Source organism: Pelmatolapia mariae, linkage group LG15 (genome assembly GCF_036321145.2).
Source record: "Pelmatolapia mariae isolate MD_Pm_ZW linkage group LG15, Pm_UMD_F_2, whole genome shotgun sequence".
Taxonomy (NCBI): domain Eukaryota; kingdom Metazoa; phylum Chordata; class Actinopteri; order Cichliformes; family Cichlidae; genus Pelmatolapia; species Pelmatolapia mariae.
The window spans coordinates 42,037,958-42,107,656 of record NC_086240.1 but is presented as its reverse complement, the minus strand read 5'-3'; the positions used below and the strand labels follow the sequence as shown (position 1 = coordinate 42,107,656).

Sequence of the window (69,699 nt, the reverse complement as noted above, 5' to 3'; positions counted from 1 at the left end):
AAAAAGTCCATCGGGCTCGATGGCTTTTTTTGAGGATGAGGATGGGTGGACGGTGGTCCGTCGCGGGAGGCGCCAGCGACGTCCTGGGCGGTCCAACTTCCAGCAGCAACGGGTCACCTGGGGGATGGACCGTGCACGTCCTCCTACCTTCGAAAGAAGGGGGAGGAGTCAGTTTTCATCCCCTAACCCTAACCCCGGGGACTCGATTGCTGTGACCCTGTTCACTCTCAGAGGGACAGGTTCTTTTTCTCACTCCTAACCATTTTTGATCTTCTGTTTCTAACCCCAACCCTGTTCACAAGCCCTAACCCTAACCAGAGGGGTCTTTACTTTTCATTCCCCAACCCTCACTCACATGGGGAACCCTTATGTTTCATAGTTCACTAACATTATTTTAAAACACATTGAAAAATACACAACATTGTTACAAAAAACATATCAAAAAAATACACAAAGAATACACAAAAAAATACACAAAAAAAGTATAAAATATCTTGAAAAACATCAAAAACTTCATTTCTATTTGTTCACATTTATTTGTAAATAGTTAAAAATATTTTTTCTGGTTATTGTTATGTCTACCATTGTTTATCTTCGAAACATGCAAAGTACATGTTAAAAATATTAAAAACACCAAAAATTATCACAAAAAACAACAAAAAAAATTTAAAAAACCCATTAAAAACACCAAAAAAATATTTAAAACCAGTTCATAAAATATTAAAAACACTTTAAAACAAAGTTTTATTTAAAACATTTATGGTAGTTAAAAACTATTAAAAAACATTAAAAACAATTTTGTGTTATTCAATTATAGGCACATTTTCCATTTTTGGGTTTTTTTCATCATTATAGGCAAGGCTGCAAAAAAGTTAAAACATCAGTTCATTGAAAACTGCATTTTCAGTTTAGTTTAACAGAGGCTATATAAGGGGAGGAGTGCTTAACACCCTCATTCTTGCCCTGACAGCCGAACAAGCAACATCTCCTCATTGCTTACAGCAGCCAGCTTTTCAGTTTGTACAGTGTGTGCCCTGGCCTGAAGAAGACCCTGTTGGGTTGAAACGTTGCCCCGGGCACACTACTAATTGGCCTATTTTGAATTTATTAAAAATTAATTAATTTTTTTATTTTCATTCAAAAAAGCACTTTTTTTGGTCTTTTCGTTTTTCTTCTTTTTTTGCACTATTAATCAGATACATTATCATTCATAGCTACATTCATAAATAACAAACAAACAAATTTTATTAAACTATAATACCAAAGGCTGCATCATCCACACAACAATTTTATTATTATTAGATAACAAAGGCTTCACCAGAGAAAAGAAAAAAAAACACAACAAAAATCACAAAACATGGTCTACCTGGATGAGGACCAGGATTGGATCCCTGTACGGTACCGGGGACGGCGACTAGTGCCTGGTGGCCGTAACAGGCAGTGGAGTAGCGGGAGGGCCCAAGGGAAGGACCGTGCACCTCCGCGTCCCTTCGGGGACCGGAACACTTTTCCTCTCCCTAACCCTAACTGCAGGACTGGAGAATTAAGGTTAATAAACCTATAGTTTTCCTGGGAGATTCTAATCTCAACAGGATACCTCCCTTTAATAATGCTCAGATCCAGGTGGAAAGCTATCCCGGCACGAATTTCTATCATTTCTTCAACTTGTTGGAGACAGCGCCGGCGTGTGAAAATACGGGATTAGTGGTGCTATCTATAGGCCTAAATAATAAGGATCAGGACCCTCAGAAGACTTCAATTAAACAACTGCGTAGGGTGGTGAATGGGGCGAAAATTGCGTTTCCAAATGCGGACATTTTCGTAGCTCATATCCATTTTTCCAAGTCATTCTCCAAAATTCAGCAGTATAATCTTACTATGATTAATAACTTCATCACTATACATTACAATTATTTGCCGTGTATATCCCAACAACAATTTCACACTACAGCAGATGGCGTTCACTGGACGAGGGAGACTGCTGGAAAGATCTTTGAGAGCTGGTGTGAAAACCTGCGAATCAGTGCGGGTTTAGAGGAGTGATAGAACCGCGAGTGGAGCAGTGGATTGAGGAGAGAAATCCTGTTCCCCTGTCAGATTTGAGTTGGGCCTCCTCCTCTAATGTTTTAAACCTGTCCAGGATCTTTGTTCCGTCAGCAGCACAACTCAGTCTATTAGAGAAGGGCCTTACTTTCAGCCCAAAGCCGCGTTGTTTCTCCCGGGAGCTACTCCGACGGGACTTACATTATTATCATAGACGATTAAAGTTGAGAGATTACTTTGACAACGATGATTTTTGTAGAGAGCTGTTTATTCAACCATCCACCTGGGAGCCGGAGTGGGGTACCTTGAGTGAGCCGCTCAGAGGTCTCATAAAAAGAGATATCCGACTATTTCATTCATTCTGGCCGCAGGTGGGGGGGGAGGGTGGTCTCTCGAGGGAAGAATTGCAGGCTTTGAGGGAATTGAAGGAGAATGACAATATAGTGATAAAACAGGCGGATAAAGGATCTAAAATAGTTATTATGGATAAACATCAATATAGATTAGAGGCCCATAGACAGTTAGATAACATAAAGTATTATAAATGCATTTCACAGTCGATCCAATCAGAGGTCCAGCGAAACATCAGGAAAATTATTTATTCATTGTATTATAATAAACATATTTCCGCTAAACAACGTGATTACTTATTGGGCCCGGATGACCCTCGTCCACGCTTATTCTACCTCTTGCCCAAAATTCATAAAAGCCCCGACACTTGGACTGTTAAGTTTGAAATTCCACCCGGGAGGCCGATTGTGTCAGACTGTAGCAGCGCTACATATAATGTGTCGCAGTATATTGACTCGTTTCTCGGGCCGTTATCTACTAGACATCCGAGTTATCTTAAGGATACATATCATTTTCTGAATATTATTCGTTCTATGTCAGTGCCCGCCAATGCAATTTTATTTACAATAGACATCGACAGCTTATATACAAACATCAATACGGAAATGGGCCTGAGGGCGGTCAGTAAGATCTTCCGCCGTTATCCGGATGCTACGCGTCCGGACGCCGAGATTCTGAAGCTGTTGGAGATCTGCCTAACTAATAATGATTTCCAATTTGAGAATAAAATTTATTTGCAGATGGATGGCACGGCAATGGGCCAAAGATATGCCCCCTCGTACGCGAACATTTATATGAGTGAATGGGAGAGAGAAGCGCTGGCCAAGTGCCCACTACAGCCGGTGTTTTACTTACGGTTCCTGGACGACATTGTGGGTGCGTGGGCGCACGGGGAGGATGCTTTTCAGCAGTTTGTAGGTATATTAAATACTCACCACCCCTCAATTAAATTAAAGTATGAATATAGTCGTGTGGAGATTAATTTTTTAGATACTACAGTTTTTTGGGGGGAAGGGGAGAGGGAGAAGGGGTTACATACAAGTGTTTATTTTAAGCCTACTGATACACATGCGCTGCTATATAAATCCAGTTACCATCCACCTCACACATTCCGAGGGATTGTAAAATCGCAGATACTAAGGTTTCATAGGATATGCAGTAGAAAAGAAGATTTCAATAATGCAACACACATTCTGTTTAAAAGTCTCAGGAGGAGGGGCTATTCACGCTCCTTTTTGAGGAGAGTTTATAAAGATACACTCTCGACCCTCTGTAATCCCAGTGCGCGCAAGGAGAAGACCAAGGGCTCGCTGCTCGATCCAAATGCCATCAGGGATGAGGCTGGGGAGGATAGTCTGTTACCTTTTGTTAGCACATTCAATGAGAGCTACAAACCTTTTCTTTCCGGTGTCCAACAGAACCTTCGTGACATGAGAACCCGAGGTCGTGTGTTTGAGGTACGCTTTATCAAAGCCTTTAGGAAAAATCCGAGTTTGGGTGACCTTTTGGTTAGGGCGAAACTGGGGGGGAGGGAAAGAGAACCACCGGATGCACTGAAACGCCATTTGGCACATAAACACATGGTTATTAATCCACACAGTGGGGCCTCTTGGGCGGTCTTTGGAAGATTCTCTTTAGAGGTGAAGAATGTAGTTTATGCAATTCAGTGCAGGTGTTGTGGGTTGTTGTATGTGGGGGAAACTGGGGCCTGCTTGAGAGCGCGGTTGCAGCAGCACCTCTATGCCGTACGGGCAGGGGAGCCGCGTTCCGCAGTGGCCAGCCACTTCGGGGAACACACAGAGGAGGCCCTGAGCATCATGGGCCTGCAGGCCAATCCGGGGTGGTCGGTCGGTCAGCGGAGGAGGATGGAGAGGGTCTGGACAGACAGACTGAAAACGTATATGCCAACGGGGTTGAATGTGCCTGTCTAAAAGATGGCTTTGAGTAATGCGTTCTCTGGTCTTTTTATCTGTGAATAAGTTTTCTTTGTGGGTTTTGATCTTACTAATCTTTTGTGTTCTCATGATGTTGTTAATAGGAAATATATATGATATATGGTTTAAAAGAAATCCATAGAGAACTCAATGTCTGAGGAAACCTTAGAATATATATTTACATAGGTTTATTGTTTGAAGGTATAGTATGAAATAAAGACAGTTTCAACCAAGATAATGTCTGGAAATCTGCTGTGTGCTGTTAAAGCATAGTGAAATGTATATGTGGAGGAACAGAGCATAAATTGTGGTGTAGGGCAAATTGTCACAAAAAAAAAAAAAAAAAAAAAAAAAAGAAAATTTAAAGTGGGATGTGTACTCCTGATAGCCATGAACACCTATAACAGAAATGCATGGTAACTGGTTTGAACAATGAGTGAAACACTAACAGTGTGATGATTTATTATAATACTAATTGCATGGGTTGTATATATTATTATTTGACATAAAAATAAAAAAATCAAAAGGATAAAGTTTTTTTCTCTGGAGGTTGAATTCCCTCCTGAGAGTTGTGGTTGAGTGATGGCATCAGGACTACATTATTATGAAGAAAAGTGACATTGCAGATTATTTCATCTATACCTTGTTTTGAACTATGGAGAATAAAGACATTGGGGGTGGGATGAGAAATTAACAACACATGAAAGGATGTACAGAAGAAAACCAAGAAGAGGAGGAGGATGCGGTTGAGAAGGAGAGGAGCCACAGAGGGGAAACAGAATGACTCAGCCGATACCTAGGACCGTGCACTAAAACTTAAGACAATTCATTTAAGCCATAATCTCTAAATACCTAACCCTAACCCTTACTCACACCTAACCTGTGCAAGGTGTGATTTGGGCCCTAATCCTAACCTCTCCCTGCTCCTCTTTCCCCTCCTCCCCTCACCCTTTTAAACCCCATCCACAGGATCCTATTTTAAACTTCCTCTGGGATATGATGGGGGGATCCTGGACACCTGAGATGGGAACAGGTATGGTCTGTGCATCGGAGCCCGGCCCCCTTCGGGGTCTGTGCTCCCAAATTTGATTTCCCTTATCACTCTATCAACTGTAAAACCGAAATGCTTAATTTTGCACAATTATATTATCAAAATCAAGATTAAAATGAATAACGTTACAAGTTTACAAAGTCACAAATACCCATTAGATTCAGATCGAACCTAATAGAGCCTCACTTGCCCTTTCAAAATTAAAACACAGGTGAGTAATAAATTAGACCACTAAATATGAAAGATAATTTACTGTAAGAAAACAATATCTCACTTTTCAATTGTTTTATTATTGAAAGCCAAGATGGAAATAATTACATCAATTAAAGTAATTTCACTAAACCTGAGACACACTGCAGGGTCTAATCAACCCTGACAGTGCCTTCCGTGGAAGAGGGTGTCTAGTGATAATGGCCGAAACATCCAATGATTGCAAGGTCCACTACTGATGATGTGTCCTTACAAATTAAATCAAATGATAAAGTTAACACTAATAACACAATATAAAGATAACACAAAAATAAAAGCACACAAAAATATAACAATAATATTAATAATAAATAATAATCAAGGTATAATAAATGAACGTAAAAACCCACAAAGAAACAAATGGACGATTGAAAGTAAAACATTACAAATGGATAAACAATTAAAATTCATGTTACAAATATGCAAAATAAACAAAAGAATTTTGAAGTAGCAACAAAGACAGACAAATTAAAACACTTAAAACGTAAGCCCTCCAAACTTAATATAGGCTCTCATATAATGGTGAGTGACCGAAGGTGCTGTCTCAGGGTCTCATGGGGGCTACATGTTAACTTTCCAGGGAAAGAGGGAGGGGGACTGGAACGGGGTAGGGGATGGGGAGCTACGTATGATGTGCGGTGGCCCGTGCATTTCCAATGGCCCTGTATCCAACCACCCACTCGTCGGATGAGGTGGGGAGGGTTATTGTGTTTTATTTCACAAACCTAACCAGGGGGGTCCCTGAAACACAAAGAGAAACAGTCAGTTGTTTTGTGACTTTGTGTCTTACCTTCTAAGTAGGACAGAAGGAAACAAACAAAGAGACACAAGGAGATAAACAAAGGAAAGGTAACACTGGAAAGGACTCAAAGGAAGGGGGTGGCATAAAGAGAAATATAAACAGAGAGAACAAAGGACGGGATGTCAAAACAGCAGGGGGTGCCATGAAAAGAAAAACAACAATAAAGAAAACAAGTGGAAAATGAAGAAAAATACAAAGACAAGTAAAAAAAAAAAAAAGACAAAAGGTCACAAGAGAAAACAAGTCACGAAAGACAAGAGAAAGTCAAGAAAAACAAACAAAAAGAAAAGTAGTAAACAAATAAAGACAAATAGGTCACAAGTAAGGGAAAAGAAGTAAAGACAAGAAAGTCATGCAAAGAGAAAAACAGAAATAAAAGTAAGAAAGAATTTTTAAGAAAAACAAGTTAAAAATCCAAGAGTGGGAGGAGCAAAGCAAGAGTATTAAAGCCAAGAGAGGCACAGAAAAGACAGAAGTCAAACAGACACAACACAACACACATTGGGCCAGCCTAAAGAAGGCAAAGAAATGCCAATATGTTGCGAGGGCCCAATGATGTACAATGCGCATACACCCAAGATCGGTAATTTTTGGAAACAGGGAAGGGACATCACCACCCAGCCCCAATGATGGCCCATGCACTTCAGGCTACCAGCTTGCTGGTGGCCTGTTCATTTACACAAACCTAACTCTCTGCTGCCTCGGCTCCTGCATGTTCTGAAAGCAGAGGCCTCATTTCTCCTTCTGCTGTTCTTCTTTAAAAGAAAGAAGTGGCCTGCCCCTGCTGTGGTGTTTCCTCTCAGCCTTAGTTGTTTACCAAACCTCAGATCTTTTTCTTCAGCTTATCTTTGTTCTTCACAGGCTCTCCCGTCATACAGCTTCCACCAGACTTTTGATTTTAAGGCTGTTGGACTTAGAGTGGGAGCGTTGGAGGCAGGTGTTTAAAAAATGTCTCCAGTATTATAGTCATTAAGGATTTTTTTTTTTGGACTTTAATTTCCAACTCCTTGTTCCTGCTTAGTGAAAGCAGATGAAGTGGTTTGCTCTCAGGACATTTTTACCCTCTTACCTGCTGTCAGGAGCACAACTCTGACCCAGGAAGCATCAGTCTGCATTAATTTGGAGCTAACTGACCGAAAAGGTTTAAGGGGAAGTGCACTCCTTACAGGGTCAGGCAGTTCATGGAGTCAAAGCCCTCCTATAGGAGATCTGCAGAAGGCTGAACAGTGAACATCCTCAAACTGACCAGTCAAAGAATTCCAGTGATTGATCAGATGAACGTGCACGATGAAACTGATCATACATTTAGAAAAGAGAAAGGTGCTCCACGACAGTCAGCTGAGATAATCTATCAGTCGCTTCCATGATTAAAATTTGTTTAAATATCTAATTAAAGTCTATAAATTTACACAGATGTTGAAACTTCACAATAAAAGTTTTGTATAAACTGATGAAACAGCAGCTTCAGAGGCTCCACCCATAAGATGTGTTTGGATACAGATATTGAAAGTGCGACGTTGGTCTGATTTAGTCATCATTTATTAATAATGAAGCAGCAGCTGAGGTACAAACACGTAAACCGAAAAGTGCAGCGCTCCCCCTGACAGTGCTGCAGGGAGCACTTCCTGTTTGCTGAATGAAACAGACGAAGAAGAGTGACTTTACTTCCTTGTTCACCTCACTCTCATCTCTCTCTCTTTCTGCAGCAAATCTGGACCAATGGGCAGTGAGCAGAGCTGCATCATATGACCTGTGCCTGGGTTACTCTGAAAAAGCGGAGCAGTGATGCGGCGGCTCTGCACTGAAACAGAGACAGCTGCAGAAACACATCTGTGGCTGGATTAGGCTAATCCCTGTAATGCTGCGTGAGATGAGCCCCAGTTCACGCAGTAAACCTGAGCATAACCATGGACTACCGGGCACACTGGACAGATTACTCACACTGGGACCTCTTTTAAAAAAAAAGAAAAAAAAAAGAGTTTATGCCAGGCTGCGTTCACATGACTGCTGGGATCATGTGACCTGTGTTCACATCTGTAGGTGTGCTTACGTTGCGTTATGTAATCCATCCATCAAGTTATCCATCCATCAACCCGCCTGTCTTTCTGTCATGTGTTTTTTCCTTACCAACTTAGTTCTTTTGTAATCGAGTGAACACAGACACTGATTATCCGAGTTTCAGCTGTCCAGGTCTCGACTTGGGGAACGTGGGGAACTCTAGGCCTCAAGGGCCGGTGTCCTGCTGGTTTTAGATCTCACCCTGGGTCAGCACACCTGAATCAAGTGATTAGTTCATTACCAGGACTCTGGAGAACCTCAAGACATGTTGGCTGTATCCCAATTCAGGGTCTGCAGCCTCGAAGGCCGCATTTAAGGCCGATTAAGTCACAGTGACGCGACAGAGGCTGTCCCAATTCGAAGGCTGCTCAAAATGCGGCCCTCAAATGAGTCCTTCATTTCCCTGAATTTTAAGGATGGGTCGGTGTATCCTTCATGGCGCAACATATCCCAGACTTCATAGCGCAGCGATGGGTGTGGATAATTTTGCAGGAAAAAAAAGCAGACGGCTGAAGCAGGGCAGCCGAAGAGTAAACTTTTAAAAGTAAATACTGAATTGTGTCACTTATTTATGTGCAAACGTTTAATAACGAAGAACATTAAAACATTACTGTTGGCCACAGGTCGGCAAAGTTTCAAAGATTAGCGATGTTTGTACTAACTTGGTTTTAAAGCCTTTACTTTCAAATATACGCCGTTCAATAGTCGACCTTCATCTTACAGAGAATGTGAATAATTAATTTGTGGCTATATGACTGACTTTATAATTAAAGTCAGTCATATAGCCACAAACACAACAAGCTGAAAGTCAGTGATGCTGCTCGGTTTGCAGTCCTGAATATCACGGCACAAGCAGGATTCACTGCACTGTTAATGTTAGCTATGTTATATTGCTGCCTCTGTTCGGTGGTGTCGAGCCAAACGGACTTTAACGTGTGTTTGAACGAGCTGACGGTTCACTCGTTAAGCTGAAAGAAAGATGCTTTAATCACAGGAGTCACACATGTGTCCACTGTACCATCTGGGAACTCCTCTTGTTTAACACTCGTAATAACACAAACACTAAATCCTCCTTCTCTTGTGCTGTTTTGTAGCAGTGTATACACCTGAGACTGTCACCTGTCTGTCTGTCCTGCACTCTCTCTCTCTGTTTCTTTCTCTCTGATTGTGGAATAAAAGTATGAACATGTATTTATAAGTTACACTTGTGTTTGAATCCTGCAGCTTATCACACATTTGATTTCCATGTGTGACAACTGCAAGTGTCCAGAGTGAGGACAGACTGAGGGACCCACTGCTGCACATCATCTGTGAGGCTTTGCACCCCTGATGATCCACCAGGACAAACTCAGCAGTGTGTGAGGAAGAGGAGGAGGAAGAGCCAGCAGCAGCTGACAGATGGAGAGAATAGACAGACTGTTCCCTGTTTGTGAAGGACTGTTAGAAAAGTTTAACATAACTAATTGTCTGTCCTGAATCAGTCTTATTAGGTGATGTTCAAATAATGTTATCATTCCAGTGTTTTCAGTGTGGGAGAAAGTACTCAGGGCCTTCAAGTTACACACTATGAAAGGCAGCAACAAGTTTAATATTCAGAAACCTAAAGTATGTATCAGCAGCAGAATGGAGCTAAAAATAAATGTTTGTTTCAGTTCTATGAAGCTTTGAGTATTTTGGATTAGTAGTACTGCTGTGTTTGTTGCATCATATTGCTGTAATTGTTTATATGCTTTATATATTCTGAGGTAAGTTGATCTATAGTGTTACATCATATTCTATAAGGATGTTATGTGTTTGTTTACTTTCTGCCCAGTTTGACCCATCTATTCTGTATGACTTAAAGCAGTTATGACATGGTCTGATTTTCTCACCCAATAAAGTAATATTTAATATATCAGTCTACTCTTCATTCTATCAGACACAGTTATCACAGCTCGTACATTTTGTTTTTACACATATATGTAAGCATTGAGCCAAATTTATTAATGCCAACATGATAAAATAACAATATTTGTCTCTTATATATAATATATCTATATGTAGACTGTAAAAAAAAATACTTGTCTTTGAGTGAAGATATAAAGTGATAGGAAATATAAATAACTGCAACTTGAATCTTTACTGACTAACTAATATTGATTAATATAATAATAACTTTAATATTGGCCATATTATATTTACATTACCAAAGTGAGATGACTTTAGTCTCATGAACAACATTAGCTAATTGTTATTTACTAGCTAATCTTAAAATGACTGTTCAGTACAGAAATGAAGCCCAACAATCATGTTTTACAGTCCTGTGGTCTCAGCCTCAGATACTTATCAAATCACACAGAGCTCATGTAAAAACAAACAAATGAACAAAAGATTTTCTCCTTCATGTCTGTCAAACAATGCTGTATGAAACGTTTCTCGCGGTTAGTATCATGGTTGCTAGGCAACCTGGGCAGCACAACGCAGGCTAGACCGTTCCATTTCACAAGCCTCGCACATCCGGCCTTAGCGATCTTTGAGTATGCGGCCCTTGTGGACCGTTAAGGCTGCGTACTTTAAGGCTGCAGACCCTGAATTGGAATACAGCCATGCTGAGGAGGTCATTTAGTCATTTAAGAGAGATGCAGATGAAACCACAGGTGAAAAGGGAAATAAGAGGTCACACACACACAGCTGACTTTTGTTGTTTATGATGATGGTTCAGCAGGGTCAGTCGATCTGACTGCTTTTACATTCAACTTTCAGACCAGAGACAGAAAACATCAAAATCACGTCAGCTGACTGCCAGGTCACACGACCTGTCTGAGAAAATCTGCATTACACAGCTCTGTTAATGGGAGTATGTTTACAGGAAGTTAAAATGTCAGATTTTCATCTTAAACCCCTAACCCACTGGAGGAGGGGATCTTCCACTCAACATTCAATAATATTGATTCTTATCAATAAATACACTTTGGGCTCTGATGAGCTGAATAAATACAATAACAAGTTATTTTCAAAGACGATTTCATCTGCACAACCACATGAAGTGAAACACCTGGAAACTTTCCTGCATCCCTGTCTCTCAGTGAGTAACTTCAGTCCAGCTAAAGTAAAGGAAGGAGACGAGTTGAAGCAGCTCGCTGATCAGCACAGGACAGTTTCAGAGCTGAGACGATCACCAACTGTCCTGCTGATCAACGTCCAATGATAAAAAAAAAAAAACCAAAGAAACCTGCAGTTCATGAACCACAAACATCTCCCAGTGTCCTCCATCTACGATGAGTCAGACGTAATAAAGAATGAGTCGTTTTAAAGCTCTATTTCTGTCCCCTCCAGCTTTTCTGACTCTATCAAAAGAAAACAGATGGTTTTCTTTCTGGTTGGAACTCATTCGTGCACACACCTGTGCAGGTACAGGGCAGCGTCACTGCCTCTGTCCTTATAAAACTAAGTGATACTGTTTCATTAACACATTAAAACTCCAGATTTAATCATCATGCATCACCACATGCTAACCTGCATGTTTGTAGGGGTTGTCACCTGTTACCCCAACTCTAATCAGCGGACCGCCTCAGACGGGCAGCATTCAGGTGAGTCCCATTTAAAAAAACAATACATGGTTTGTTTTTTAAAGAATGGCAGAACCCAGAAACACCCCCCACCCCCACAAACCCTCTCACACCCACCCACCCCAACCCCCCCCCCCCCCCCCCCAACAATTCAGAAACGAAACCTCAGAACAGAACCAAAACCAGCGTTGACCTGAACATGCTGCTGTCACGTGTGATGCTTTCTGTCCCTGCCCCCAAATTGTGCAACTAAACAAAATAAGGCTGGAGATGGTAGGGTTGCCATGTTAACTTGTCTACAAGCTTGATTGACATCATGCAGTTAAAGTGAGCTAGTGTCCGTAAAACTTTCGGCATCGCGCCTGCCGCTTGTCAGTCGCCGCGCTAACAGCGGTTTACATTCAGACCCTGGCGGGTCAATGGTTGCTGGGCGAGTCTCGGTAACAAACACTGCCGATCTCCTCTCTCTGTTAGCGGTCCAGATCATCCAGCTTGCCTTCTTCATTGTCTTCATTCGGCCCCTCCTTCTCTTGCTGCTGCTGCTCCTCAGGTTTCTCTTTGCTGACCTCCTCCTTCTTCTCCATCTTTTCCTCCTGCCCCTCTTTCAATTCCTCCTTCTCCTGCTGTTTCCCATCTTTCTCCGCCTCCCTCGCTCTTGATGTGCCCTGCTTCTTCAGGTCCTGAAACACCTCGGTGAAGAAGTGTGGATCGGCGTTGATCCGCAGCATGTCGCCGCTAAGACGCTCGATCAGCTCCAGCGCTCTATCCCAGAATGCATCACGACTGGACTCCACCAGGAAAGGCTTCAGGGGGTAGGAGATCTCATTGCCCAAGTAGGAGTAGGCCAGATAGAGACAGGTGAGGAAGGTGGCGTGGAGCTCGTGCTCTGAAGCAGTATCCTCATCCACCACGTCCCTGCACAGCAGGTACACGAACACCAGGCTGGCCGGACTGATGAAGCACTGGTCCTGCAGGGGGACAACCGAGAGTGGACTTTACAACCAGTCATAGAGTCATCCACCCATCCATCCCCCCATCTGTCCACTCATACGTCCACACATGCATCCACACGTCCATCCACCTACTCATCCACACATCCATGCACGCGTCCATCCACTCATCCATCAACACGTCCACCCTCCCATATGTCCACACATTTTTCCACACATCCATGCACACATCTGTCCACTCATCCATCCACACATCTATCCACTCATTATTCCTCCCATCTGTCCACCCATCCATCCGTCCATACATCCATCTACTGATCTGTCCACACATCCATGCAAGCGTCCATCCACTGCAAGCGTCCATCTACCCACACATCCGTCCACTCATTCATCCACACATCCATCCACACATTTGTCCATTCATCCATCCACACGTCCATCCACACTCATACAGAGCTGTTTTACACTCACTTAACTATAGTGGTCTTTCTGAGGACGGTACAATGCCCAAGGACACGTTTCAAAATGTGGACTGATCTCAATCAAACAATCAGCCTTCCATTTAGCAGACAACATGCTCTACCACCTGGCCAACGCCAGCCAATGACAGGGCAATGAAGGGACAACAGTACTAGTACTACAGAGAGAGCAGCTGAACTAATAGGTGAATTATTCTGGATTAATATCATTGTTATCTATTAGCTCGTAGTGTCACAACACTTCCACCTATGATGACTGACCAATAGCAGATGACATCCAAGTGACATCATTATGAAGCTTATGCCTAAGTTCAATAAGCATACATCTACCTGCTTTCCTGGGTGTTCGGCTCTTTTTCTGTTCAATGCATCATTATCAGTTCCCATGCTGTCAATCTCAGTACTGACATGGTTAGTCCAATCATTTTATCGCCCGCCATCTTCAAGCCAATCAGCCTCCAATTTGCGTAGTTTAAATCTATGCTGTCAGTCGTTCTCCCTTTCAGACTCTCATTTGTACATCCCACCTCCATCCCATCTCCACCTCATAGACATCTCAATTAGAGTCCCATCCAAACCAGTGTCTAGACTCCCAGGAGTCCTGTCCTAAATCCTATCACCACTGGTAGTCCGCTTTGCCATGACGGGTCATCAGAGTCTAATGGCAGAATACATATAATAATATAATTTCTCTATCTCAGTGAATCACATTCAATTCATCCAAGTGATCTCTCCTTATTAAAATTACATCATTAACCCCTTAAAAGCAGACGGCTGCAAACTGAAGATTAAACAACCCAGTTCAGACTTGATGCTGGAATTGAGAGGAGGACTGATTTTGTTCATGTAGTTATTTGTCCACCCGTCTTCCTTCATTCTGACTGCCACTGCAAATTTCTGGAGAAGGGATTTGAAAGAGATCAAGGCTTCAGAGGCTCATGTCTAAGAACTGCCACCAACCATCGATCTCCCTGAAGTCTGATGTTCTCTTGAGACAATAATCGAGCCCACAGAAACTGAGGAGGCCAATCAAACCAAGCCTAAGCCAACCAAACCAACCTAAACCAAAAAAAGCCAAACTGAACCAAACCAAGCCAGGCTGAACCAAACCAAGCTGAACCAAACCAAGCCAACCTGAGCCAAACCAAGCAGAACCAAACCAAACCAGGCTGAACATTGCAAGTTCAAGATGGCGCCAGTGTGTACGGCCTGCCGTCTGACTCTGTTTGTACTAGTGTTTTATTTTTACTTTGTTTTAAAACATGCTAACTCTCTGCTTGTATATGATCGCCAAATGCTGCTGGCTTTAAGATCCTCTCAGTTAAAAACTCTTTATTGCAATCGTGGATATCAGGGAACCTTCTCCCCACCACTCCTGTCAGGAGTTCCAGCTTGTCTCCGTTGCGTTCCGGCGCTACCTCAACTGAGAGGGTGCCATAGACGCCGTGGGAAACGCAGTGGCTTATTGGTGAGAATGACGGCTACCTGGACACGATTTCGAAAAATACCTCACCCTATCCCGACTGGATTTGACCGCGTCAACTACTGGCACTCTCTGGACATGGCTTACACTTGCCTGACACCTGTTGTCGGGCTTACGACAATAACCCCGCACCAGCGTCCCCCCCGTCTTTGCTCAGGTGGAGTAAACCCTCAGAACCTACGGCCGATAGGTCGGGCACCCACATCGGCCGCTGAGCCACCTGTACCACTGAGATTAAGTCTTGTTAATGCACGATCGCTAGCAAATAAAACTTTTATTCTTAAGGACTTCTTTACCGATCGGGAACTGGATCTTATGCTTTTAACGGAAACTTGGCAGAGAGCTGGTGAGTCCAGCTGTTTTACTGAACTTTTACCGCCTGACTGTGAATATCTTAATGTGCCGAGGATGACTGGGCGTGGTGGTGGAGTGGCGGCTGTTTTCAGGAAGAAGCTCTCTTGCAAACAACTTAACTGACTCGTATTCTAGTTTTGAAATTCTGGCGTTTGAATTGGGGCATCCCCGCCCGACACTCGTTGCAGCTGTATACAGACCTCCAAAATATCACAAGGATTTTATCCAAGACTTTTCAAACTTCTTAGCTGGAACTGTGCCAAACTACGATCGAATCTCAATCGTTGGAGATTTTAATTTTCATGTGTGTTGTCCCTCCAATTCGCTGGCCAGAGACTTTTTAAGTTTGATAGACTCCTTCAGCCTTGCTCAACTTGTGTCTGAGCCAACCCAGAAACAGGGTCATACATTGGATCTTGTGCTGTCTTTAGGGTTACCGGTCCTAAACATGGAAATATGTGATGCTGTTTTTTCTGATCACTGTCCTGTTGTGTTTGACATACTTTTATCTCTCCGCCATTTTACACCTCTGATTTCAACACGTCGTTGTCGTGTTTTTAACCAATCTACAACAGAACAATTTTCTATTGCTTTTAAAAAAAAATTAAGATCTCCCCTTGGCTTTGGTACCGAGGAAATGACAGTTAATTTTTATGATAAATGCAAAACTGTCCTTGATGAGGTCGGTCCTTTTAAAACTATAAACTTGAAACCAAGACCAGACCCATGGATAAATAAGGCCACTCGTTCAGCCAGACGAGAGTGCAGGAAGGCTGAACGTAAGTGGAAAAAAGATGGGCTGCAGGTGTCCTTTCTCATGTTGAGAGACAGTCTGTACAGGTATCAGGACATTGTAAAAGCAGAAAAGTCTAGGTTTTTTTCTAATGTTATTGAGAGTAGCTCCAATAATTCTTGGGTTCTTTTTTCAATTATTGACTCTGCCCTGAATATTTCCCCAGCTTCTTGTATTAATAGTTCCTCAGACACCTGTGAAAGGTTCTTGCAGTTTTTTATCAATAAGATAAAACAGCTTCGATCTATGATCGCCCTGCCTTCACATGACGCTTCTAAAATATTCACCTGCTCTGCTGTTTTTGATCAGTTTGAGCCTGTGTGTCTTGATCAGGTGGAGGAAGTATGTAGTGGCACAAACACATCATCGTGTCCAAATGACATTATTCCAACACATCTTCTAAAAAAGATTTTTAAGGTTGTTAGTTCTGACATTTTAGCTATTTTTAATAGCAGCCTTAGCTCAGGTGTTGTGCCAGCCTGTTTTAAACATGCTGTTGTACAGCCTGTACTTAAAAAACCTAATCTTGACTCCTCCATCCTTACTAACTTCAGGCCTATTTCAAAGCTCCCCTTCCTGTCGAAAATTTTGGAAAAGATTGTGTTTGTTCAGCTGCAATCTTTTGTAAATGGACACAATGTTCTTGAGAGGTTTCAGTCTGGTTTTAAAACTCTTCATAGCACAGAAACTGCACTTTTAAAAGTTCTTAATGATCTTTTATTAGCCACTGACTCAGGTGACTCAGCTGTGCTTCTGCTTTTAGATCTGACCGCTGCCTTCGATACTGTTGACCACAGCATCTTAATCACACGGTTGGAGCATTGTGGCGTAAAGGGCACCCCATTAGAGTGGTTCAGGTCATACCTGTCTGACAGGACCTTCTCTGTGAGCTTTGGCGATTTAATCTCTTCCTCAGCTCCCCTTACTTGTGGTGTTCCCCAGGGATCTATACTAGGGCCAATATTGTTCTCCATTTATATGCTGCCTCTAGGTCTAATTTTTAGAAAATATAACATTTGTTTTCACTCATATGCCGATGATACTCAGATCTATCTTCAACTGAGGGAAACAGTCCTGCCTCACTAGAACCCTTACTTCAGTGTCTCGGTGAAGTTAAATCCTGGATGGCCTCTAATTTCCTTAACTTCAATGAGAACAAAACCGAAGTGATAATTTTTGGACCAAGCGGCAATCCCAACACCTCTAATTTTAACCTGCACAGTCTTGAGCCTTTTGTCAAATCGCATGCCAAAAATTTGGGGGTTATATTTGACAGCAATTTCACCTTTGAGAAACAAATTAGCTCAGTCGTACAGCGGTCTTTCTTCACACTGAGGCTTTTATCTAAGGTGAGATCATTTTTATCTTTTAAAAACTTTGAACGGGCAATTCATGCTTTCATTATATCCCAGCTGGACTACTGTAACTCCTTATATGCTGGAGTTAGCCAGACCTGCCTGGCAAGGCTGCAGTGAGTCCAGAATGCTGCAGCTCGTCTTCTGACACGTACTAAAAGATGTGAACACATTTCCCCGGTGCTGCCTCCCTTCATTGGCTCCCTGTCCACTTCAGAATTAATTTTAAAATTTTATTGTTGACTTACAAAGCCCTGAATGGACAGGCTCCCGGGTATTTGTCTGACCTCTTGCAGACTTATACCCCCCTTAGATCTCTTAGATCAAGTGATATTTTGCTTTTAGCTGTACCAAGGTCAAGGCTGGTTCATAGAGGTGATCGAGCATTTGCAGTCGTAGCGCCTAAGCTGTGGAATAATTTACCCCTACACATCAGACAGGCTCCCACTGTCAATCTTTTTAAATCTTATCTTAAAACGCATTTTTATTTACTGGCTTTTAATACAGCATGAGAGTTATTTGTTAATTCATATTTGGTGTTTGCTTTTAATACTCTAAGTTATTTTATTAGGTATGTTGTATTCTTGTACAGTTATTTTATTATGTATGTTGTATTCTTGTACAGCACTTTGGTCAACACTCCTGTTGTAATTAAATGTGCTATATAAATAATTAAACTATTAACTATTAACCAAACCAAGCTGAACCAAATGAAGCCAACCTAAACCAAACCAAGCAGAACCAAACCAAGCCAAACAAAACCAAGCATGCTCCTCCAGTGTTCAGCTGTGCTAACATGACCTGAATGTAACGTTTTATCATTTTTAACATGCAACGCCCAAACATCGATGCTGAGGTTCATTTTCAGCAGCAGTTTGTAAACACAGGAACAACCTACAGTAACATGACATGTTTATTAAATACCATAGTAGATATGAAATAAAAACATACAACATGAAGTTAAAGCGCACACACACACAAACACAGACACACACACACGTTTCCACCGACAGCGGTGCTCTGTGTGCAGCAGTCTGTTACTTTCAGTCTGTAGCATGTCTGAAACCTTCATATCTCTCTAATATACAGTTTGTCTTCCTTTGGAAATAAGTCGCTCAGCTGTCACCACTGTAAACACCGTGACTGGCCAGAGGAGTTACAAGCCCTGCCCCTTTCATGTAAGCACACATGTTAAACCCTGAGGTTAAGGTAAATGAATGCAGATAACAGCTCTGGACAGGTGAGACAAGCACAGACACACAGATGGGCTCTCACCTGCCAACCCTGAACCAGCAACGCTCGGTCCACGTTTCTGAACCACAGAACGATCTGATTGGATGACAGCTCCTTCAGTTTGACGCAGCGGCGACACATGAAGTCGGAGAGACAGCGAAGGAGCTCACCTGTGGACGCCTGCAGAGAAGACAAGGAAACAAGGAGCAAGGAGAGGAAGCTTTTTGTTGTAACACAGGAAGTAGAACAAAGTGTTTGGGTTTCTGTAGAACCTGAGGTTCTGTTGAAGGTTCTGTAGGTGGAACCTGTCCTCTGGGTGGATGTGTGTAGCGCCCTCTGATGGTTTAAACTTTATAATCAGATGGGAGTTTTTTTCCTCCAGGTTTTTTAGACTGAAAACTGTCTTTGAACCACCTCAGACCCTTCACAATAAAACTGTATTTACCACAGAGTTTCTAGTTATTATTAATTTCAGAATAATTCTTCTTACACCCCATTTTATAAAAATCTTATTTTATGAATGAATTTATATTAATTATTTTACATCTATTATTCCTGATTCCTTTGTTAGGTTTCACGGCTTCTCCATTTTTATTATTTAGCGTCACGTTTTTCTGCCTTCACTGTTCCTAATGTTCTGACCTTCAAGCGCATGCACTTGCCCGCTGTCTGTCTGCGTGTCTCTGATTAGAAAGCAGCTGATGACCTCTGCCAACACACATGAGCACCCCTCACTGACTCACCCACCTGAACCACTACCCTCCGCGGGGACACGAGCGGCTCGGGCCGGGCCTGTCTCTGGTTCTGGTCTGGGACCGTAGGCACGGGCACCGGGATGGGTCCGTGTTTGTGTCCGGGCTTCGCTACTCGGGGCTCGCGGCACTCCTGCTGCACGTGCCTGGGCTCAGACACTGCGGGCTTCACTTTCTTCCCTCCCTTCCTCTTCGCTCGCGCAGCCACGAGCCGTTTCTTCCAGCTGAGCGCGTGCAGCAGCACCGGGTGCCTCTTCTTCTTCCTTGTTCCGTCTTTCTCCTCTTCCTCCAGCGGCTTCTTTACCGCGAGCTCCTCCGGGCCCCGAGCGGCTTTCCGTGAGCCCGGAGACAGAGACAGCACCGTTCCCATGACGACAACCGGATGGAGGCGAGAGCCACTGCAGCAACAGAGGAGGAGGAGGAGGGAGGAAAAGGAACAAGGAGGGGATGAGAAAGAGAGAGGAGGAGAGAGAAAGCCCGTCCGTCTGTCTGTCTCACCTGTCCGCGTGTGATGCAGGCTGGCGTTCGGGGGGTGCAGGGCTTACGTTTTAGGCTCTGATCCGTTGTTTTTACAACAAAGAAACAGATGCAGTCACCCACAATGCACCTGGAGAGACAAGCAGCTGTGAGGCATCTATTGCAACACCTGGACACACCTGGAGAGGTGGAGAAAGTAAACAGACATACTGTGTACAAATACACACTGAGGTACACAAACAGAAGTACTGATCCAAATGATTGGCTCATCTGTGATCTGCAGTTCAAACCCCACTTCCTGCGGATGTTTCACAATAAAAGCCTCTCAGAAGAGACAAGCTGCAAGGCTTTTATTGTGCAGGAAACCAAAGCCGGAACCTTTCATTATAAAATGTCGGAGATCATGAACTTGTCAGATTAAAGGCAGATGCATCCTGTGTGACGGTTCGGCTGTTTGATTGGTCGGTGGAGCTTTTATTAGTACAGATTCAGAATCAGCTTTATTGATCTCTATTACCACAAACACACTAATTAGACCTCTCAGTTTGACCTGCAGTTTTCTCAGTGTCCTCCAGAGGGAGCTTTCCTTTTGCTGAGGAGGAGTAGGAAGAGATGCAGTGACTGAAAAGAGCTGGTTGTTGCTGGTGAGCTTTTGTTTAACTCTAAAACATTTGAATACATTTTTAAGTCATACTTACTAAATCACTGAGTTATTAAGTAAAAATTAATGAAGGCATTTAGATATTTTCAGGCTGGATATTCGAGGAGCTTTCAGAGGAAAGTGAGAAAGCAGTCCTACATATTTCAGTATGTGCATTGAAGGACATATCCTGGTCAAAAATGAGGTTCCTCACAGTGGTACTGGAGGCCAAAGTAATGCCATCCAGAGTAAGAATCTGGTTAGATACCATATTTCTAAGATTTTCAGGGCCGAGTACAATAACCTCAGTTTGATCTGAATTAAGAAGCAGAAAGTTAGCGGCCATCCAGGTCTTTATGTCTTTAAGACATTCCTGCAGTTTAACTAATTGGTGTGTGTTATTGGTTATTGGGTATCTGTAAACAGAATTGGTCCTAGCACTGAACCCTGTGGAATTCCATAATTAACCTCAATGTGTGAAGAGGACTCTCCATTTACATGCACAAATTGGAGTCTATTAGATAGATATGATACAAACCACTGCAACGCAGTACCTGTAATATCTACAGCGTGCTCTAATCGCTCTAATAGGATATTATATAAAGAGTCTAAATGAGTATCAATGGTACTGAAAGTAGCTGTACATAAACTTACGTCTGTGAGATGGTGATCAGTCATTTTTGAATTAATGGTAAAAATGTTATTTGTGAAGAAGTTGTGTGACAAATGTGACAAATGAAGGAGCAGTGTTCGTTAGTCTGCAGTTTTCTTTGGTACATGTGTAATTTAATATTGTTGTTTTAGAGATAAAATCATAAAACTACAATACAAGCACGTTTAATGTTTGAAAGCTGGAAACATGGTTTATTGCTGTAAATAATCTGTGTCCATGGTAACACATGTGTGGGCTCAAACCCAAGATTTACATGTTTAACAACAAATCTTGTTTATTATAGACTAATGAAAACACACACAGCTGATCCAGAGTCAGATTACTCACAGCGCTGCATGTGTGTGTGTGTGTGTGTGTGTTGGTGGGCGGGGCCTGTGGCAGCAGAAGGTTCATTGTCTGAGGAGGCAGAGAGAGGGTGGAGGGAGGGTGGAGCAAGCTGCACAGAGACTGCAGCTGGGAGAGAGAGAGAGACAAAGAGGGGGGAGGCCGACTCTCTCTTTCTTTCTTCGTGTGGGGGAGGAGAGGGGGAGGATTAACCGACTGATCTGCCACACGCGCTCACACACACACGCACACACACATTTCAGACAAACAAACACACAATAACGCAGCAGCCAAGCAGGCTTCATCTGGATCAGCAGCAGAAGCATCAGCAGCGGCAGTGGCAGTGGCGGCGGTGAGGGAGAGAGACAAAGAGACAGACAGAGAGAGAGAGAGACAGGCAAAGAGGAGGAGGAGGCAGACGCTCTTCATCGTCTGAGGAGTCAGACAGGAGAGAGAGAGAGACAGGCCTTCAGCAGCTCGACCACCCGTCTGCGTTCATAGTGATGGCCGACCACATGTTCCTGTGTGTGTGCTGAGTGTGTGTGCTGCTGTGGGTGGGTGTGTTCCCGTGTTCCTGCTCGGTGTGTGTTCACGGCGCATGTGATGGGTAACGCCGAGAGCATGGAGAGCCAGCTGGCCGTCATCCGGTCCAGAGCCGCTCCGGTTCGACTACCGATGCCAGACCCGGCCGAACTAGAGGAGAGGTTCTCCATCGCACTGGTAGGATACTCGCACAGACACACACAGAGGCATGCTGAAAATATGCAGTCACACTCTGCAGGTCTGGCGTGGGTTAGTGGTCTCTGCAGAAACTGATCACCAGGCCGTGAGATCCTGGTCTCCAGATCTACTGGTTTTAAATGCCTGTGGTTCTGCAGGGCTCTGGATCTGTAAATTTCCCCTCTTTGGGTTTCTGGTTCTCCAGGTCACTTCTCCTGTGGTCTTTGGTCCTAGAGGTCTATAGTTCTGCAGGTTCATTCTGTAAACTGTGATGTAGTCTGGCTCAGGAGACACAGATCCTGGTCTGAATCTGGATCTAAAGGGAGAAACATTCAGAACCACGTCAGAACCAGCTGGGTCTGTTCAAGAGTCTGTTCACACGCTTGTCTTCAGATTCACGCTCAAAGCCCCTCTACAGTTTGTTCAGGTCTTCAAAAACACAAGAGAATTAGATTTGCCAAGTCAGACAGGGGAAACACGTTGATACTGGAAACCATGATCAGCAGCTCTGGGACTGGACCAATAGGAGGGCTCAAAGTTTCACCCTGACATGAGCTTCAGTATGAGGGCTGTAAGCCACTTTAGCTATCCACTGAAAATAAGAAACAGCTGACCTTTGAAGGTATACAACCTGACTCAGTATCTCTAAAAGTCACAAGTCAAGGTAACTAAAGAATCACTTCATGGTGGTCACATGGTCCACTAGTCACAGCAGGATCCTCCTGCAGGAGTAGCATATCATGGTTGGTTGACAGCCATCATTTAGTTGTGTTTGCACTGAATAAACCTGGTACAAAGTAAGTTTCATGTCATGGAAAAATTCATGGATGAACCAGCAGATCCAGGATCAGTCCTGATCGTCATCACTTTAATCTTCAAAGGCTCAAATCTTGTTGTTTTTGGAGCAACCTTTGGTATGACTGACTCTTTTATTTAATCTGTGGATTTAAGTACAGACATGTTGTGAATTGGAACATCCAGATTTTTGTCTTGGGCTGTTTAGTGAATAAAAAAACAAGAGTTGGGAGTTTAGAGTTCATTCTGTATTTAGAGTTTGGGGGTTGAGATTTACAGATTACGTTGATTTTCTTTAAGGGTTTGTGTCTGTATTCATGGACTAAGGGTTCAAAATGTTGTCTTTTTTTGTTTCCAGACGTGTTTGAGCAATAAAACTGTCTGATTTTCAGAATTCAATGAACCTGCCACCTGACAAGGTGCGTCTGCTGCGTTCCTACGACAATGAAAAGAAGTGGGAGCTGATCTGTGATCAGGTAGGTGGATGTTTATGGGACTGCAGGAACAAATTGTTAAGAAGCTTCAACTCATTGATCTGAATATTGAAAGAGACACAAATCATAAACTGTGCAGATATGATTTGTTGTGTGACTTTGGGGTCATTTGTTATCCCATTTTGGTCATTTTACAAAACAGATTGTTTTATGTGTTTCTAATGTGGCATTTTATCTAATTTTAGTCTTTTTCCAGCTGTTTGTTGCTGTTTTTGTCCTTCACAGTCATTTTACATCTCTCCTGTATCTCATTTTAGTTATTTCTGGGTTATATGTCATATCTCTTGGTTTAGATTAGGGTTCTTGGACTTTCTGGGTCCCCATACCTTTGGTTCCAGTCTGTAATTTGCCCCACTTCTGTTGATTTGAGATTTGACAAAATCCTGCAGCTGATAAAGTTGAGAGCAAATTTAATGACATTTTAAAGTTTCTTTAAAAAATGAAATTTAGAATTATTTTCCCCAGTAAAAGTCAGACAGGCGCTGTGGTGGGTGGTGCTTCATATCTGATCCCATCTAGTCCCACTGTTTTTATGTTTGATGTAGGAAAGGTTTCAGGTCAAGAATCCTCCTCACACCTACATCCAGAAACTGAGAGGCTTCCTCGACCCGGCCGTCACACGGAAGGTGAGATGGCAAAGTTTAAAGTTTATTGCGCTGACAGAGAAAACTTTCTTTTAGAGTCCTGCTGGTAGTGCTTCAGTTACGGCCTGTGTTTATATTTTTTTAAAATATTGACCAGTTTGTGTGTTTGTCTGCAGAAGTTCAGGAGAAGAGTTCAGGAATCGACTCAGACGCTCAGAGAGCTCGAGATTTCTCTTCGTACAAACCACATTGGGTACCTGTCTGTCAGAACACTTATCTGTCTCTCTAACCTGTCTAACAGTCTCATGGCTGTCTAACATCTGTCTCCCGTCTGTCTGCAGGTGGGTGAGAGAGTTTCTGAATGAGGAGAATAGGGGTCTTGATGTTCTGGTTGAATATTTGTCGTTTGCTCAGTACGCTGTCACGTGAGTAAAGACAGGGCTTCCTCTTTGCTTTCTGAGCTTCGGTCTGAATTTTGAACTTCACATGTCGGATCTTTTTATGGTGCAATCGCACTAACAGATGAAATGTAGTGTTCAGGTGATTACTTTGGAGCAGGTTTGGGACGTTAAAAACATTTTACAAACTTTTTGTGCTCAGGTTTGATGGAGAACAGTCAGAGGCTGGAGGCGAGGTGTCGTCCATCGACTCTCCCTGGAGCCGTTCGATAGAAGATCTCCATGGTGACTGCAGCCTCCCCTCACCATCCTCCTCTGTACCCCGAGCAGCTCGACACTCTATCAGGTAGCAGAACATAATGTATGAATAAAACCAGAAGAACTCACCTAGGCGCGCTAACGTGAAGTTTCTGTTTGTAGTTCGACTCTGGTGACTCGATCCAACACGCTGCCGAGTCGTCGAACTCTCAAGAACTCACGACTTGTGTGCAAGAAAGATGATGTTCATGTTTGTATCATGTGTCTCAGAGCCATCATGAACTACCAGGTAACTTAATCTGCCCAAGTCAAACCTCTCCTAAATCTGTAAAGTTTAGATTTTAGAGCCGGAAACATTACTGACCTTCATCTGTGTCCTCATCTTCATCAGTACGGTTTCAACATGGTGATGTCTCATCCTCACGCCGTCAATGAAATTGCTCTCAGCCTCAACAACAGGAACCCAAGGTACATCTGCTGATACAACTAATATAAATATTACCACTGCTGTATCTGTCTCTCTGGCAGAGAATAAAATACACCTGCATGTTAGAAAATACAAACTTTGAGTGAATTCAAACAGCTCCTGAGAAGAAATTATAAGCCAAAAAGTCAGTTAAACCACAGATGTAGACATTGTTTCTGTTCACTGTTTGTTAATTAGTGTATGAAGCTTGTTTTTCTCTCTATAAAGAGCTTTTTAAAAATTTATTTGACACATTTTCTTCATCAGGACAAAGGCTCTGGTCTTGGAGTTGTTGGCCGCAGTGTGTTTGGTCAGAGGAGGGCACGAGATCATCCTGTCGGCCTTCGACAACTTTAAAACTGTAAACAAAACAACAACAGGAGCAACACACTCTAAACATAAAACAACAAGTAATCCTTTTCTCATTTCTCCACTTTGTGCCTCCTGTTGTCTTGGGGTCTCTGTCAGGATACATGAGAAGGAGAAAGTAACGTATGAAACAGGTGTGCCACGGAGCTGGAATCACCAAACAGCGAAGGGAGGAGGATGTTTCTAGTTTTAGAGATATTGAAAAAGAGAAGAAAGCAGTCCTAAAGATGTTTGTTTATATGCGCTTTGAAGGACATATCCTGGTCAAGAACGACTAAAGGTTTTCCTCATGGTGTTACTGGAGGCCAAGGTAATGGCATCCAGAGTGATCATCTGTATGCGTTATTATAAAATGAGGCTCTGGAGTAAAGAGCTCTCCTGTTGTTAAAAATCTGTTGATTCGACTCCTTGTATTTCCTCCAATCACATCTCAGATGAGAGGAAATTATATTAAAGGAAAGGAGGTACAAACTGGGAAAATGAGAAGAGAGTAAACAACATACGTTTGATTGATTGATTGATTGATTGATTGATTGATTGATTGATTGATGTGTTGCAGGTGTGCTCTGAGTCAATGCGTTTTGAAAAGTTGATGGAACATTTTAAGAATGAAGATGACAACATCGACTTCTTGGTAACTTTGTCTCAAATGGGGCCTAATATTTCAAGCTTTTTCTTTTAAATTAATTGCATGAAATTTAAGATCCATTCAGCTCACAAAGTTTACATCTGTGTGATTTTGGTAACGTCAGACTTGCCTGGTGTGACATCATCAGGTTAATAATGGGAAGTGAAACATGTTTCCAGGTGGCCTGCATGCAGTTCATCAACATTGTGGTTCACTCTGTGGAGGACATGAACTTCAGAGTCCACTTGCAATATGACTTCACCAAACTCAACCTGGAAGAACACCTGGAGGTAAGACAGCAGCCAATCACAGCAGACAAACTGCCCACCACAATCAGAGCATCACAGTCACTCTCAGACAGAACGTGGTTTTAATTTACATCTAGTGCTGATCAGAAAATGATGTGTTTCACCAAAACCTGTCTCCTCACCTGTGCCCTCACCTGTTTCACCTCAGCGGCTAAAGCACACAGAGAGTGATAGGCTGCAGGTTCAGATTCAGGCGTACCTGGACAACGTATTTGATGTCGGGACACTGCTGGAGGATGCAGAGACCAAAACTGCTGCTCTGGAGAGAGTCGAGGAACTGGAGGAAAACCTGGCCACGGTAAGACCTCCAGGTGGAGGGAGACAGGTGGAAACAAAGGAGTGAAGTCTTACAGGACATTATGATAAATCTCTGGTTTTGTGCTGACCTTCGCCAGCCTCTTTCTTTCTCTATATGCCTTCAGATGTCAGAACGTCTGCTGGATGTGGAGAACGAAGCAATGTTGAAGATTGTGGAACTGGAGAAACAGCTGATGCAGACCAACAAAGAGCTGGACCAACTCCGGGTCAGTCTTGTTACTGTGGAAACCACATGTACATTGTCACCATGGAGAAAAAAAATGAGGCAAATAAATGTATAAGAGTAGGTCAGACGGTGATAATGATGAAGAGATATCTACAGGGAGTAATGTGGAGTTTACAGGGCTGAAATACTTTTTAAACATGGGTTTTATAAAATGTTGGACTGTTCTTTGGCACCACTCTTTCCCCTGACTCACCTCCACCGCTTACCTCTGCAGGATGTATATGCCAGTGCTAACTCACAGGTGCATACCTTGCGGCGGATGGTCCGGGAAAAGGACCAGACGATCCGACGTCAGAGTCGTCTGGAGCGTCAGGCTCAGGAAGCGCAGCAGGCCGGAGGACCCGGAGCTCCACAACCACAGAGAGGAGAGGGCGATGGAGGGGTGGCTGATTCTGCCTCTCCGTCACCTCCACCCTGTCCTAACCTATCCCCCAGGTGAATCACAGGACATAGAACCTGTAGTATCTCACAGTTAAAAACTTCTGGCTGAGGATTTTGTTTTTGATTGATTTTGATTGATTCCTGCAGCCCTGAGACTGTAGCTTATCACAGTACGGGACCGGGGCTGGGCGGAGCCCCAGGCATGCCAGCCCCACCTCCTCCACCTCCTCCTCCACCAATGCCAGGCACAAGTGAGTTGAACCTTGCAGGTACTGATGTTTCTAAGCTTCAAATCTTGCAGTCCTTAGATTCCATTAGAGATTGGATGGCTGATAATTATCTTCAACTAAATGTTGATAAAAGTGAAGTCATTGTCTTTGCTCCCAAGAATTTTGTTCCCCTCGTGGTTAAAAATCTAGGCCCTCTTGCTTCTTATATTAAACCCTCCATTAGGGACCTTGGTGTTACATTTGACCTAGCTCTGACGCTGGACACACACGTTAAATCTTTGGTTCGCTCTTGTTTTTACCATTTAAGAAATATTGCTAAGCTGAGTCCCATTGTGTCACGCTCTGAATTGGAAAGGATTATTCATGCTTTTGTTTCATCTCACTTAGATTATTGTAATTCCTTGTTTACTTGCTTAAGTAATGCCTCCCTGGAACGACTGCAGGGTGTTCAAAATCCTGCTGCTAGGCTTCTGACAAAGCATCACAAATACTCCCATGCCACTCCCCTGCTGATTCAACTGCATTGGCTCCCTGTCAAGTTCAGGGTCCATTTTAAGATTATAATCATGACCTATAGGGCCCTGCACGGTGTAGCTCCAATTTACATCAGCGATCATCTTCTTCCTTATCGCCCCAGCAGGTCCCTGAGGTCTTGCGACCAGGGCTTGCTGGTTGTCCAGCATACAAGGCTAAAAACAAAAGGTGACAGAGCGTTTGTATCAGTGGCCCCCAGACTCTGGAACTCACTCCCTTTGAGTTTGAGATCTGTGGACCCAGTCATTTCTTTTAAAAAGCAGTTAAAAACATATCTGTTTAAACTTGCTTTTGGTTGATTTTGTTTGTTTGAGGTTGTATGTCCGTTTCTGTTTCTGTGAAGCACTTCGTGATTTTTATCTTGAAAGGTGCTACATAAATAAAAATTTACTTTACTTTACTGCTGAGTATCACCTGTGTAATGAGTAATAACATCATCTTTTTTTTCTCCTCTTTAGTGTCCAACGGACCGTACCCAGCACCTCCTCCACCTGGTCCTCCTCCTCCTCCCCCTCCCCCTCCTCCACCTTGTCGGACCAGTGAGCTCTCCTCCGTCCCCATGCCCCCGCCTCCTCCACCTGTGGCCCCACCACTCCCAGGAACAGGGGGGTCGCCTACAGTCATCTTTAACTCTGGACTTGCAGGTGAGACTGCAAACAGTGGGTTCACAGGCTGTGTAGAACTGAACCAAACCTGACCATCAAACTGTCCTTTCCCCTGTAACCACACCAACACTACACCTGTACATTACTGCAGCCAGGTGTAAACTCAGTTACAGTTAATCAGGACATGAACTATAGACATCAGTTTCACATCATTATTACGAAAAAAAAATAGAAACTATAAACATGCTGACTCACCAGCTGTTCTTGTTTTTTAGCCAGTTGTTAGTTCTCTTTACTTTTCTCAGTTGAGAAGTTGGTTTTTGGTAACATTTGGGTGAAAAACTAAGGTCTGCAAAGGCTGAACAGAAGGAGGTGGTCGTAGTTTGGGTCAGCAAATCTCAGTGAATCTGTGTTAGTTTGAGGCCGGGGTTTTCAACCTTTGGTTGTTCTTTCTAGGTTGTAGGTTTGTCTTCTTCATAATCAGAGTTTGTTTCTGAAATGTTGGAGAGATAATACATCAGATCAGGAAAGAGCCATAAATAGAAGATCTGTTTAGGCCAGATGGTACTCATGCAGAGCAGGTAGTCAGTGAATCTGAGCCTTTGTTTGATGATGGTGGTGATAACTGGAGACATTGAATTCAGTTGAATTTGTTGAGAATTTGGATTGATTTGGAATTTGTGTTGCTCTGGTTTGGAGTTACAGTTGTTTAAGTTTGGAGTTTAGCTTGGTTAAGAGCAAGGTTTTGCTCAGGTTATTTTTGTCTGGTTTGAAGTTTGGATTTGACCGAACCATTGGTTGAGAGTTTGGCTTTTGGCTTGGATTCTTTTGGCTTAGGTTGGGTTGGGTTGGTAGAGTTTGGTTTGGTATTGATTATTTGGTTGGGTCCAGATTTGATTTAGGTGAGAGTTTGGTTTGGTACGGACTGTTTTGGTTTGATTCAGTTCAATTCAATTTTCAATTCAGTTTTACTTATACAGCACCATATCACAACAACAGTCGCCACAAGACATTTGGGTTAGGGTTAAGATTGATCTGGTCTTTGGCTGGTTTGGCTTGGATTAGTTTGGTTTGGACTCTAGTTTGATTGAGAGTTTGGTTTTGCTCGGTTTGTTTTGGTTTGGAGTTTGGCTTTCATTGATTGTTTGGTTTGGAGTTTAGGTTGGTTAAGAGTTTGGTTTGCATCGTTTTTCCTTGGATGAATGCTTTGTTTGCTTTGGTTTGCAGGTGGCTGATGGTCAGACTTAAATAAACACATGTCCTTGAAGTCCAAGAGGTCATAGAGTCTTTGTCTGCATATTTCAGTGATGAAGGTCTTCTCTGGTGGTTAATATTTACTTCTGGGAAGTTAATTTCTTATTAAATATTAAATATTTCCAACAGTCTCCATTGGTGAATGGATGCTGATATATACAGAGTATTACTTTTTTGGATTTTCCTCAGTTTAATGTTCTGTTCATACAGAAAAACTTGCATATTGTTTGTACTATTAATGAAGAACCACTGAAGTGAAATGGAGCTCAAATCTCAGACTGTTATCCTACTTATACCATCGTCACTAATAAAAGACATTAGAGATATTTGTTCCATCACATTTTATCAAAATTAAATTTACAGAACTGATTCAACTTCAGCAGCTTCACCAGAACTCAGCTCTCAGTTTACACAAATAACCACAGTTCAGAAATCTTTGTATAAGCTGTCTATTCCTTACAATTAAATATGCCACACCTTCAGCCGATGAGAGTCCAGAAATATTAGTCAGTGTGATAAATGTGTATGTCAACTGCCGTTATACTAACATGTTGTTTCTTTTCTTCTGTTTTGCTCACAGAGGGTGCTCTCAAATTGTTCTGTACGTTTACTTTCTCTAACATCTTCACAAAACACCCTTACTTCCCCACCCTCCATCTTCTTCCATTCCTCCATCACCTGGAAACCAGCCGCAGCCAGTCAGTGGCTGGTTTCTCAATTAATCAACTGTCACAATTGTCAGTCAGAGTCATATGTTTGATCCCACTTCTCTGATGTGTGTTCAGACTGAGGGATCATACCTACTCTTACCTGAGAAGAGAAAAGATATAAATAAATAAAATAGAGTCCGAGGGATAGATTGGCTCTGATGAGACCCAAAGTAATGCTCATCCATAAATTAAGTTGAAGACCTATATTGGTTATGTTAGAAAAACAGACTTCTGTTGGTCTGTCCCATACAGACCTGCTCACCTGTCGCACCTGTACCTGACAATAGTGACAGGTGCAGTGATGCCTGTTAACCTTCAGCAGTTTGGCACAAACTGATTGATCGGTCTGAACACACAGCTGGACTTTAGTCACTCGCAGCACCAATCTGAGGCCAGTCTCGTCCTCTCCTCACCTGTCTCCCTGCTCACATGTCTCGCACAGCGGTGAAGATAAAGAAGCCAATCCAGACCAAGTTCAGGATGCCTGTGCTGAACTGGGTAGCTCTGAAGCCAAGTCAGATAAACGGAACCATCTTCAATGACATTGATGACGAGTCCATCCTGCAGGTAACATCCACAGCAAGAGGCATCACTCAGGGCTGACAAAAGCTTTTCACCTGTTTAAAATCTGCGATGACCTGTGTGTGTCTCAGGACCTGAATGTGGAGGAGTTCGAAGAGATGTTTAAGACCAAGGCTCAGGGTCCAGCCGTGGACCTGACGCTGTCCAGACAGAAGCTTCCTCAGAAAGCTCCGTCCAAAGTTTCTCTGCTGGAGGCCAACAGAGCCAAAAACCTGGCCATCACGCTGAGGAAGGCCGGCCAGGGGTCAGAGGTCATCTGCCGTGCCATCCAAACGTAGGTGGAACTGCACCAGGTTACAGGTGCCAGCGATGCCAGCTTGGTGCCAGAGTCAGAAATAGGCAAAATTGAATGTAGCTATGTTTATATAACAGCAGTGCACAACAGCAGTGTGTCTACAGGTGAGTTCAGGTGGGCATATGATTCTGTCCACCAGAGCTGCTGCTTTATGATCCATCGATCTCTTCATATCTTTGATCCTTGACCTTCTTCTCTCTGCCTCCGATATCAGAGATTTTAACATTTGGAGTTTGTTACCTCTGTTAGCTGATAATTTACTCATGGTGGCTTCCATTCATCAGACAAACTGCCTTCACACCCAGCCTGAGATGACATCATAGAAGCTCCTCTGTCTCAGAGTACTTTAGAGTTTAAACAGCATCATAGTGAGCATCCCGTGACCCCAATAAAAGCAGTCGGTTCTGGTCTGGCCTGGATTCCATCAGTGATAATCAGACTTCAGATTCAGGCCTCAGAACTGAATCTGAGTCAGCCATACTGCAATGTGCCTGAAATCAATCAGGTGACCCTCTACAGGTGTGTTTAAGTGGCTTATTAGGTACCTGTGTACACTCTGAGTCACTCTATCAGATCAACCCAGTCCATCATCTCTCCAGGTTCGACCTCCGGACCGTTCGGGTGGACTTTGTAGAGTGTCTGATGCGTTTCCTGCCGACGGAGGCTGAGGTGAAGCTGCTACGGCAATATGAGAGGGACCGAAAACCTCTGGAGGCACTAAGCGACGAAGATCGCTTCATGATGCAGTTCAGTCGCCTTGAGAGACTCAGCCAGCGCATGACCATCATGACTTTCATGGGCAACTTCAACGACAACGTCCAGATGTTAACACCGGTGAGACAGATACACAGATAGGAAGGTATGCAGGTATATCGACAGGTGTGACTCATCTGACTGTCTTGTTTCCTTTCAGCAACTCCACGCCATGATCGCGGCCTCAGTTTCTATAAAGTCCTCTCAGAAGCTGAAGAAGATCCTCGAGGTTAGTCTGCGGTTACCTGTGGATATTCTGCCTGATTCTCTGTTTCTGTATCAATAATCAGTCAGTGTCATCAATACTCATGCTCAGCTGCTGTGTGTTGTCGTAGATCATCTTGGCTTTGGGAAACTACATGAACAGCAGTAAGAGAGGAGCGGTGTATGGATTCAAGCTGCAGAGCTTAGACCTGGTAACACACACACACACACTGAACCACTGATCCGACCAATCAGCACAACATGATTTTAATTTATTTTATTTTGAATTTAGTATCTTTATCACTTAAACAGCTTTAATTTTTAATAATTGATGTTTAACTGCCTGACATGTTTGGAGTTTATGTACCAAAATAAGCAATGACATCACATCCTGTGTCACATGAGTCGGTCATAGATCTCTTGACTTTTATAACTTGGTGCGTTGCCGTGGTAGCTGGGTTGAACCAGTTTCTCGCAGACTTCCATCAGACATCAGCACAGGCATCCCCTGCTGGTGGGCTTATTTATAGTCTGATACAGTGAATCCCACCAAAAGGCTCAGGCTACGTCCACACTAGCCCGGATAGATTTGAAAACGGCGTTTTCATCTGAAAACAATCCACGTCCACACTAGCGTTTTCAGTTATTTTCACAGAGTTGTGCACCCACATTGAAACGGACGAGAACGCTTACATTCCAGTACTTGCGTGAAGCGCAAGAAGATTCGGCCCGCCTCATTTCCGTCAGCTGTTTATTTACTTTCCAACTCCTTGAAACGTCGCGGCAAAGCGTTGAGGAAAAGCACCAAGTTTTTTAAATGGACTAACAATGTGTTTCTGCGAGTAACACAAAAGAACAAAGTTGCAAAAGCGAGTGAGAATTAAGTAATTTGACGAAAAGCTATCTGAAGCATGTACAAACTGATATTAATCTTTAATAGGGCTGTCAAAATTGAGAGCAAACAAAACAACTGCTATCTTTGTTTAATTGGTCACATGACTGCATCACATGACTAAAATGCATTATTGTTTCGAAAGTCTCCATTTTCACTGTCCACACTGCGACGCAAATGCACTGTCTTCAAATGTATTCGTTTTCGAGAGCATTTTCAAAAACGGTGCGTTTTTCCTTGGGGAAAACACAGTCTCAGTGTGGACGGGAGGCCAAAACGGAGAGAAAACGATGCGTTTTCAAACAAAAACGCATTAGTGTGGACATAGCCCCAGAGCGAGCTTTAATAGGCCCCGACACGCAGCTGTGACCGTTTATTTGTTTCAGGGCTCTAGACTAACTTTTTTTCTTACGTGCACCAGCACAAAAGTTAGGTGCACCCAAATTTTTCAACCGCATCATTTAACGCCGCAGCTTTACATGTTCACCTTGTTTTTAATTGTTGTCCATACAGACAATATTGATTTGTAAATGATTAACGAACAATCTTCTCATCATCAAGTTCTTTATTTGGAGCACAGTTCTACAAGAAAGATAAGTTACTGTATTTTTCAGACCATAAGGTGCACAGGATTATAAGGCGCATTAAGCGAAACCAAACAGTCAGATAAGTCAAACTTTACTGAAGTCATTCTTCTTGCTTTCTCCACTTCTGTATCATTGATTCATTAATGTTGAATTCTCTCTCAGCTGCTCTATTCCCATGTTCTACTGTGTGACTGATAGAGTTTGAAATCCACGTCGTAAGCATGTCTCTTAACAGGAGCCATTTTGGGGTCCTTATACACACACAATACGGTAATATTATGCACAGTACGTATTACTACACGAGGCTCCTGACTGTGGTAGCAGTTGTGCTCCAACAATCCATCAAGCGGTGCGGCTTCATAGCTTACCAAAGTCGTACTAAACCATTTTGACAGATTTTTGAGCGCCGTGTACCACATAAAATCGTTTTGTGGTCAGTAAGCACAACCAGAATTTATACATAAGGCACACTTTTGAGGAAATTAAAGAATTTTAAGTGTGCCTTATAGTCCTAAAAATACGGTACAGAAAAGGTTCTTGTGCTTAAAGTGCTTCACTGAGCTGAAATTGAAACTTAAAATATCTTAAGATATATAAAATTAAAAGAAAGTCAAGATTAAAAGTGCCTCAAAGGCTTTGAACTGAACATCTCAATATCTGAACATCTTACCTTGTGCATGGGCACCTGAGAGGTCTGCCTTGACTATCTCTGATTGGTTAGACCACAATATGGGCATAATGTTGTCTGTTGTTGGCCACACAGAGACTTTTAGAGTTGAGGAGACTTTTTTCTTTACTGGAACAGCTGGTTGCACCGGTGTGACCTAGAATTTCTTTTAGTCGCACCACTGAGAAATTAAGTCATATTTGCAACCACATTGGTCACACTCTAGAGCAGGGATGGGCAATCTCAGTCCACGAGGGCCGGTGTCCCTGCAGGTTTTAGATGTGAAATCGAACAAACACAGCTGATTTAAATGGCTAAATTAGCTCCTCAACATGTCCTGAAGTTCTCCAGAGGCCTGGTAATGAACTAATCATGTGATTCAGGTGTGTTGACCCAGGGTGAGATCTAAAACCTGCAGGGACACCGGCCCTTGTGGACTGAGATTGCCCACCCCTGCTCTAGAGCCTTGTTGTTTGTTTGTTTGTTGTGGTTACCATGGTTGTGGGTTTTCTGCATAGTTACTGGAGACCAAGTCAACCGACAGGACACAAACGCTGCTTCATTACATCAGCAACGTGGTGAGAGAGAAGTATCCTGCTGTGTCTCTGTTTTACAACGAGCTTCACTACGTGGACAAGGCTGCTGCAGGTGAGTCTGACAGCCAATCAGGACGCTGCGCTCGCTGCGAGATGCCTGTTTACCTGAGCTCGTTTACCTGTACTGTGCAGTGAGTCTGGAGAACGTGCTGAGTGACGTGAAGGAGCTCCAGCGTGGCATGGAGCTCACCTGGAGAGAGTTCAGCGTGTCGCACAACGCTACGCTCAAAGACTTCATCAGCAGAAACGAATCACGGCTCAGCAAACTGCAGGAGGACGCGCGCATTGCTCAGGTGAGAAACACACATACACCATGTGGTACCATGCAGCCATGATTCAGGTGCAACTCCTGCAGAATCAGCTCAAACTGTGAACACCAAACAGCCGAGCACGGAGGAGAAGGAGAGGAAGAAGAAGATGAGGAAGGAGAAGAAGGAGAGGTAGAAGGAGAAGAAGAAGAGGTAGAAGGAGAAGAAGGAGGAGAAGAAGACGAAGAAGGAGAAGAAGAAGCCGAAGAAGGAGGAGAAGAGGTAGGAGAAGACGAAGAAGGAGAAGAAGAAGAGGTAGAAAGAGAAGATGGAGGAGAAGAAGAAGAGGTAGAAGGAGAAGAAGAGGAGTAAACCCACAACACTACCAACACTAAACCTACAAGCTTTACACATGTTTCTAACTTGTTTCTAAATCAGTTTTATGTATTGTTAGTCTTTTTAAGGTACGAGAACAGGTAGACTGATGATAACCAGCTCTGTGTCTGTGTGTGTCTGTGTGTGTGTACAAACTTTAGGATGCCTTTGAAGATGCCGTGAAGTTTTTCGGAGAGAGTTCAAAGACGATGCCGCCGTCCGTCTTCTTCCCAATCTTTGTTCGTTTCATCAAAGCCTACAGGGTGGGTAACCTTTGTCTATAGACCATGCTCCCTCTCTGACAGTGGGCCTATATCAGTTGAGTTTAGTTTTGCATTATTATGTTTCTGTGCGTCTCCAGCTGGCTGAGGAGGAGAACGAGCAGAGGAGGCGTCAGGAGCAGATGTTGTTGGAGAAACTGGAACAGGAGGAGCAGCAGGAGGAGGAAGAGGAGACCAGGGTGAAACTTCATGACATAATCCATTACATAGCTCCCATTATTTCAGCTGGATGTGACCTCCTGATGGAGGAGGAGCTTATGCTCGCACCTCCATGTTGAATTCCTACATTAAACCAAAATGTTTAGTTTTCAGGTATTTTTAAAATACCTCGGTTCTCTGAAAGTTTCTTTACATCTTTGTTTTTAAAAATGAAACTGTTACAACTGAGAGTAAGGACTCAAGAGCAGAGCAGGTTGACGTCTCCAAACACAGTTTATTTACAACACCGGTGCACAATATATACAGTGAGGGAAAATCCAGGCTCCAAGGGACCAAGGGGAAGCTCTCTCACACTCGCTCTCGTCTTCACGCCCAGCCTCACACATGCACGCACTGCAGGGAGGTCCAGCAACGAGAAGATCTGTGTTCCAGCCTCAAATAGTGGACAGGTAATGACAGCTGATTGTGGACAGGTGTGTGGGCCAAGGGCGGGAGCCCCCAGTGAGCTCCGCCCAGGCAGAGAGACAGAGAGAGAGAGAGAGAAAACAAAACAAACACATGTAGCCTTGCAGGGCCGGCTGGGCAGGCACGGAGACCTTGGCCGTTTCTCAATTCTCAAGTACGCGAGTACGTACTCGCGTTCTCGGCGAGTACGTACTGGCCGAGAACGCACGGGAGTACGGACTCGCCGAGAACGCGATCACGGACTCGCGATTTGTACAATTGGAACACCAGCGTACGTGATGATGTCACAGGTCCGGAGTTTTCACTGCCGTCCCCTCTTAATTTAACTGTAAGTAACATGTTATGAAGCTTAACTTTAATCACAGCCACACCGGTTTACTCAGGAACAAATAAAACACTGAAATAAACCAAACATTAACATTTAGAAGTGATCTAAGTGACTTATATATCATTTTTAACCTCAGTAGTGAAACCTCTATTAATAAAAATAGTGTACATGTACATACGTGTACATACCTTAATAAAAACAAGCAGGTGAGATGTTAGAACGCTTCTATTTTTACTTTAGTGGACACTCAATACTATAGACAGCTGCTGGGGTTTCTTTAACCTGAGTAGTGAGAAGACCGCGGGGGGGTGAAAACGATGTGCCGGGAGTCCGCTGTTGAGTTTTGGACGAAATGCATTCTGGGATATTTAGCTGTACCAAGTCCACACAAGTCACCACCGATGCATGCTCGATAAAACGGGCGGATCGAGAACACATCCGGGACTTTTTCGCGTTCTCGGCTTGATGCGTACTTTGAATTGGAACAGTACGTATCACGAGAACGCAAGTACGCACAAGTACGCATATTGAGAAACGGGGCATGACAGAAGCTCAGTAATTCTCTTTGTCCTCACTGACATCATGATTTCAACAGTCTCTGATTGGTCAGGAGGCTCAAGGGGTCAGACTTAGGTTTATTCAGATCACTAATCGATCGATCAGGTGACGTGACGTGTCACAGCGTCTAATACTGAAGCCCCTCCCCCTCTCAGTCTCCGTCCCACAGAGGGAAGCGGCAGCAGCAGGAGCTGATCACAGAGCTCAGAAGGCGCCAAGGAAAAGACAGCCGCCATGTTTATGAGGGGAAGGATGGCGCTATCGAGGATATCATAACAGGTAAACATGTTGCCAAGGCACGTGAGTGACCACAGCAGGTGTGTCAGCTGTCCTCTGATTGACTGTTTATTCTCTTATCTGCAGCTCTGAAGACCGTCCCCTTCACGGCTCGGACTGCCAAACGCAGCTCTCGCTTCTTCTGTGACCCCGCCCACACCGAGGAGCACTACTGAGAGGTCACGAAGAGTGACGACGCCCACTTTTCATTGATGGGACCAATTAGCACTTTGAACTTTTCTGATCGCTCTAACTGATGACATCATGTTTTCTATGTTATTTTATTGGTTTCTTTGTGCATAGACTGGGCGCCCACACACCTGACCTCAGCTAAACCGGATCGATCGGAAGGATGCCCTGTCCTGCTGTGATTGGCTTTTTGGCTGTCAGCTGAACACTTCAGCCGGTGTTTTAAACACCTTTTGACTGAAGTCCAGCAGCGTGACAGAACAATCAGGGGGCAGCGTCCCTCCAGCTGAACTGATATAGTCCTAATCATTGCCTTTCCTCCTCGCCACAGACATAAAATAATACTTGATTAGATCACATGACCTTCCCAGCAGATGTTCCTCAGAGCACTTTACAGACTGAATCTGACCTTTGACCTCTCCTGACAAAGATCATGTGGTCTGTGGTCAGGTAGAATTTCACTTCCTGTAATCAGATCATGCGGCTCTGAACGCCGTTGGCGTGACAACCGGGAACCCGCGGTGCTAAAAAAAAAAAAAAGTTGTGCCTCGCCACAGGTGATGCTGTAGAGCAGCATTTGGGATTGGACTGGAGCAAAGGTGCATACATGCCTTTTCACACCACGAGGGCTAACAAACATCTGAAGGGTCAAAGGTCGTGGGGGGGGTCAGAGTGCATGGGCTTCTCCGGTCTGTTTCTTTAACTGTACAGGGTTCTACCTTCACTATACTCTACTGTGTTCTACTGTATCTACTGGCCTTACTGCAGGTACCAGAGCCTCACTGAAGTATCACTCTGTTTATCTGTGGCTCCGCCCCTTCTCCACCCTCCTGAGCCCACATCTGTCAGTTAGCCTGTTAACTTGCAGAGCCTCACCAGCAACAACATGCTGTTTTCCAGCTGTTCATGCACACACACCTGCAAAGCTGGTCACCCAAAGGTCACGACTCAGTTAGCGCTGCAATCTGGAGTGTGGCACCGAGGGGCCGCTGTAGCTGAAACACAAGGAGCTCCCACCTGTGGACCGGAATCCACCTGAGCAGGTTCACGACAACAGTGAAGTTGGCAGGTGGGGCTCTGTGCTCGACACACCTCGACTCCCACTGATGTATCTGTAGTGTTTCTGCAGTCCCTGTTTCCTTTTGGACGTCCAGTCTCAGACTGAAGCCCCTCCCCTTCTCTCCTCTTCATCATTTAGATTCAAAGAAGACAAAAAAAATGGCAGCACAACGTTTTCTACATGTACAGACATTTTCTAGATCACCGTGTAGCAATGCTTGTACGTGTCTGTGTTTGTGTTTGGTGGTGATTCTGCACTCGGTGTGTAAATAAAGCGCACCTTGTCAACATGATGCAGTGTGTTCTGTTTGACACTACATTACCCACAATCCCTCTGATATAACTCAGGTTTTATTTCCAACACAAAGCATCATTAATCTGTGTGATTGATGATTGTTAATCATGTATCAGTACACTGATTGACAAGTAATCTGTAAACATGTTGATTAGTTCATCATGTTGATCTGAGCTGTGATTGGCTGTTAGAGTTCACTGATGGATCAGGTCTTCTCCTCCTGAAGTTCATCCAGAGAAAGCGTATGAAGGTCGACCTTTGACCCCGAGTCCTGTGACCTGCGCACACACACACACACACACACACGTCAGGGCAGTAGTGATGGGAATTCCAGCTCTTTTTGGAGAACCGTCTCTTTCGGCTCCCAGGTTGTTTTGTTGCTTTAATTAATTTATTATCAACAACAATATAAAATTATGCACAAAAGAAATTACTAATGTAAAAAAAACCCGTGGATTTATTTATATGTTTACATATAAATATATACGGTGGCCCCTAGAGACAAAGCACGTACAAACTCCAAAACACATTGCTAGCATTAACTGACCTTCCAAAACAGAGCTACCTAGATCACTTAAATTACACAATTGAAAGCATATGTGTATTGTTTGTGTATTTATACACAAGCACTCATATATATTCAAATAATTAAAAAAAAAAATGTTCATTTACCTGTTACTACCACACACCAAATCCGGTCGTTGGTACTTGCTGACTTGTGTAGCCACTAGGTAACAAAAGCTCAACACTGCCCCCTAGCATCCTGGAGCACTTCTGTTGTGTTTTGTACGTGTTTTGGAGTTTGTACGTGCTTCGGGGTTTGTACGTGTTTTGTCTCTAGGGGCCACCATAAATATACTTTTATTTATTCACTCCACAGAAAATGTAATATATAAATCATGTAATACAAAAACCCAACTATTCACAGTTCAACTTTTAACTATTTAAATTTTCAGCTTTTTCCTTTTAAACAAATTTAAAGTGAAACAACACAAAACACTGCAAACCACAACACAATTAAATATAAATTAAAATATGAAAACAAAAAGAAGATGCATATTCTCTGTCATATGGGCCTGCATGAATAAACTTTCTGAATCGTTTATCATCCGCAACTGAAAATAGTTGTGGATGATTACTATACCTTTCTAATGTGACGTTGTTGTCCCTGGCTCTCTTTCTCTCTCTTTCCCTCCGGCTCTGTTCCTGTGCTACTGCGAGTGTAACTACCGCCCCTCCCCCCTCTGCCCAGCGCAAGCACAAGGCTCGCGTGCGGAGTGAAGCGGGAAAAACGTGCGAGAGAGAGGGTGAGAGAAAGAAAAAAACAAAAACAAAACACGGCTCCCAATAAGGAGCCGGCTTGCGTCGTTCACTTCAAAGAGACGGCTCTAACGGTTTGTTCACACCGAACGCGATAGAGGCGGCCAGAGCGTCAGGTTTACATGTAAAGTCAATGGAAAGAGCGCGATGACACGCGATTGCGCGTCCGGCAAAAATTCTGAAGCATAATTGCGTCGCGAAAACGCCAAAACCCGTGAAACGCGCGTCAGTGTACCGCGTCTGGCGCGTTTGACTCGCGAAAAAAACCACGCGCGTGAGTTTTTGTGTTGCATTTTGTGCATACGCGCGTTTCGCCTGTACCGTTCGAGTTGGAAAAATCTGAACTCCAGCGTCAAATCGCGCCGCGACAACCAATCAGGAGCCTGGTGACGTGGCTGTGACCTAGGTCAAAGGGGCAGATCCAGCCAAAGCCCTTCATTCTTCAATGGAGGGAAGGTTAATCAACGCCGTAGCAAAAAACCCGGAGCTGTACGACACCAGCTGCTTTGTGTACCGAGACAGGAATATAAAGGACCGGGCTTGGAGGAAGAAATGTGAAGAGATCGGGCAACCTGGTAAGTTCATTCATTTCTCTTTTTACATTTTGCACTGACCCGGGGAAGCCGCACAAAAGCTAGCAAGCCACCGCTATTTTCCCACTGATGTACAAATACCGTTCTGCTTTTATGCATGTTGTCATATAGGAATATATTTTGTTTATTAATAAACAGCACACAGTGGTCCCGCTCATCCGTCACTGCCTCGCTTTTTCGCTGATTTTTTTTTTTTTTTTTGCACAGTACAGCATTGCATTCTGCAGCCTGATTGACAAATCTCCGTGTCGTGTCTCCTGCGCTTGTCAAATTTATCATGTTTGGTTTTGATAACCATCACATCCAATAGATAAAACAACACAAAAACACCCATAACTATGGCCCTCATTCGGAAATAGACACCTGCACCGCGAGGGAAAAAGATGCACAAAAGTGGCAGGCAGACGAAGACAAAACACGGCATAACAATACTTTTACGTTTTGCAATCTACAAAGGTTTGCACTTTGAGAATCAACTTGTGAGAACTGTGACTAATGTTCATGTGTGTGGGGACAAAAGTGTATAAAGTGCGTGGCGAGGGGCTAGTTATTCTGACAACCCCTGCTGCAATAAATGTATATACTTTCTCTATGACTATTGTTTAAAACCTGTTAACATTTAATATTGTCTTGATAGAACCAGCTGATTCTGCAGCAGAGCATCCCCTGTTGCTTCTCTTTGCTCCCCAGTCCCTGAGCTCCTGCTGCTGCACCCACAGGTATGTAATTGTAGCATCAGATGTACAGCACGCACTGATAACTTTTTACTCGCTGGGATTCCCTTGTGATCACCTTTACTAAATGTCTACAACCAATCTGATTATATCCTGTTTTTTTTTCTTTTCAATGTTGAAATGAAAATCTAGTAGCAGCCTTCTCATTTCTTTGTGTTTTGTGCTGTTTTACAGGCCCAGAGAGGAGGACGGCTCCGAGGCAGATGAGGGACGGGTCCCAGGACCGTCCATCGGTGGTGGAGCTGGCCATCCTGGTGTCCCTGAAGAGGCCACGCCAGTCTCCAATGGAGCATTTCCTCCTCAGCCTTGTTCCTGCTCTGGAGAGCAGCTGGGTCCTTTTTATTCCTGTCTCTCTGCAAATACTTATATTTTATATATTTATGTTTAATGTTTTTCTGTTTGAGAATTTTAATATTATTTCAAATAAATTTTTATAATGACTAATGTCTCAGTTCTACTACACAGCAAATGTTGGCACACGACTTGACACATGTAGAATTTATTTCATATTATACTAATGACAAAATATACTAATACAGTGGGATGCAAAAGTTTGGGCAACCTTGTTAATAGCCAGTATTTTCCTGTATAAATCGTTGGTTGTTACAATAAAAAATGTCAGTTAAATATATCATACAGGAGACACACACAGTGATATTTGAGAAGTGAAAAGAAGTTTACTGGAATTACAAAAAGTGTGCAATAATTGTTTAAACAAAATCAAGCAGGTGCATAAATTTGGGCACCACAAAAAAAGAAATGGAATAAATATTTAGTGTATATCAATGTGTGTGTCTCCTATATGATATATGGGGTGCCTTTGTCTGGACGTGCTTCCCATCCAGAGCTCCACAGCAGAGCGGGAAGTTCCAGCGCTCCTGGAATCCCTCTGTGATGGACCGCCAGTCTCCAGGTGAAGGCACAGCCATGAAGTCGTCCACTAGACAGTCCCAGATGGCCGTCGCTGCCTGGGGGGTGATCTGACACACCGACTCTGAAACTGAACGTGATGGTCCTGAAGGAGTCCCCGGTGGCAAGGGACCTGGACAAAATTGTTCAAAATTAGTATTATGTGTACTGCAGTTACAAAATACATTTCAAATTCCAAAATACTTTTGTGATGTCAGATTTAAATTACAAAACATAAATCTTACATAAAACATTTTGTAATTATACGGATAATTACATAATATATATTAGATGTAATATAAAACAGTCAGTTGTGTTTTGTTTTAACTTTAACATATCATAATTTGATTGGTAGCAACTTTTACCACTGCAGTGAGCCAATCTCTCATAATTCCTAAACATGTGAATCAGGTAGGAATGAAGTAAGACATTAATAGAAATAAAGAGTTGTATGTTGACATGTAGCCCTTTCCTTGCTTAAATCATTGTTAATATTTTTGAAAAATTAACCTGTGATAAGACAGCATATCAAGATAGAATATGCTAGATAGAACCATATAACTAAAGATGAACCAAACTGTTCACAATTTCATCTAGCTCTCAGTTTTAAGAAAGGCTGGTGACCCCTGTTATAGAGTCTGACAGCTGCAGGGATTATATACAAATATTCAACTATACCAGAATTAAACCAGAACTAAATTAAAAAAAGGAGTGAGTATCACTACAAAGGTTAACCCACAGTGGTCCTCATACCAGTTTGATATCAGCAAACACAGAGAGCATACACTGATAGACACCACAGCCATGCTATCATTGCTAACACTGATAACAGCATAAATCGAATTAAATCGGGACTTGATGAGACCTTTCGAGTATCACTAGAAATATTATACACAGTCGTCTCCGTACCACAGTTTGCTATCAGTAAACACCGACGGCATTCACTGTTAGCATAGCACATCCATGTTAGCAGTGTATAAACGGATAGTTTAGCATATATTAGCACAGGTATCAATAAAGGACTACCGTATTAAACACTTTTACTAACCTCAGGCAGATGGACAGGCGCTCTGCAGGTGGGATTGAGCGCCTGTAGTTGGTGTCTAGGCGAGCGATTCTGGGACCGACGCTGGACAGCAGGTCCTCAAACTGGGCAAGTGAAAGACAGTGATATCGCTGATATCGCTGTCATCGCCGTCATCCAGGCGCAGCTCCTGGAGCAAGTGGTGAAACTCACCAAACTGCTCACGCCTCTGGAGGACCGGACCCAGGTACGGCAAGGACGTCCTTAACGCCGTTGCTCTGCTCTCCACAGTAAATAGAGAAGGGAGACTCTCTCTTCAAGCGCTAGCTCGACAGCTGCCATCTAGCAAAGATACCGTCTGGCACAACTTCCTCCCACATCCCTCCCACATTTCCGGTTCACGCGCGTCAAAATATGCAATTTTGAGGCGCGATGGATTTCAGTTGGACACGCGTCGAGGTGCGAATGTGCACGCGTCAAATTAGGGGCGTTTGGGGCGTTTTCGCTCGCGCCTATCGCGTTCGGTGTGAACACACCGTAAGAGCCATTTCATTCGCGACCGACACATCACTACAGGGCAGGTGACAGTTACCCAGTTAATGTTGTGAAATAACTGCGATCTGAGAATGATTTCTTCTTCGTCCACAACATCAAACAACACGGGAACTTTATGTCATAGTGGCGACCACATTGATGGAATTATCTAACCCTAACCCATAGCCACCGTGTTCAACACTCAATTTCACTGCCATCAAACCTTACAGCACTATTCATTTTCTAGTTTTGAACTGCTGTTTGAGTTACACCTGAACTGTGCTGCCCCTTTGTTGTGTGCCCTTATATACCGTACTCCCAAGTTTAATAAGTGATTGTCTCCCCCCAAGCTTGCTTAAAAACACTTTTAATACTATTGGGCCTTTATATCCTGAGATTAATTAATACGTCCCTTGCTACAGGCTGTGTCCCATCATGCTTTAAACAAGCTATAGCTCAGCCTCTTCTTAAAAAACATAACCTGGACCCAACTGTTCTGTCCAATTACAGGCCAACCTCAAAGCTTCCTTTTCTTTCTTTGGAGAAAGTGGTCTACCTACAGTTGCAGGCCCAACTTGATTTTAACAACATCTCTGAAAAGTTTCAGTCTAGTTTTAAATCACTACATAGCACCGAGATGGCAATTTTATGGGTTTTTAATGATATTCTTGTAACTCTGGTCTCTGACTACTTTGATGGCTCTTGTAAATTGAATAAGCAGGTGAATGCAGTAGTCCAATCCTGCTTCTTTCAGTTAAGACAGCTAGCCAAGGGTAAAGCCATACCTCCCGGCTAACGTCTTCGAACATGTCATCCACCTTTTCCTTGCTTGCAGATTGGACTACAGCAATTCATTGTATTTTGGTCTCGACCAGACCATTCATCATCTTCAGTTGGTCCAAAATGCAGCTGCTCGCCTGCTAACTGATACCAAATGTAGAGATCATATACCCAATCAGACCAGGAGCGACATGTTTAGCCGCATGTTCTCCTTAAATTGTTGGCTGTCTGAGTGGTGTGCAAAAAACGATGTGGGCTTCATAGATAATTGGGAAAGTTTCTGGAGGAAACCTGGTCTTGTTAGGAGAGACGGCATCCATCCCACTTTGGATGGAGCAGCTCTCATTTCTAGAAATATGGACAGATTTATTCAACTCCCCAAAATATGACTATCCAGAGTTGGGACCAGGAAGCAGAGTTGCAGTCTTACACGCCTCTCTGCAGCTTCTCTCCTCCTGCTACCCCCCCAAAAACCCATCTCCATTGAGACGGTGTCAGCTCCCAAACAGACAAAAAACAAACTAAAATCCAGCAATAAACAACAAAGAAAGAACAATACAGTATACACATCTGAACCAAAGAGTAAAACAGTGAAATGTGGTTTATTAAATATTAGGTCTCTCTCCTCCAAGTCTCTGTTAGTACATGACTTAATAATTGACCAACAAATCGATTTACTCTGCCTTACAGAAACCTGGTTACAGCCGGATGATTATGTTAGTTTAAATGAATCAACACCCCCGAGTCATTCTAACTACCAGAAACCTCGAAGCACAGGCCGAGGGGGCGGTGTGGCAGCAATTTTTCACACCAGCCTATTAATCAACGAAAGACCCAGACAGACTTTTAATTCACTTGAAAGCCTGATGCTTAGCCTTGTCCACCCCAGCTGTAAAACTCAGAAACCAGTCTTACTTGTTATCATCTATCGTCCACCTGGGCCTTACACTGAGTTCCTCTCTGATTTCTCAGACTTTTTATCTGATTTAGTGCTCAGCTCAGATAAAATAATTATTGTGGGTGATTTTAACATCCATGTAGATGCTAAAAATGACAGCCTCAGCACAGAATTTAATCTGTTATTAGACTCAACTGGCTTCTCTCAAAATGTAAAAGAACCCACCCACCACTTTAATCACACTCTAGATCTTGTTTTAACATATGGCATAGAAACTGAACATTTAACAGTGTTTCCTGAAAACCCTCTGCTGTCTGATCATTTCCTGATAACATTTACATTTACAATAATTGATTACACAGCAGTGGAGAGTAGACTTGACATTGAACTATGTGCTGTAGGACGCAGGCCGTATTATTTACCCAGGGAATTCTCTCATGTCATCTTGGTGGCTGTTTATGTTCCTCCCTCTGCTAACCCCACAGCTGCATGTGACACTATTCACTCTGCCATAGCCCGGTTACAGACTCAGCACCCGAGTGCCTTTATTGTGATCTCGGGTGACTTCAACCATGTATCACTGGACAATACACTACCTACATTCAGAAAATATGTGGCCTGTCCCACCAGGGGAGAGAAAATTTTATTGTAGCCACAGCCACCCTGGGGCGCACTGACAGAGGCGAGGCTGCCGGACACTGGCGCCACCAGGCCCTCTGACCACCACCAGTAGGCAACGGGTGAAGTGTCTTGCCCAAGGACACAACGACCGAGACTGTCCAAGTCGGGGCTCGAACCGGCAACCTTCCAATTACAAGGCAAACTCCCAACTCTTGAGCCACGATCGCCCCAAAGGAGGTGGTCAGAGGAGGCCTTAGCGGAACTACAGGGCTGTTTTGAGGTGACCAACTGGTAAACACTCTGTGAACCTCACGCCGAGGACATCAATGGGCTTACTGAGTGTATCACAGACTACATAACTTTCTGCACCGACTCCATTGTTCCAGCTCAGACTGTTCATTGTTACCCAAATAACAAGCCGTGGGTGACTAAGGACATCAAAGCCTTCCTCAACGACAAGAAGAGGGCTTTCAGAGGGGGCAATAAAGAGGAGGTGAGAAGGGTCCAGGTGTTATTAAAGGACAAGATCAGAGAGGCTAAGGACAATTACAGGAGGAAGCTGGAGTGTAAACTCCAGCAGAACAGCATGAGAGAGGTGTGGAGGGGCATGAAGACCATCACTGGATTCAGGCCAACCAACAGCAGGGGAGCTGAAGGAGGTGAGAATAGAGCTAACGAGTTGAATCTGTTTTTCAATAGATTTGAAAAACAGTGTCTGCTCACACCCCCACAACCTCACCTGTAGTCAGCCTGGAATCCAGAGCCACACCACTGTGCCAGCCTCTCTCTTCACAAGAGAGAGGCTGGCACCTCAAAGTTCCTGACAACTTTGAGGTGTCAGGAACCTCCTGTGAGATTCCTGACACCCCTCCCCCACCCATCACCTTCACTCAATACCAGGTTGAGATGCAAATGAGGAGACTTCACTCAGGCAAGTCTGCTGGACCAGACAGAGTGAGTCCCCGCGTCCTCAAGACCTGTGCGGAGTCTTTCATAAACTGTTTATGCTGAGTCTGAGTCTGCAGAGGGTACCAGTGATGTGGAAGACATCATGCCTCGTCCCTATTCCAAAGACGCCACGTCCCAGTGGCCCCCAGGATTACAGGCCCGTGGCACTGACCTCCCACATCATGAAGACCCTGGAAAGGCTCATCCTGGACCAGCTGCGACCCATTGTCAGACCACATCTGGATCCCCTTCAATTTGCCTATCAGCCTCGTCTCGGAACAGAGGACGCCATCATCTACCTGCTCGATCGTGTCTACACCCATCTGGACCAGCCGGCGAGCACTGTGAGGGTCATGTTTTTTGACTTTTCCAGTGCTTTCAACACCATCAGGCCGACCCTCCTGGGTGATAAGTTAGCAGCGATGCAGGTGGATGCTTCTCTGGTGTCCTGGATTGTTGATTACCTGACAGGAAGACCACAATATGTACGTCTCCCACAGTGTGTGTCTGACAAGGTAATCAGCAACACAGGGGCACCACAAGGGACTGTCCTCTCCCCCTTCCTCTTCACTCTCTACACCACAGACTTCAGCCACTGCACAGAGACCTGCCATCTTCAGACGTTTTCTGATGACTCCGTGGTGGTTGGATGCATCAGCAGGGATGATGAGACAGAGTATCGGGCTGTGGTCGACTCCTTTGTCACGTGGTGTGAGCAGAATCATCTGCAGCTCAACGTGGCAAAGACCAAGGAATTGATATTGGAATTGGACTTCAGGAAGACCAGGAAACACTTGACCCCTGTTTCAATCCAGGGGGTCAGTGTTGACATTGTGGAGGACTATAAATACCTTGGAGTACACATTGACAATAAACTGAACTGGGCTAAAAACACCAAAGCACTTTACAGAAAGGACCAGAGTCGTCTCTATTTTTTGAGGCGACTGAGGTCCTTCAACATTTGCCAGAAAATGCTGAGGATTTTCTATGAGTCTGTTGTGGCCAGTGCGATCCTCTATGCTGTGGCATGCTGGGGGAGCAGGCTGAGGGTCGCAGATGCCAACAGACTCAATAAACTGATCCGTAAGGCCAGTAATGTTGTGGGGATGGAGCTGGACTCCCTCAAGGTGGTGTCGGAGAAACGGATGTTGTCCAAAATAAAGACAATGTTGGATAACACCTCCCACCCACTCCATGACCTGCTGGTCAGTCACAGGAGCACGTTCAGTGAGAGACTGAGATTACCGAAAAGCACCACTGAACGACACAGGAAATCATTCCTGCCTGTGGCCATCTCCCTGTACAACTCATCCACTTAACACACTGTTTACTGCAACAGCTACACCCTTCTTGCACATGTTCTTTTTCAGCTATTTATTAATAAGTGACTTTTATGTATATATATGCCTGTATATTTTGTGCTATTCTTACTTAGTGTATTGTCTGTCTTTGTTAATGTTTGTTTATAATGGAGCACTGTAACGAAAAATAATTTCCCCTAGGGATCAATAAAGTATTCTGATTCTGATTATCACAGTAGATGTCTTTCTGAAACTGCTGTAACTAAGTTTAAGAATATAATCCACCCACTGTTATCATCTTCAATGCCCTGTACCAACACAGAGCAGAGCAGCTATCTGAACGCTACTCCAACAGAGGTCGAATATCTTGTTAATAATTTTACCTCCTCGCTACGTACGACTCTGGATACTGTAGCTCCTGTGAAAACTAAGGCCTCAAATCCGAAGTACCTGACTCCGTGGTATAATTCTCAAACACGTAGCCTAAAGCAGATAACTCGTAAGCTGGAGAGGAAATGGTGTGTCACAAATTTAGAGGATCATCATTTAGCCTGGAGAAATAGTTTGTTGCTTTATAAGAAAGCCCTCCACAAAGCCAGAACATCTTACTATTCATCACAGAGCTCTGTTGAGCCAACTATTAGTATATGTAGCATACATTTTCACTGCTATGCTGATGACACCCAGCTCTATCTGTCCATGAAGCCAGATAACACACACCAATTAGTTAAACTGCAGGAATGTCTTAAAGACATAAAGACCTGGATGGTCACTAACTTTCTGCTTCTTAACTCAGATCAAACTGAGGTTATTGTACTCGGCCCTGAAAATCTTAGAAATATGGTATCTAACCAGATTCTTACTCTGGATGGCATTACCTTGGCCTCCAGTAACACTGTGAGGAACCTTGGAGTCATTTTTGACCAGGACATGTCCTTCAATGCACATATTAAACAAATATGTAAGACTGCTTTCTTCCATTTGTGCAACATCTCTAAAGTTAGAAATATCCTGTCTCAGAGTGACGCTGAAAAACTAGTTCATGCATTTATTACTTCCAGGCTGGACTACTGTAATTCATTATTATCAGGAAGTCCTAAAAACTCCCTGAAAAGCCTTCAATTAATCCAAAATGCTGCAGCAAGAGTCCTGACAGGGACTAGGAAGAGAGAGCAGATTTCTCCTGTATTGGCTTCCTGTTAAATCCAGAATTGAATTCAAAATCCTGCTCCTCACATACAAGGTCTTAAATAATCAGGCCCCATCTTATCTTAATGACCTTGTAGTACCATATCACCCTATTAGAGCACTTCGCTCTCACACTGCAGGCTTACTTGTTGTTCCTAGAGTATTTAAAAGTAGAATGGGAGGCAGAGCCTTCAGTTTTCAGGCCCCTCTTCTGTGGAACCAGCTTCCAGTTTGGATTCAGGAGACAGACACTATCTCTACTTTCAAGATTAGGCTTAAAACTTTCCTTTTTGGCTAAAGCATATAGTTAGGGCTGGACCAGGTGACCCTGAATCCTCCCTTAGTTATGCTGCAATAGACGTAGGCTACCGGGGATTCCCATGATGCATTGAGTTTTTCCTTTCCAGACACTTACTATGTGTTAATAGACCTCTCTGCATTGAATCATATCTGTTATTAATCTCCGTCTCTCTTCCACAGCATGTCTTTATCCTTCTCTCACCCCAACCAATCACAGCAGATGGATATTGTTTTTTTCCTTTATTGTCCTATCATTGTTTTATATCGTTATTATTGTTTTATATTGTTTCTTTTTAATGGCATTTTTATATTGTTAAGCACTTTGTGCAGCATTGTCTGTCTGGAAATGTGCTATATAAATAAATTTGACCTTGACCTTGACCAATAACCAGCCATGGCCACAACTCCCTGAGCCTGGTTTTGCCTGAGGTTTCTTCCTGTTAAACAGGAGTTTTTCCTTCCCACTGTCACCAAAGTGCTTGCTTGTAGGGGGTTGTCTGATTGTTGGGATATCTCTGTATAATTGCAGGGTAACCTTACAATATTACAGATGACCCAAGAAGTCTGAGCTCCAGTTTGGGTCAGTGACATAAAAGTTGAGTACGTCCATCTACTGTAAACAGTCTGAGAGCTCTTTGTGTTTCATCATCTTCTCACAGTCAAGTGTCAAAAGTTTATTAAAAGGGAACACATGAGCTGCCAACTCACCCTGAAGGTGCTTCCAGCCAGGGGCTGCTGTTTGCTCTCAGACTGGTTGAGGCCCAGACTGGCCGAGGTCACGTAGAGCTCAGAGTAGTCTGGACCTCCGAAACAACATGAGGTGGTCTTCGTCACCGGCAGAGAGATCGTCTTCAGCCGCACACCTGTGAGTGTATGACAGGTACTCTACATCATCATCACCACCACCACTTTAAAATGACCGCACTTACAGTAACACCCAGAACCAGCAGAAACCAGAACTAACCATCAGAACCAGAACTAACCAGTAGCAGGGTCGATGTTGATGACCCGCCCTCCGTCGTAACAGGCCACCCACAGATGACCTTCAGCATCAAGAGTCATCCCATCCGGAATCCCTTCCCCCTCCTGAATGTGGCATACCACACGGCGATTACCTAGGAAACACGGCTATAAATACAGATGTACTACACCATAAGCACACACAATGTGCAGCATAAGTACACAGGTACCAATGTGTCCAGTGCTGGGGTCGTGGTCGAAGGCGTCGACAGTCAGAGCCAAACTGTCGATGTAGAAAAACGTCTTCTGATCCTCAGACCAGTCCATCCCGTTAGAGATGTCCACCTGAGAGGCAGACCGGTGAGCCAGACGGGTACAGGTGAAGCAGACCGGTGAGACAGACGGGTACAGGTGAGGCAGACCGGTGAGACAGACGGGTACAGGTGAGGCAGACCGGTGAGACAGACGGGTACAGGTGAGGCAGACCGGTGAGACAGACGGGTACAGGTGAGGCAGACCGGTGAGACAGACGGGTACAGGTGAGGCAGACCGGTGAGACAGACGGGTACAGGTGAGGCAGACCGGTGAGACAGACGGGTACAGGTGAGGCAGACCGGTGAGACAGACGGGTACAGGTGAGGCAGACCGGTGAGACAGACGGGTACAGGTGAGGCAGACCGGTGAGACAGACGGGTACAGGTGAGGCAGACCGGTGAGACAGACGGGTAAAGGTGAGGCAGACCGGTGAGACAGACGGGTAAAGGTGAGGCAGACAGGTGAGACAGACGGGTAAAGGTGAGGCAGACAGGTGAGACAGACGGGTACAGTGAGACTGTACATTTATTGATTGTCTTGTTTAATGAGCTGCCAACCTGGCTGATGGATTATGTCGTTAATACAGCCTAGGGCTGTGCGATATGACAAAAATCTCATATCCCGATATAAGACATTTATCGTCCTGACAACGATATAAATCACAAAAATGTAATATTTTCTGTAAATTCTGTGAATCTCGGGCAACTTGACTTGCGTGAAGTTTTTCCAGCTGGGCGTCGTGTACCTGGATTCGAGTGTTTTAACCGATGCATGAAACGATACATTTTTAGACATAAGTTGTAACGGCCGCCGTTTTCTTTCAAAGTTTGAGTCTAAGGTTTATTTTTTAGCACCTGACGGCTCTTTTTTTTTTTCCTTCTCATCCGTAAACTCTCTGCATACTCTTTCACGTGATTCAGTTTATTTTGAAAAGTCTCAACAGGATCTTGAGCTTTATTGTGAAAGGTTTATGTAGAAAATAAACAAGCGGACACGTGATGGTTTTACCGTCATTGTTGCTAACGACAACGCATAAAAACAGGCGCTTGTCCGTCCGTAGTGTGGTTATATAAAATATAAGAGAAAGAGAGAACTTTAAGAAATAAATATAGTCACTACAGTGACCATCAAAACGATGAAAAAAATATTGCCGTAAACAGTTTATTTTACGACAACACAAAACAAACGATAGCGTAATAGGAAACGATAGACGTTTTTATATCGTCATCCGATTTATATGGTTATATCAAACAGCCCTAATACAGCCACTTGATTAAGAACACCAACAGGATTATCTTAGTCAGTATCACAGGCAGGTTAAGTTACCTGACTCAGGTGTTTGGTCACAGTGAGGTCAGGGGCTATAGAGAACAGAGCTCCTTGTTTCCTTTCCCCGGACGGGTAATCCTTTAACATCGTACCTAAAACACATCACACTGTTACCATAGCAACAGAGAGAGACAGGTAAGACAGTAACCAGGTGTGCAGACTGACCCGTCAGCAGTCGTCCACTTGGATCAGCCTTCCCATCGTTCAGGCGGTTGTTCGGTTTGTCTTCATCGACCTCCACCAGTGATGTCATCTTGTGTGTCTGCCAATCAACAGCCACAATGTTGCGACCCACACCTGCAACGTACCCGCCTGACCTGCGAGGAACCGCGAAGCCCACTGTGTCAGCTGAGGGGAGAAGGACAGGTGAGACATGGTCAGGCAACATTCAGGTAAGCGTCAGACAGGTGAAAATGCTGATTGGCCCACCTGTCTCCACAGACTGGATGCGATTGGTCGCAGGACTCCAGCGGTGGATTTTTTGCCCTATGATGTCAACAAACAGCAGGGTCTGCTCTGACTCCTCCCACACCGGCCCTTCACCAATCAGAGCGCTTGATTTCACTATGGGGTGCACCTTCACTGACGACATCTTTGGGGCCAATCACAGAGCAGGACACTGTAGCCATGGAAACAGCAGGTCAGTTGTTTTAAATCAAATTATGTACTGAACTCACCTGTACTACATGTACCTGTACTGTGTTAGTGAATCACCAATCAGCTGCTAGGAGAATCAACTAATCGCCTTATGAATGAGCAGCTGAGCAGGTGTCTTGTTGATTGGTGAAACAGGTCTGATGGGACATTACCTGTTCTGCTCAGAGGAACGTGGGCGAAGTATAACGGTCACCTGGACAACAGTGTGACGCCGACACGACCTTCGTGACCTCCACTCATAACAACAGGAAGTTCTGCTGACGGCGAGTCGGGCTAGACCCTGATCCCAGAATAAAAAACTTTCTGATGTCATTAACACACCTGGTGATGTCATAAACATGAGGGCAGCAGGCGAAACACAAACATCGACCTTATGAGTCCAGACTGACACTGTGGAAATGGAAATGTGCCCACAGGACAGCCGTTACCCCGACAATGACCCCGACCATGAGCTCTGTGCTGGGAGGTACTGCTGTCTTACATAAAGTAGTACTACTCATGTTCAGAAAGGAGTACTGCATCACGCAGTCTTATGTAACATGCAGCCTACATGACAGTGCAGTTTTTTTTATATTGCTCTGTTGATTATTAACTAACTAGTGAATTAAACATTAAACTGAGTGAGCCAGCTTTCTTTCATCTCTCAGACACTTTGAAGAGCCGCTGGTTCCCTGGTCACTCCACTTTATTGGTATTTATATTAAGAGGAAAAAAAAGTGCAATACTGTACTAACTGCCAAAAATTTTTTGTACTGTTCAGTCTGTACTGCTGCTCATTCCTGCCACTGTGCAATATCCCATTTGCCCCCCCCCCCTCACATTCCTATTTAAGATTTTCTTTATTCAATCACTAGTGTGTACATATATTTATATATACACATATATATATTTAGTCTGTTAACTGTTAATCTTTTTTTCTTTTACTATATTTTATTAATATTTTGCTCTTTACTATTTTTTCTACTGTACCATTCTGCTGAGTGACTGTCTTCTGCTCATCAAATACATTTCGTTGCAATGTTGACCCTGTGCTAACTTGCATATGACAAATAAAACTGAAAACCGATGTCTTTATTACCCCACAACAAATCAGCAGGAGTCTAATGAACCTGACAGCATTCTGCTCGTCACTTTGATGTCCCATAAAACCTCACAGGTTCAGGCATAACAACAGACGCTCACAGAGACAGGTGAAGGTGCAGGAGGACAGCAGGGACATCGCCCCAAACTAGGACATCCCACTGTGACCTCAACACTTTTCATCTGTTCTGTGGTTTCCCAGCAGGAGTGTGCCGTGACGCCTGCTCCTCCACACATGAGGGGAACCTCCTCAAGTTTCATAGCTCCGTGTCCTCCTCATCATGCTCCAGGCGCACAGACTGCTCTGGATCCGATCATTAAACATCTGCCACTGCAGTGACACGTGCGTGAGGATCGCACAGTTCAGCGGAGGGAGGACACCGTCTTTAACTTCGACCATCCAGCAACCACGCGCGTGCGCACACGCAGAATAAAAAAATTTAAAGACCGCAGAGTCCTGCAGGACCAACACGCTGCTGCCGCCTTGTGTGTCTTTGTACGTGTCGGCCTCACCTGTCTCATCGAACTACAGGTGAACTACGTGAATCTGAGGTCGCTCGTCCTCGCACGGCTCGTGCACGTCTTCATTGGGGTGAACGAGCGTGTTACAGTGAGGAGCTGAGCCCCGGCAAGCCAAAGTTCAGATTCTGACGGAGTCCCGTGAAGTTTGGAGCAAAGACTAATGCCGAATTAAAAACAGACTCGCTTTCATCCGGAAACACCAAACTTACCAAACTTTTACCTCGCGAGCCTCCGGGAAAGCACGCGACACTAAAAATCAGCACATCTGTAGACGGAGTTTGGTTCGGTGTAAAGAAGTTAAGTTTGTAGCTTCCTGGAGCGCTACCATGTACTCAGTGTACAGAAACACAACTGAACAGGCACCCACTTACCTGCTGCAGTACCAGACGCAGTACTCTGAAGCGCTCTCCGTGTGTGCACCGATGACTTTTATACAGTCATTGGTGTGCACGCTGACCCAGCTCCGCCCCTCCCAGCGGAGCACCCCCTGTCACTACCCGATCTTTTTTTTTTTAAAACTTTATTGAGAAACAGTATACAGAACGTATATACAACCAGAACAAAATTAACATATGCCATGGGTGTAATACAAAGAATTACATACATTCAAATAATTTGTAATTACTACAAATAGTAATAGTTTTCATAGCCTTTTTGTTAAGTGATCCATGAATCAATTTTATGTAACATAAAACATCATTATAGTAATGTTTAAAATTAGGCTTTTGGTTACTGTATTTGCATTTGTGAAAATAAAATTTAGCTAAGATAACTAACAAGTTTATTATAAAGTAAACATCATCTTTTTTTTGCCTTCAAAAGAAACAAAGTACAACATTTTCCCATTTCACAGTAAAGTCTTTGTAGAGATGTCCAGCAATGAATTTATTGAAGTCTTTCCTAAATGTTCTAGCGCATGAACAGATCCAGAAGGGGTGCTGCACAGTCTCAGGATGGCTTCCACAAAATCCACAGTTCGCATTTATGTCCCTTTTGAACTTTGTCATATAATGATTAGCAGGATAAAATTTATGCAGTATTTTAAATGAAACTTCTTTTACTTTATTCGTTACCAGATACTTGTTAGGAATTGTCCATACTCTTTTCCAGTTAATGTCACTGACAAAGGAATTCCAATAAGAGACCACATGTGGAACAGTTAGAGATTCTGTCTGGAACAAAGCACGAATATTCTTATTGGCGCCGCCATTGCGTGCAATAGGTCAGCAGCCTTAACATGAAATTTTCCACTCGTGGGACTAATAAAGGTATCTTATCTTATCTTATTACCTTTACTATGGTTTATTAGATAGATTCTTCCTATGTGTGAATCCACAGGGTTGGGGAGAGAAACAGATGATATACAAGGTTGAATACCTTTAAAAAGCATTATAATACCTGTAGGTATTGCATCAAATAATATGGCATATTCTTTGGGTGTGGCTGAAAATTTATAAGTTTTTAAGAATTCTGAATAAGACATAAGCTGCCCATTAGGATTAAACAGCTGATTCACTAAAACAATCCGTTTCTCAACCCACCTAGAAAAAAATAATGATTTATTTTTATGCACTATGTTCCTATTATTCCAAATTAAATACATATGGGGTGTAAAGTTGTGTTTATATATAAGGGACCAAGCTAATAGAACTTGTTTGTGAAACATCGAAAGGTTTTCTGGAAGCTTATCTATACTATAATCACAACCTAAGATAAAACTTAGACCCCCAAACTTAGAGAAAATGGAGTGAGGAATAAAATTCCAAATGGATACCGGATTTTTAAGAAAATGTTTAGCCCAATTAATCTTAAATGTATTGTTTAGAGTAGTAAAATCCAAATCATTGAGTCCACAGTGTTCATAGTCATTCATCACTACACTTTTTCTGATGTGTCCCGTTTTTCCAGAGGAAGTTGAAGAGCATTCGGTCAACATCCTTACAAGTTTTGCCGTCCACATGCAGAAAAATTGCTGCATAAGTCAGTCGAGACAGACCTTCTGCTTTTGAGAGCAATACCCTCCCTCTTAAACTTAAATCTCTCTGCAACCACTGATTTAATTTGGTTTGAGATTTTTTAATAATTGGGGGAAAATTTAGTGAAATTCTGACTTTTTGATCTTTGCAGATAATCAGACCTAAATATGTTGCTTCATTTTTAACTGTTATATTACAAATACTCTGAACATTACACTCTTTGACAGGTAATAATTGACATTTATTTAAGTTGATTTAACATCAATCCAAACCCTTTTGAGAAATCCTCTATTACAGGTAAAGCAATTGGCACTTGGCTGGCATTTTTAAGAAAAATTGTGGTATCATCTGCCAATTGACAATCTCTCTGTCTGCTATATTTATACCTTTCACAGTGTTATTCGAAATATGAGAGGCAAGAATTTGGGTGCAAAGTAAAAAAAAAGATAGGACTAATCAAGCATCCCTGGCGTACACCTCGATTAAGACTAAATCGAGAAGCGTGCCATTTTTCATTCTAATAGAACTATTTGTATTGGAATACAGAGTTTTGATAGCTTTGCGGAAGATATCACCAAAACCAAATTTCTGAAGTGTAAGAAATATAAATTCATGCTCAATTTTGTCAAAGGCTTTATAGAAGTCCAGGAGAAGGATAAATGAGTCATCAGATATTAATGCTGAGTAGTCCAGAATATCCAAGACGAGTCTAATATTATTGGAGATGTGCCCGTTTGTCATAAATCCAGACTGTGTCTCATCTACAATATCATCCAAAATATATTTAATTCTTCTAGCCAGCAATAGAGCTAATATTTTATAATCATTATTTAGGAGGCTTATTGGTCTCCAGTTGTCTATAAAAAGTAGGTCCTTCTTAGGTTTGGGAATTAAAGTAATAAGTCCTTGAGTAAGGCTGGGGGGAAGAGTGCCCCTTTCAATACTTTCATTATAAACCTGCAACAAAAAGGGTGCAAGCTGAGAAGAGAATGATTTATAGAATTCAGCCACCGGGCTGGTGGCTGAATTCTATAAATCATTCTTTGCGCCTGGAGATTTGTTGATTTTAAGACATTCAATAGATGTTAATATCTCTTTTTCAGTAATTGGACTGTCACAAAAAAGCCTATCAGCACTTTTAATCATTTCAACATTATTTACAGAGTCAATAAATTGGGTAGCAACCTTTGCGTTATAATTAGATTCATACAAGTGTAGAAATTACAACAAAATTGAGAGATAATTTTTGCATCATCACTGACCCTACCATTTATATTCAATTTATGAATAGTATTGGCTTTAGATCTATGTTTTTCTAAGCGGAAAAAATAAGCAGAATTCTGCTCTCCCTCCTCTATCCATCTTTTTCTTGAACGAACAAAAGCTCCTTCAGTTTTCAGGCGGTAAATCTCATCCAGTTTAGATTGAAAGGTCCTAAGACGTAATCTATCCTCCTCTGAGACCTCGTCTGGTGGGAGTTGATATATTGCAGAAATTTGAACAATTAGATTTTCTTCTTCTGCTGCCCTTGACTTAGCTATTTTTGCCCCATACTGTCTAAACATTTTACTCGTCTCAAATTTAAAAATTTCCCAGTTTGTGCTATAGGAATTCTCAATATTAGCCTTGTGTATAAAGTGTTTTAACAGTCGTGTGATTTCAGATTTTACAATTGTATGGCTCAAAAGCGAACTATTTAATTTCCAATATGAGGATCTATTCATTGCAATAGTAGGAAAGAGTTGCAGGTTAATTGTTAGGTTTAATGTATGTGTTGTAGGTTGCCATTTAAAAAGCTAGAATGCTTCTGTTTGCTCTCTGTGTAACCCACGCATATGAGTACGTGCACGACCTCAATAAGGGGAACAAGCAGTCTTGAGAAGAACAGATTCTATTCAATGAAGGAAGCCACCTGGCTGGGATGAGATACCGAAAACATCCTGGGAGAGCTGCACTCCCATCATATAACCACACACATTGTATAACCATGCTTGCACAGCACAATCACACTTTGTAACCAGATATAGTAATTTCTCATAGGTAATACAGCAACAAGCTTTATGAATATTCATGTGTGTAACCAATAAAAACAACCTGCAGGGGGAAAGCAAGTTGAAGTGGGTTGGAGACAACTGCTTCCCTCTCGCGAGTGAAAACTTGGGCTCTGTGTGACCTCGTTCCTGAGTGAGTTTCTGTTTATCCAGCAGTATCAGGGGTAGAACTCTGACATTAATTGGTCCTTCGAGCCGGATTCGGGATCTTGGTTTGTCAGAGAGGAGAACGACGGGCCGAAGTCTGATGTCAGCCAGGACTCCCGGAGTACCTGTCGAGAGACGCAAGATTCATTGCTGGGCCGGCTGCATAGCGTCTGCCTTCCGCTTGACGGCCACAGATCCACAAATCTGAGGCAGGACTCACATGGGTACGACTTCACGTAAGTACACCAGGCTACACTGTAAACCGTGTAGCCTGGTGTTAGAGACGCCGTGTGGCTGTCGTCAAGGACGACTAGAAGTCTTTCAAGGAAAGCCACGATCGAGAATCGTGTGGCCCGGTGCGTGGGGCACCGTGTGGCCGTGTAGCCCGGTGTTAGGGACGCCGTGTGGCTGACAACGACGAAAAGTGAAATAGAAGTGCACTGCTGTGTGTGTGTGTGTGTGTGTGAGTGAGTGAGTGCAGAGCAGACAAAAAATTGTTGGTGAAAAATTAGAGATCAAAGTAGAGGTCACAGAAACCGGATTGTATTATCAGCCGACTGAAGTTTAAAAAGGGTTGGAAACAGACCCGACTGAATAAATATAAATACAAGAGGAATAAAGTAAAACAAACAAAAGGCTAAATTAAACTAGAGCTTAACTGTAATGTATTCAAACTGATAATAGCAAGGATAACAACCCGTAAACTGGTATTAACAATGAAACATAGTTGGGATGAGGACCATGCCCAGAATGAATAGAATGAACGAAAGCAGATAATTCACACAAACACATGTTAAATGAAATAGAGAGATGCATAAGGTATATTAAGGTTGTGTCATCGTTCAGCCAAGGAAAGTGTGTGAAAAGGAAAATGTCTCCAACTTGGGAAAGGGTGAAACTGCAGATCACCCGCAGCCCTTGGTGGATACAAAATAAAATATAAATACAATATTGTAATATACTATTGCTGTTATATAAAAAGATAATAGCATTAATAATGACATAATATTAATATGAAGAGGAACCTTAGTCAGTTATAATGTGAGGTGGATAATTGCTAAAAGTAGTCTGCATCAAGCTTAAGGTTACTCAAATTTAGTACAATGACATATGAGATGAAGAAAATAAAGAAAATATCTAAACTAATTAAGTGCATAGAGGCACTTGACCTGCTTGAAAACCTGTCATCCTAGATGAGACATTGCTGAAATTTAGAGCACACCTATACTAACAACTAATAAGCTAAACCCTGTATACAACAGCTAAAGCTACAAAATTGAGAAGCTGAATTAAAGATGTGGTCACTGCTAAGCTGATGAGCAAGTTACACATTTTCAGAGCAGGAGCTGCATGAGAACACATCAGAGGGAGGGAAACAGCTATTATAGCTCAAACATGCAGCTGTCTGTGAGCTCACACTTCTGATTTGTTTTTGGCAGCAGCCTTTTTTGCATCCTGACTCATGTGTGTAAAGCGTTCATGCCGTCAGCAACTTTGTTGGGTTGAAAAATAAATAAATTTGTGATCATACTTGTGGATCACAGTGACACATAATGATTAGGCATATGATTTACTAATGCAGATGAAGTTTATTCTAAAGTTCAAGGAGAACAAAGACGAACAGCATCTTCAGTTGTGTCTTGGCTGTTGTTCTCTGTGTAGTGAGCTGAGGTTTTTTTGTTTGTTTTTTTGACGTGTTGCTTGAGTGAGGAGTACTGTGACTTCTGAAGTGGCTCTCACCATGCGACCTTGATGATGATAAGTCCAGAGCCAGCTAAGAGCTGGGTTGTCTGTATTGTTTTAGGTGATAAGGCAGAAAAGTTGAAATTTAGTTTCTTGTCTTGGAAAAAAAAAAAAAAAAGGGGGGGGGGGGGGGGGGGTGTTGTGTTTCTCAGCCAAGAACAACTACAATCTCATTTTCTTTTTTTGAGAAAGGAGAATTTAAAAAATAAATAAAACAAACAAAGAGAGGAGATGTGTTGTTTAAGTGGTGATGAAAATAATATTAAATAAGTGTCTTAGTGTGTCCGCTGCAGGTGGCTACGGACCTGGATCAACCTCCTCCACGAGCACAGCGGTCGGAGCAAAATGTTGTTAACATAATTGGAACCACACCCAGCCCATGTTTTGGCTGAATATTTCACAGCTTCACCTCCATGTACATCTTAACATCTCATCTTGAAGGACAAGCTTCGACGACAATCAATCTCTCCCTGAAGACAAAATGCAGCTCCAGCACAACGGCGTCAACTTAAAAGAGTCAACACCAGGTGAACAGACAGCATCACTGCCCTAAAACCTTAAAGGGTTCAGCAGCATGCCATCGTGAATGCATGTGCTCCCAATCACGAGCTGGGAGGTTCACCAGCTACATCACTGTGTGTGAATGGACTTAAGAAGACTATCTGAGTTTAACATTTGCCATACTGGGAGTTGAAATGGCAAAGGAAGAGACTGAAAAGAGAAAAAGAGGGAAAAAAAGGCAAAGCTGAAGAAGAACGGGCCACTGGGCCCCTGACACACCACAACTGTGAGCTGCTGCAGATGTGGGAGAGAGACAAAAACTGTGAGAAGTGGGGAGAAGAGAGCATGGAGGAAAAATGAAGTCTGTTGTTGTTAATGTGAGAGCACATGAAAATTGAATTCAAAATTCGGGCCGACTGACTCGTGGACGTTGAGAAAGGGTCCCAAACATCACAGCAAAAGGTAAAGACATATATACTCACACACAAGCAGAGAGACGCGAGAGAAAGGCAGCTTTTAAGGAAATGCCTTTTTGGGTGAGACTGGCCCACAGGCCCTGCATGCAAGCGTACTAACACACATACATGCAATGAAGAACAGCTTACACTATAGCACACACTATACATGCGCCTATATCTCTCATTGGTGTTAAAGCAGGGAAAACTTAACAGAGTTCTTGTTATCAAATGCTGAATTTATCCACTGCTGACATTTAACTCTCCAGCAGGACATCAGGTGAAACGTTTGTGAAAACAAAAAAAAAGAGAGAGAGTCTGGTATTTCCAAGCAGTGATCAGACAATACATTTAGTTGGTAATACAGTGAATTGTGAGATGCTTTCTGCTTGATTGATGCAGCACAAGTAATTTACTGTATGAAGGAAATTCTCTTTTGTGATAATATTTTGAACGTGCATTTCTGTTGTCCTGTCAATTTAGCGCGTTATGAGCTGATATGCAAATTAATTGATTGTTACTAGATTTGGAAAGATGACTGGATTATAAAATAAGTGAATAACATGTAGCAGAGGGTTGAAATTAGTTTCTTATTTCTAGTGTGTGGAGGAAGGTTTTATCATGGCACACATATGTTTACATGGGAGGAAACTCCGTATGTGATACGACATTAGGGTTATGTTGCGTGGCATGAGGTGTGTGGCTGATGGATGAATGTTTTGGGATTAATCTAGCTGATGATTTTTCTTTTGTTGCAAAGTTGAACCTGCCAGTTAGTTTTGGTATGATTTACCCTCCTGAGATAAGGAGCATGTGTCATGACTTAACTAGGCCTTTTATTCCCTATTTTGTTACTTTCACAGTGCACTGCAAGTTTTGTTTGATAATCTCTGTCGTTTGAGCAGATCTGCACGATTAGAATGGAAAGCGCTATACGACACATTGTCGGGAAAATGGTTGCAAGTGAGCTTTTCCAAATTAAAATGGGTTCTGGAGAAGGCCACTTATTTGGGACGCCATCAGAGAAGGAGTCCCGGTCTAAAAGGATTCAGCGAGGTAATCCGATCTAAATTCTTCTTTTTCTTTTTTGAAATGGCGTCATATTGCTGACAGTGAGAAACTTAATGCGACGACAGATTCTACTGCCAGCAATGAATAAACAAAAAAAGATTCCACTTCCACCCAGATATGACAAAGGGGTGGATATATGAATGTGTGTTTCTCTGTTTTTGCAGGAGCAGGAGGATGACAGAGTCCAGAGGGGGAGACCAGAGGGTCACATGAGAATGTGGGCCCTACAGATCTAACCTTTACCTGCAATTTTTGTGTGAAGGAAACCATATTTACAGGCTATGTGTGGGTGATGCAATTAAACCATATTGTTGGGAAAATGTTGAATATTACTGTGAGCATGTGTATTCAATGTTAAACACATACTATGTTAAAATCGGTATCACTCCTTTCACAGAAAAGGAGGATTGACCACATGATTTACAGCAGCACCTCTGGAATCTGTTGATCCAGGCCTGACCTCCACGACGCTCCAAGGCTAATGTGTTGTTTTTCTCTAAGAGTGCTTGTGAAGGATTCAGCACGGACAGACAAGTGACATTAGAGCACACGTGCAGTGATTAAAGGACATTTTTAATGTTGGGCTCATTATCTGACTACTATTGAGCTCATAGTGATGAAATGAGTAAGTGACATTATTTAAGGAAAGTCACTGATTACAGTATTTTGGAATAAACACATGGGATGATCCATGATTTGGGGCAAATTATAGCAATAGTAGTGGGTTGAATGACTTGAAAAAAGAAAAAAAAGAAACTGCATATAACACTTGTCTTTGTAGTGCTGAATACTTTATGATCTACAGTTGTTTGCAATGGAGAAGTTTGATTTAGCTTACAGATTTGTCTTCTAGGATACAGGCTCCAAGCGGAGCTGGGAGTTGAACAACTTTAACGTGGAAATCACTGGCTAATGTTTTTCTTATGACAGGGTTGCAGGCTTGGAGTACAGCTGCTCCGAGGGACAAGCCCTGGGAATCTTTAAGAGAGAATGTGCAACTTTCTTGTGTATGTCTAATTGTGTGAAGCTGACACATGGCAAGGGCCATGTGGCAAAAGAGGGTTTTCTGGGGAGGTATCATTGTTTAAATTACAGGTGGAATGAGGAGAAGTGATGGAAGAAGAGACTGAGATGCAGATGCAGACTGAGGCTATGACAGAGGCGACAAGAGGATCAGTGAGGAGTGGAGAACGCCTCCAGCTGACAACCCGCAGAGAGCTGTGCCACTGGGCTTCCTAGAGAGCATCGACAGGAGATGGTGGACAACAGAATGGGCATCTGAAGGATAAGGGGAGCGTGCCAATCGACAGCGCAGAGGAAGTTCAGGGATGGCATCATGATTCCGTAAACAACACAGAAACCAGAAGCTATGGCGGTGACAGGAAATGACTGACGGCAATTTCCCAAGGATTATCACCTAATGCTTTTTCACTGTGCCTTGCTGAGGCTTGACACTCTACAGAGAGCCTACCTTTGTGTCATTGCTGTTGTCATTTGCATCATGAACACTTCTACAAGACTGCTGCTGAAATTTTGAGCCATGGGCGTGGTCATGACTCAACAGGAGGGAGCAGTATAGCAGCAGTAAAATAGAAACAGCTGGATCCAATTTCCTTTTAATTATTCTGTGTCAAAACTGTGCCAGGATTGAGCATCACCCAAGCAACCGACATAAGCGTGAAGTGGAAATAGCCTCACCAAACACCTTTGGAGTGACAGTAGACACTGGAGTGCCACGTGAGTTCCGTATCTGGAGTGCAGGGGCTAAATTCTTTCAAAGCTTGGTCCCGAATGTTGGAGTTGCAGATGTGCATGATCACGTGGAAATCAACAGATATGCACTCCTGAGGCATATCAATCTTACCAAGGCCCTGGGAACGGCCTTGGCAAAGGAACAGAAGACGATACGTACGATGGTGTTGCAAAACAGACTGACGCTGGACCTGATAACAGCATTCTTGTACAGCACTTTGGTCAACGCTCCTGTTGTAATTAAATGTCCTATAAAAATAATTAAACTATTAACTATTAACTATCCCAAGGTGGCGTGTGTAAGCTGATTGGTGAGACTTGTTGCACATTCATTCCAGACGGATACTCCACTGGCGGAGACATCTATAAGGCCCTAAAGAACTTAACCGTGCTGCAAAGGTATGTGGCAGATCACAAGCCAGGAGCCGCAACACAGGATGGGCTCGGACCCTGGTGGCATATGCTACTGAAGATCTTGACCCCAGTTTTGTTGTTTTACTCTCTATGTTTGTTGCAGTGACCTGCATTCTCCCTTGCATTAACAGCATGGTACAAAGGATGGTGACTAATACCTTTATCTACTACGCATTAGCCCAGGAAGACCCAGAGAAATGCATAAAAGATTGTGTTCAAATGAAGTAAGCATTGAAAATGCACCTGCAAGTGATGCTGTACTGATAGTTGATAACACAAGCTTTTAAAATGTCAAAACAGGATGGAAGAATGTTAGGTTTAATGTATGTGTTGTAGGTTGCCATTTAAAAAGCTAGAATGCTTCTGTTTGCTCTCTGTGTAACCCACGCATATGAGTACGTGCACGACCTCAATAAGGGGAACAAGCAGTCTTGAGAAGAACAGATTCTATTCAATGAAGGAAGCCACCTGGCTGGGATGAGATACCGAAAACATCCTGGGAGAGCTGCACTCCCATCATATAACCACACACATTGTATAACCATGCTTGCACAGCACAATCACACTTTGTAACCAGATATAGTAATTTCTCATAGGTAATACAGCAACAAGCTTTATGAATATTCATGTGTGTAACCAATAAAAACAACCTGCAGGGGGAAAGCAAGTTGAAGTGGGTTGGAGACAACTGCTTCCCTCTCGCGAGTGAAAACTTGAGCTCTGTGTGACTGTTAGGTTTTTGTAATGTTGATTGTCATTTATGCTTAGGAATATTTAACCATATATGCTTAGAGGTGTATAATCGATTGTGTAGTGATAGGATGTGTGATCTTCAGTAGGCTGTAAAAGGCTTTGTGTGCATTCCAGAGTGTTCTGGTTTTACACCCACACTCTGGGAGCATGGGAGAGGTCGTACCTTGTCTTATTGTTTTATGGTAGGATAAACGTATCTATGTCTGTTTTAGGCTAAGTGCATTTTGTTTAGATGAACTGCTGGACTTCCAGGCCAGCAGGTTTAGGAAGTCATTTTGTGGGAACACACACACACACACACACACACACACACACACACACACACAGGGTATTCTTTGTTCACATGTATACCTATGTAAGATGTCATATGTTAATGACCCTATGCATATTCATGTAACCACAATAAAAGAGCAGTGTTACGGGGGAGCGGACGAGAGCAACTGGGGTCAAGCGAAGGAACGGCGCCTGTCCAGTTCTCTCCCGTGCACGTGAAACATAAAGAATGTTGCCTACTCGTGTCTTGCTTGCTGTGTAATTACATTGCCTTCAACGTTCCAGCGAATAGGGTTAAGCTATAAACCTATCAGTGACCTCGTTCCTGAGTGAGTTTCTGTTTATCCAGCAGTATCAGGGGTAGAACTCTGACATTAATATATATTGCTCTATGGTAGGTAAGTGGAGTTGTAAGGATATTGACTGTAACACTGTCCTTTGATAGACTACTTGATATTAACCAGAAATCAATACGAGATTTCCTTGAACCAGAATGGTTACTCCAGGTAAATGATATATCATCAGGAAACATTAAATTTATCCATAAATGTTTCCATCTCAAATTATTCCTAAAATGTTGTGCTGGTGGCCATCTATCTATAGTGTCATTTAGTGAAACATTAAAATCTCCTCCAATTATTAAATTTGAACTGGGATATTTAGAGAGCCAAAAGCTAATCCTTGTATCTAAAGAGTCAATTAATTTATCATTTGCAGGTTTGGTATTATAGCCATATAAATTGACAATTATGAAAATGGAGTGATTGTATTCTACTACCAGACAAATATAATGACCCAAAGAGTCACAATCTGAATGTAGAACAATACCACTGAAGCTGCCTTTGAGAGTTGTGACCCCAGCTGACCTCTCTGTGCCATGCGAATACCAAACATCGTTACCCCACTGAGACTTCCAGAAGTTCACATCAGCAGATACAGAATGGCTTTCTAGGAAAAAACAAAAGTCACTTTTATATTTCTTAGCAAACAAAAATAAGGCTTTACGTTTACAGATCTGTCTCAACTCCCTGGCATTAAGGGAAACAATAAAAAATGACAATTAAGAAAACAAAAAAATAAACAGTTAGAAATTTAAGGAACCAATATTGTGTGCTTAACAAAAAATGAACCTCACTAAGGGACTGAGCATTGCAAGGATGAAAATAACTCGGCAGAAATACAAAAAATATTTTTTAGGATACAACTCAGGTGCTGATACTTAAAGTGTCCTCATAATATAAATGAAACATAGACTTAATGATCCAAAACACCAGGATCAATGAAAAACAGTCACCCAAGTCCAAGCAACTGTGCAACATTGTAGGGACTTTTCTATTCCTTAACTCCCCCCATATTCACCTCTCATTCTGAAGACGGGAAAACTTCTGTCCCATTAACAAAACCCCGGCATCCGACGTAATAGGCCTTTTTATTTTCTCTGCGAGCCTTCTCAATAATGGGCCACAACTTGCTCTCTGTCTTCTCTGGAAAAGTCCTCAGCAAACTTCAGGTCCCGGTTCTCCTTTAAGAAAGGAGATGTCTTGGCTGCTTTCCACAGGCCATCTCTGGTTCTGCGGGAGATGAACTGGATGATAATAGGTCTGGGACTGGTGTTGTTTGGGCGTTTGGAGCCGACCCGATGTACGGTGTCAATGGTGTCATAAAGTTGATTTTTACATACAGGCAACACGGCCTGACAAATCTCAACAGCAACTCTCCATGTATCCTCCTGTTGCTCTTCTTTGACACCAAACAGCCTGAGGTTCCACCGTCTGGAGATCTCTCGAGATCTGTGATTCTTTGCTGGTTTTTATCCATACGCTCTTCCTCTTTGGAGATTTTCTGCTTCAAAGTGCCCACTCTGCATTTGACATCTTTTATCTCCTCACATGCAAAGTCCACAGTATTTCTGATCCCGGCAATCTGTAATGCAAGGTCATCCATTCTGTCATTTATTAGCTTTGATAGAGTTTCAACAATATCCACGCTATCAACCTTTGAATGCAACGCTTTCTTTGGCGCCGGAGACTGGCTGGGTGAGACGGGTAGAGGTGGAAACTCGTCCATCACGTCCTCAGTTATTGGGAGAGGTAGTGAAACAGCCGTGTAGTCATGGCAGTTGTCAAGCAGTGGGTTCACTGACACGGCTGTTTGGCTAGCATTAGCCTTTAGCAGTAGCTTCGTTCTGGAGCTAGCAGAGGGTCTTTTATTGTCACGCTGTGACATTTTGTTGCTTTATTGATCAAATTCAGTCCTTTTCTGGATTAAATACCAAAGAAGCTTCTGAAGTCTGAGTTGACACAATGTTCCTACCGTATTATAGGGTTACATTTGCTAAACTCGGCAGTAAGCGTGTACTTACTCGGCCATCTTGGAACGCCCCCACATATTGTCCCTGTCACTACCCGATCCGTACCGGAAACCCGATCAGTACCATGCATGTGCGAACGGTGTCTACTTCCGGTCAAAGCATTTTACGATAGTTACAGGTCAGAGTATCTGTTAAGATGCTAAGAATAATAAGTATCTCCTAAAATGTTTGCAATAATGAAGCATTTCAATATAATGTAGACAAAAACGAAAAATAAAAAGATAGTTATGGATCAGGACTCCCCGATCCGTACTGCGCCTGTGCAGATTTTTTCATTTCATTTAATGGCAGTTTACTCCCCAGTGTACGAGGATACTGCCACCTGCTGACCGAGCGAATGAACCGTATTGTAAACTGAAGTAGCGTCATTACAAATGCATGTTTAATTTGATTTAGTGATAGTCAAGTGTGTTTATGCTTGTCTGTGCGGAGAGGATTGTTGGAATAGTGATGATGATGTCCGCTATCACTGTCAGTTGTCAGTAAACACTTAATCTGGCTGATGAATCTTCATATGACATATTGCTAAGTCAGTATTATTAA

At 43.1% G+C, this 69,699-nt stretch overlaps 3 protein-coding genes across 4 annotated transcripts; 1 reads left to right on the top strand and 2 right to left on the bottom strand.

Annotated features, from left to right (window-relative positions):
• Window positions 1-12,206: 12,206 nt before the first annotated feature.
• LOC134643352 (cyclin-dependent kinase 5 activator 1-like) lies at window positions 12,207-20,103 on the bottom strand. The gene is made up of 4 exons (XM_063495672.1): window positions 19,934-20,103; window positions 19,431-19,833; window positions 18,726-18,863; window positions 12,207-13,004 (listed from the first exon to the last, which is right to left on the bottom strand). The coding sequence occupies exons 2-4, from the start codon at window positions 19,803-19,805 to the stop codon at window positions 12,507-12,509; spliced, it is 1,011 nt and encodes a 336-aa protein (XP_063351742.1). The 5' UTR covers window positions 19,806-19,833; window positions 19,934-20,103; the 3' UTR covers window positions 12,207-12,506.
• Window positions 20,104-21,697: 1,594 nt separating this feature from the next.
• Window positions 21,698-39,617, top strand: fmnl2b (formin-like 2b). Of its 2 annotated transcripts, none has more exons than XM_063494790.1 (28): window positions 21,698-22,269; window positions 23,457-23,540; window positions 24,104-24,184; window positions 24,319-24,395; window positions 24,484-24,567; window positions 24,743-24,886; window positions 24,961-25,087; window positions 25,190-25,266; window positions 25,532-25,625; window positions 26,193-26,267; window positions 26,441-26,551; window positions 26,718-26,867; window positions 26,992-27,093; window positions 27,328-27,548; window positions 27,642-27,745; window positions 28,717-28,902; window positions 30,698-30,718; window positions 31,270-31,394; window positions 31,481-31,683; window positions 32,304-32,538; window positions 32,618-32,686; window positions 32,793-32,873; window positions 35,326-35,455; window positions 35,536-35,696; window positions 36,188-36,289; window positions 36,388-36,486; window positions 37,973-38,096; window positions 38,181-39,617. In XM_063494790.1, exons 1-28 carry the CDS (start codon window positions 22,153-22,155, stop codon window positions 38,267-38,269), a joined length of 3,273 nt encoding a protein of 1,090 aa, XP_063350860.1. In that variant the 5' UTR covers window positions 21,698-22,152; the 3' UTR covers window positions 38,270-39,617. The 2 variants fall into 2 exon arrangements, with proteins under 2 accessions (XP_063350860.1, XP_063350862.1); XM_063494792.1 differs by having other exon boundaries at window positions 24,322-24,395; window positions 38,181-38,288.
• A 187-nt stretch (window positions 39,618-39,804) lies between these two features.
• On the bottom strand, window positions 39,805-56,125 carry rgn (regucalcin). The gene is made up of 8 exons (XM_063494793.1): window positions 56,021-56,125; window positions 53,820-54,009; window positions 53,556-53,738; window positions 53,388-53,482; window positions 51,977-52,091; window positions 51,770-51,901; window positions 51,495-51,649; window positions 39,805-39,914 (listed from the first exon to the last, which is right to left on the bottom strand). The coding sequence occupies exons 2-8, from the start codon at window positions 53,980-53,982 to the stop codon at window positions 39,864-39,866; spliced, it is 894 nt and encodes a 297-aa protein (XP_063350863.1). The 5' UTR covers window positions 53,983-54,009; window positions 56,021-56,125; the 3' UTR covers window positions 39,805-39,863.
• Between the last annotated feature and the right edge of the window lie 13,574 nt (window positions 56,126-69,699).

What these genes read in the sequence shown, in the direction of transcription:
- LOC134643352 (XM_063495672.1), bottom strand. Translation starts at nt 19,805, where the DNA reads ATGGGAACGGTGCTGTCTCTGTCTCCGGGCTCACGGAAAGCCGCTCGG. An exon ending in CGCGGAGGGTAGTGGTTCAG is followed by an intron (nt 18,864 to 19,430) that starts GTGGGTGAGTCA and finishes TCTTCTCTGCAG; the next exon opens with GCGTCCACAGGTGAGCTCCT. An exon ending in TGCTGGTTCAGGGTTGGCAG is followed by an intron (nt 13,005 to 18,725) that starts GTGAGAGCCCAT and finishes GTCCCCCTGCAG; the next exon opens with GACCAGTGCTTCATCAGTCC.
- fmnl2b (XM_063494790.1), top strand. Translation starts at nt 22,153, where the DNA reads ATGGGTAACGCCGAGAGCATGGAGAGCCAGCTGGCCGTCATCCGGTCC. An exon ending in CTCAACAACAGGAACCCAAG is followed by an intron (nt 25,267 to 25,531) that starts GTACATCTGCTG and finishes TTTCTTCATCAG; the next exon opens with GACAAAGGCTCTGGTCTTGG. An exon ending in TGTCCTAACCTATCCCCCAG is followed by an intron (nt 27,549 to 27,641) that starts GTGAATCACAGG and finishes TGATTCCTGCAG; the next exon opens with CCCTGAGACTGTAGCTTATC.
- rgn (XM_063494793.1), bottom strand. Translation starts at nt 53,982, where the DNA reads ATGTCGTCAGTGAAGGTGCACCCCATAGTGAAATCAAGCGCTCTGATT. An exon ending in AAGTGGACGACTGCTGACGG is followed by an intron (nt 53,483 to 53,555) that starts GTCAGTCTGCAC and finishes GATGTGTTTTAG; the next exon opens with GTACGATGTTAAAGGATTAC. An exon ending in TGGCTGGAAGCACCTTCAGG is followed by an intron (nt 39,915 to 51,494) that starts GTGAGTTGGCAG and finishes GTGTGTGCGCAG; the next exon opens with GTCACAGGACTCGGGGTCAA.